This window comes from Moschus berezovskii, chromosome 14, assembly GCF_049115385.1.
Source record: "Moschus berezovskii isolate FMDL1 chromosome 14, NW_MosBer_1.0, whole genome shotgun sequence".
In the NCBI taxonomy this organism is placed as follows: Eukaryota; Metazoa; Chordata; class Mammalia; order Artiodactyla; family Moschidae; genus Moschus; species Moschus berezovskii.
The window spans coordinates 18,415,964-18,488,052 of record NC_142473.1 but is presented as its reverse complement, the minus strand read 5'-3'; the positions used below and the strand labels follow the sequence as shown (position 1 = coordinate 18,488,052).

At 40.0% G+C, this 72,089-nt stretch overlaps 1 long non-coding RNA gene across 1 annotated transcript; it reads right to left on the bottom strand.

The window, feature by feature from the left end:
* Positions 1 to 40,574: 40,574 nt before the first annotated feature.
* On the bottom strand, positions 40,575 to 69,118 carry LOC148775541 (uncharacterized). The gene is made up of 3 exons (XR_016038959.1): positions 68,839 to 69,118; positions 54,957 to 55,049; positions 40,575 to 44,945 (listed from the first exon to the last, which is right to left on the bottom strand). It is a non-coding gene; the product is annotated as an uncharacterized LOC148775541 (long non-coding RNA).
* Positions 69,119 to 72,089: the final 2,971 nt, after the last annotated feature.

Sequence of the window (72,089 nt, the reverse complement as noted above, 5' to 3'; positions counted from 1 at the left end):
GTGGATGACAACACTCTGGAAAATTCTTCAAGAAATGGGAATACCAGACCACCTTATCTGGCTCCTGAGAAAACCTGTATGCAGGTCAAGAAGCAACAGTTAGAACTGGACATGGAACAACAGACTGGTTCCAAATCAGGAAAGGAGTATGTCAAGGCTGTATATTGTCACCATGCTTATTTAATTTATATGAAGAGTACATCATGAGAAACACTGGGCTGGAAGAAGCGCAAGCTGGAATCAAGATTGCCAGGAGAATTATCAATAACCTCAGATATGCAGATGACACCACCCTCATGGCAGAAAGCAAAGAGGAACTAAAGAACCTCTTGATGAAAGTGAAAGAGGAGAGTGAAATAGTTGGCTTAAAACTCAACATTCAGAAAACTAAGATCATGGCATCTGGTCCCATCACTTCATGGGAAATAGATGGAAAAACAGTGGAAACAGTGAGAGACTTTATTTTTGGGGGGCTCCAAAATCACTATGGATGCTGATTGCAGCCATGAAATTAAAAGACACTTACTCCTTGGAAGAAAAGCTCTGACCAATCAAGACAGAATATTAAAAAGCAGGGACATTACTTTGCCAATAAAGGTCCGTCTAGTCAAAGCTATAGTTTTTCCAGTAGTCATGTATAGATGTGAGAGTTGGAGTATAAAGAAAGCTGAGCACCAAAGAATTGATGCTTTTGAACTTTGGTGCTGAAGAAGGCTCTTGGGAGACTCTTGGCCTGCAAGAAGATCCAACCAGTCCATCCTAAAGGAAATCAGTCCTGAATGTTCATTGGAAGGACTGATGCTGAAGCTGAAACTCCAGTACTTTGGCCACATGATACAAAGAACTGATTCACTGGAAAAGACCCTGATGCTTGGAAAGATTGAAGGCAGGAGAAGGGGACAACAGAGGATGAGATGGTTGGATGGTATCACCAACTCAATGGACATGAGTTTGAGTAAGCTCTGGAAGTTGGTGATAGACAGGGAGGCCTGGTGTACTGCAGTCCATGGCATCGCAAAGATTCAGACATGACTGAGAGACTGAACTGAACCGAAAACTGTTGTAAGCACTTCATGTAGAGTATCATATTTGATTTTCACAGCCCTCTGAGTTAAGTGAATTATTAATCTCAGATGAAAGGGGAAGGAAGTAAATCTTAGGAAAAAGTAGTAAGAAACATACTTGACCGATAGATAATAGAACCAGCACTTCAATTCATGTCTTTATTCATTTCTTTCACCACTCTGTCCCAAACCCTGCAATGTGAAAGCCAATTTCACTTGAAGCAAAAGCCAAACATCTTACTGTCATGTTAAGGGCCTGCAAGATATCCTTGTCCACCCACTCCCACTCCCCATTACCTCTTAACCATTCTCCCTCCAGCTCACTCTTCTCCAACTCACATATCTCCTTGTAATTTTCAGGAATGTCATTCAAATTCCTGGGTCCTCATGGCCCTAATTTCTCTAGGGCTCCTCTAAACGCTCTGCAGTTAGAGCTCAGCAGCCCTGATTCCATCCTCTCAGATTTGCACAGGATTCCCTCCTTCACTTCCTGTATGTCTTAGCTCAAATTTTGAAGTCTCCATGAAGCTCACATTCTCATCTCACGCTCTCTTTTCTTGTTTAATTTTTCCCCATAGCAATTAAAGTCATTCTATGTAAAGAAAGATTTAAAATTTATATTATCATTATTTACTGCTCACATACATAGTGCAAAGTGGGTTTTAAGTACAAAAGAAGAGCACTTAACTTGTATGCAAAAATCACCAAAATTACACAAGTCATGGTTCATAGTTTATACGTGTGTATCTCACTCTTATCAGAAGAGTGGAAAAGTTGCACAAAACTAACTCAATTATTTCTATTTCACTTCCTGATACAGGCACCTTCCACTAATGCTCACTACCCTCAGTTTACTGATAAGTGAGGAGGGATGAAAAACGAAAGGAATTATGAGCTGCCTTATCTTTCTCATTTTTTCAATGTCGTCATTTTCAGTGTAAGCGGTTCACTGATACAGGAAGTAACAAGATTAAGAGAGGTTATGATAGGGCTTTTTGGTACTTTGTGTTTCTTAGAATACCACTGCCTTCTTTTTGCACTTCAAAGCAAGTTCTGCTTCAAAAGGAAAGTGTTCTTGTCAGTGCCCCTGCTTACTCAGTCTTAGATATAACGTACTTACCTAATACTTGGTCCAAGTTTTCCTTAACTCTCATGTATTATGCGCCCACTAGAACTTTGTGCTCGTGGGGTGCTGCAAATTTGTATGCAAATGGGACAGCAAGGAGTGACAGGCACACGTAAGGCACGTATCTCCTTTGCTCGTGTACATGGTCCATTATCCCATCAAACTTTCACTTACAAAACTCAAGCTCAAAGATACATTATTCAGAATTTCAAGATGGCAACAGCAGTCTCTACCCTACTCCAGTTACCATCATTCTCTTCCTGGAAAACTGGTCTTCCTGCTTCCACTCTTCCTAACTCCCTACCTTCATTTTAATCTACATGTGGCTACTGAATTGTTTGAAAAAATAATGAATAAGTAGATTGCACCAGTTTGTTACGCAGAATCCTCTGATATCTGCTCTTTAACCAGGCATCACACTGGCCTTCTTCCACAATGAAAAACTTTATAACCATACGAGAACCTTGGAAACTGCTGTTCTAACTACCTTTAGTTTCACGCCTGCCTCTTTCTCACCATTTAGGATCATTCCTAAATTCAAAACTATACTTTCAGTATTAGTGAAATAAATTATGAAACATCCATAAAAGAAAATACTATACAAAAATTTCAATTGAAAATATAATATAGATATTGACATGGAAGAATATTTACAACAAAGTTTAGGAAGCAGTTTGCAAAGCATATAATTGTATCCTACTTTTGTTTTAAAACAAATATTGATCAAAAAGTATGCACATACAAATTCTAAAGGAAAATACAGGAAAGCATTAATAGTAATTTTTTAGAGATGAAGTTTTGGATGACTTTTTCCTTATTATATTTTATGATTATTCCACAGTGAATATGTATATTTTATGTAATTTTTGAAAACATTCATGGATGAAAGTTTAATGCAATGAGAAATAACCCCATGAAGAGTCCTTCTTGAACCACTCTAGCCATGATAATTAATACCTTTCCCATCATTTTTTCCAAAGGAACTAATCATATATGGATTGCAATAATAACAATAGTTGGTAATATTATGAGCATTTGCTTGGTGTCAGGCATCTATAAGTTAGGTACTACCATCATCATCATCAACACCATTTTTATTTACTGTTTTCTTCTTTAAAAGTAACAGAATGTGATATTCAAGGCTTAGATTATTTAGACAATTGGCCCAAAGTTGTACAAGTTATACATAAACTGTAGAATTTGACCAAGCCTGTCTGTCTCAAAAATCCATACGATATCACCTCTATCCACTCCAAAAGAGGGCTCTTCATTTTAATTAGCACACAATTTCTCAATAAATTGATATGAAATGGAGCAGTTATGAAATCTAACCATGAAGTTTAGCCCCCAAATTCTGCTGTAGTCAAAAGAATATAGCCAAACAAGGAAATAATTTCAAAATTATTTAAGACCTTTACTAAAATTTCCTGACTACCATAAATAAGATTTATAGTCTGAAGTTATAATTCTTCATCATTTTTTAGTCATTGCATCCACAATTCTCATGCTTCCAGGCACACACTCCTCCAAGATCAGGCCTTTATTTCTTCCTCGCTCCTCTCTGCATCTTGATTTTCCACGAAAAGCCCAAAAAACTCATCTGGAAATTTGGAGGATTGGAGAGAAGTAACCAAACAAAGTCACAATCTGTTGAGTAAGCAGAAGGAGGTAAAAGACTGGGGATACTCATTCTATGAATTCTTTTCATCACATAAAATTATAATCACTACCATGTGAGAGTTTATGATGTTTTACATTACAGAAAAGCATAATTCTACTCAGAAATGCTGGGCACCATGAAATACCCTCTGGGCACTGTGTTTGGTCTGTAAAAGGGAGGTAAATGAAAGCTAAAAGTACAACTGACTCCATGGAGAATGGGGTTATATCTTGGCATTTTGGTGGCATTTAGGATGAGCACAGAGTGAAATGAGGGCTTCTGAAAGAAAAGTAAACATGCCGACATGGCCATGAGTAGACTTAGGATGGGCATGAGCAGGTGTGAGGTTACCTGCCTCGTAGAATTTTGACAAGAAGAAAAGATGAGTGGTGGGCTCCTTCCTTCTCCAGCCACAAAGCTAAGGGGACTCCTGAGCACTACCTTGGAAGAAAAGACAAACATGTCTTTCACGTTTAGGTTTCTTCTAAATTTGACCTTGTTTTAGAAAACTAAAACTGCCTCTAAGCCCATTGATTTTCACCTAGAAAAATAAGAATTGAATACATATACAGACTCCTATTTGCAGCTAAACAGCCAAATGAACAGTGGATAGAGAAAATATTTCTTAAATATCTATCTATTTATTTATTTATTTAGTTGTTCTGTGTCTTAGTTGCAGCATGTAGGATCTAGTTCCCTGACTAGGGATTGAACCCAGGTCCCGTGTGCTGGGAGCACAGAGTCCCAACCACTGGACAACCAGGGAAGTCCTGAGAAAAAATTTTTTTTTCAAATAGCTGAAAAAGCTACCTGGGAACTAATGAGATTCCTTTAAAAAAAAAAAAAACAGTCCAGGTGGTTTTATTCAATAGTTTTGACATGGTTTTTCCTCTTTTCCCCCTTTTTTCACAGTAATTTCCAAATTGACACCAGGACAATGAATAAACAGCTCTTTGGAATCATTTGAGAACTACAGAAATCAATAGAAATACTCTTGTCTGCCTAGCATGTTTTTTGAATAGTCAGTCCCCTTTCCAATATTTTTTAATCTCACCTGATGCTCACAGCATATCTCTGAGTTTATAATGTCTTCCTTAGCTGATATATTTTTAATTACTTGTCCAACAAATCCAAAACTGTTGTCACAAACTATAACTTCATCACTTCTAAGTATAATGAATTCAGCGTATTACTTTTCTTCTCCTTTTCTTTAATTTCCATTTTCTTAGCCATAATTCTCCATTTATAGTTGAGGTTTCAGTTTGGGGGGTAATTTTTAGAGTACTTAGGGCTTTCTTGGTGGTACAGATGGTAAAAACATCTGCCTGCAATGCGGGAGACCCAGGTTCAGTCTCTGGGTCAGGAAGATCCCCTCGAGGAGGGAATGGCTGGAGAATCCCACGGACAGAGGAGCCTGGCAGGCTACAGTCCATGGGGTCACAAACAGTCGGACATGACTGAGTGACTACACTACTACTACCATTTAGAGTCCTTGTCTTCTTATTGGTTAGGATGGACACTATTACCTTTCTTGGTTGACAGATTACCCACTAGTTTTCTCATAATTTTTCTCATGCCTTTATTGACAAAAATTTACCCCAGACTTTCATTTTTGTCATTAATAGGTGGTTTCTTCTCCTCTTACCTTGCATGAAAGCCTCTGCTTTTAGCTGTAAGCCAGAAATTAAATCTTCTAGAAGAAATAGCAAAGAAGGATCACCTTAGATTGTTGGAGGAAAGGACTATAACAGGCACTTTTAACTACCAATACCACAAGGAAAAGACTCATGAGTGTAGTCTTTGCAGGATGAGTTGACATCAACACTGTGAGCAGCACGTATCAACCCTTACAAGAGACCTGACTCAGGATTTCCAGTACTACTTCAATCCAGGAGACGATCTTATGACAGTAGATAGTAGTTGACCCAAGATCCAACAGAATGTAAATAAGTTACATGTGTACTCAGTCATGTCTGACCTCATGGACTGTAGCCCTCCAGGCTCCTCTGTCCGTGGTATTTTTCAGGTAAGAATACTGGAGTGGGTTGCCATTTCCTACTTCAGGGGATCTTCCCAACCCAGGGATGGAACCAGTGTCACCATGTCTCCTACATTGGCAGGCGGATTGTTTATCACTGCACCACCTGGGATACCATAAGGTGAAAGTGTTAGTCGCTCAGTCCTGTCCGACTCTATGAACCCATGGACTGTAGCCTGCCAGGCTCCTCTGTCCATGGGATTTTCCAGGCAAGAGTACTGAGTGGGCTGCCATTTCCTTCTCCAGGGGACCTTCCTGATCCAGTGATTGAACTCATGTCTCCTGCATCGCAGGCAGACTCTTTACTGTCTGAGACACCTGGGATGCCATAGCATTGAATAAAATGAATGAGCAAAACCTACATACAGTCATTTCTTTTAAAATATTGCTGGTAATGTTTTTAACGTTCTGCTGTTTGATAAATGTAGATTTTCCTTTTTCTTCCCTCTTATTCTGTTTCTAATACTCAGTTTAACAGGCTATACTTGTGAAAACTGAAAGGACACACTCTGAATGCTTTTTATTCCCACTGATGCCTCAGAATTAAATAAAAATATCCTCTGGGAAATCTTAATATAGATTATAAACTAATGAATCATCAAGGGAATACAAAGATGATGATGAGTCTGGTTGTACTGGAATTCAAAAGGCTGCTTTCACGTTTAGTTAAACTTACAAAAGTCACGATTGACCTTTGACAAAAGGAAATAAAACACTATTAAGTTCATACTCTACAATTTTTCGTTATAATTCATATTTAAATGAGCAAGCTATATGTATATGTTAGTTATCTCTAGAGTAATTAGCAAGATTCTACAGAAAATATGTAAGATGTTGTTTGCCCTGTTTACAAAATACTTAGGACAGTGAGCAGATATTGCAACTACCTGAACTGAGACGCTTCACATTTAATGGCCTTATAATTATGCATGCATGGTTTTTAGGAATCAGTATTTAAGCCAGGATATAATTGGACAGATCTATTGTATATCCAAGGCTATGCTGGCAATGTCATGTTAGAAAATAAATTCCATTTCATTATGTATGAAGGGCCCACCATGAAGGAGCAAATCTCTGTCTGTCTCAAAAAAATCTATACTTTTTATGGGGAATCAATATCTACAAAGCCTTCTTGGGAGGTCTATAGCTTGCAGCTGGTAATAAAGATCACTTCCTGTCAGGCCAGGAATCTCACTGAATTGAGGAGCACTGCAGAAAAAGAAATTCATTAGAGATTATGGGTACTACAGTTAAAACCTGATGGAGATTAATTTTTTAGTTTCAGTTTCTTAGCCTTCAGGATAGATAAGCTAAGAGCAGTAAAAAAAAAAAAAAAACTCGTTTGATGAAGGCTATTGAAAATACAACCCTAGATTCCTCCATAACCTCCAGACAGGAATTAATTAGGTGAGCTTTTCTCTAGTTTTGCTGACAATACAATAAAAAGGCTTATAAAACAACACTTCTTGCTGCACTTATGTAAATGAATCAGGCCAAACAGAACAAAATGTACACAATAGGAAAACATAGTTTCTGAAATTACATGTAATAGCTATCACTGAATTGGTACAGTAATATAAATTATTGTACCATTAGTGTATGAGTCGTGTCTGGTGGTTCAGATGATAAAGAATCTGCCTGCAATGGGAGAGACTTGGGTTCCATCCCTGAGTCGGGAAGATCCCCTGGAGAAAGGCATGGCAACCCACTCCAAGGTTCTTGCCTGAAGAATTCCATGGACAGAGGAGCCTGGCGGGCTAAAGTCCATGGGGTCACAAAGAGTCAAATGCGACTGACACTTTCACTTTCACTTTTATGGCTCTAGGTGTTGTGCTGTGCTTAATCTCTCAGTCGTGTCCGACTCTTTGTGACTCCATGGACTGCAGCCCGCCAAGCTCCTCTGTCCATGTGGATTCTCCAGGCAAGAATACTGGAGTGGATTGCCATGCCCTCCTCCAGGGGATCTTTCCAACACAGGGATCAAATCCAGGTCTCCCACATTGCAGGCGGATTCTTTACCATCTGAACCACCAGAGAAGCCCTCATGACTCTGTGTGGTGCTATATATTGTTTATGTCTAGCTTCAACAACCTTGAAAAACTATAGGAGGCAGTTAACTAAGCAACAAGTTCAATTAACAATCTTAGCACAAAAATATATGAACTCAACTTTTATGTGAGTGTGAGGACATGCATTGCCTAGAATGAGACTCAATTTTCTTGTAATGTGTTTAGATGCATCTGACTCTTTGCAACCCCATGGACTATAGCTCACCAGGCTCCTCTGTCCATGGGATTCTCCAGGCAAGAATACTGGAGTTCTGTGCCATCCCCTCTGCCAAAGTTGCATCTCTTACACCTCCTGCATTGGCAGGCAGATTTTTTACCACTGGAACCACCTGGCCGGAGAAGGCAATGGCGACCCACTCCAGTACTCTTGCCTGGAAACTCCCATGGATGGAGGAACCTGGTAGGCTACAGTCCATAGGGTTGCAAAGAGTTGGACACGACTGAAGTGACTTAGCAGCAGCAGCAGCACCACCTGGGAAGCCTTTTGCTTGTGATAGCAGAGGCAACATTCAGGGAAATGCATCCAGAGCTTGTAAATAAGGCAAAAAGATGATTCTGTGATCTTTTAATGTTATACTAGGGCCATTTGAGATTCATCTGAGTCTCTAGAGAAATGTCACTTTGGCTAACAATTGATTAGGGTCCAGATTCCCTTTTATCTAGTTTAGTAATCTCATTTCACAATTCTTATTTACACTGAGTATATAAATCCCAGATTCTCATACCCTTGTTGAACTAGCTTTGTCATTCTGATAGCCCCTCCATTAATCATTTAAATAAAATTTTGACACATGCCAAATATCTTTCTTTTTTTTTTTATTGTGTTAAGAGCACTCAACATGAAATCTGTCCTCTTAAAATTTTAAATGTTTAATTTAATACTGTAGACATAATATTTTACAACAGTCCTCTAGAATTTATCCATCTTGAATAACTGAAACTTTATACCAGTTGAATAACCACTTCACATTTTCCTCTCCCTTCAGCCCCAGGAACTGACTATTCTACTCTTTGTTTCCATGAGCTTGACTTTTTTAGATAGCTCATATAAGTGGAACCATGCAGTCCTCATACTTCTGTAACTGACCTATTTCACTTAACTTTCTCTGGGTTCATCCATGTTGTCACATGTGGCACAATTTCCTTCTTTTTCAAGGATAAACTGTATTCCACTGTATTTATGTACCAGATTATCTATTCATAGAAATTTAGATTGTTTTCACATCTTGGTCATTATGAGTAAAACTGCATTAAACATGGGAGTGCAAATATCTCTTCAAAATCTTGACTTCAGTTCTTTTGGGTAGGTAACAAATAGCGAGATTGTTGGATCATATGGTAATTCTATTTTAATTTCTCGATGAACTTCCATACTGCTTTCCATAATGCGTATACCATTTTACATTCCCAACAAAAACACAATTTATCCACATCCTCCCCAACCCCTCATATTTTTGTATAGAACTTCTACAGCTTCAGGTCTTCTGTTTAGGCCTTTAATTCATATTGAGTTGATTTTTGTGTGTGTCATAAAAGTCCTATTGTATTCTTTTGCATATAGATGTTAGTTTCCTCAGCATCACTTGTTGAAGAAATTGTCTTCATTGTCTGTTCTTAGCTTCCTTGTTGAAGACCAATTAACCAGATATACATGGATTTATTTCTTGGCACTCTATTCTATTCCAATTGTCTATATACCTATCTTTATGTCAGTTCCATATTATTTGAATTACTGTGACTATATAATATTTTTTCAATTTATTTTTCATTGGAGGATAATTGCTTTACATTATTGTGTTCACTTCTGCTATACAAAACATGTATCAGCCATAAGTATACATCTGTCCCATTGGTCTTGAACCTCCTCCCCATTCTCCACCCCATTCCACCCCTCTAGGTCGCTCCAGTGAGCTCCCTGTGTTCTCAGCAAGTTGCCATTAGCTATCTGTTTTACATATGATAATATATATGTTTCCATGCTACTCTCTGCATTGGTCCCACCCTTTCCTTCACCTTATGTGTCCAAAAATCTGTTCTCTATGTCTAATCTCTATTCTTGCAAATAAGTTCATCAGTACCATTTTTTTGATTCCAGATATATATCTATATACATATATGCATTGATATATGATATTTGTTTTTCTGACTTACTTCACTCTGTATAAGATGCTCTAGGTTCATCCACCTCTCACTGACTCAAATGTGTTCCTTTTTATGGCTGCGTAAATATTCCATTTTATATATATATATATATGTACCACAGCTTCTTTATCCCTTTATCTATCAGTGGTTATCTAGGTTGCTTTCTGTGTCCTAACTATTATAAGTAGCGCTGCAATGAACATAGGGGTACTTGTGTCTTTTTCAGTTATGGTTTTCTCAGGGTATATGCCCAGAAGTGGGATTGCTGGGTCATATGGTAGTCTTATTCCTAGTTTTTAAAGAAATCTCCATATTGTCCTCCATAGTGGCTGTATTAATTTACATTCCCACCAACAGTGCAAGAGAGTTTCCTTTCCTCCATACCCTCTCCAGCATTTATTGTTTGTAGATTTTTTGATGATGGCCATTCTGACCAGTGTGAGGTAATATCTCATTGTAGTTTTGATGTATACTTCTTTAATAAGGAGCACTATTGAGCATCTTTTTATATGTTTGTTGGCCATCTGTATGTCTTCTTTGGAGAAATGTCTGTTTAGGTCTTCTGCCCATTTTTGTCTGGGTTATTTTTCTTTTTGGTATTGCGTTGCATGAGTTGCTTATATATTTTGGAGATTAAACCTTTGCCAGTTGTTTCATTTGCAATTACTTTCTCCTATTCTGAGAGCTGTCTTTTCATCTATAGTTCCTTTGGCTATGCAAAAGCTTTTAGGTTTAACTAGATCCCACTTATTTATTTTTGTTTTTATTTCCATTACTCTAGGAAGTGGGTCATAGAGGATCTTGCTGTGATTTATGTCAGAGTGTTCCACCTATGTTTTCCTCTAAGAGTTTTATAGTTTCTGGTCTTAGGTCTTTAACCCATTTTGAGTTTATCTTTGTGTATGGTGTTAGGAAGTGTTCTAAATTCATTCCTTTACACATAGCTGTCCAATTTTCCCAGCACCACTTACTGAAAATACTTTTGTTTTCTCACTTGTGTATTGCCTTTTGTCAAAGATAATGTGCCCATAGGTGCATGGGTTTATCTCTGGGCTTCCTAGCTTGTTCTATTGATCTGTATGTCTGTTTTTGTGCCAGGACCATACTGTCTTGATTACTGTAGCTTTGTATAGTCTGAAGTCAGGATGGTTGAGTCCTCCAGTTCTATTCTTCTTTCTCAATAGTGCTTTAGCTATTTGTGGTCTTTTGTGTTTCCATACAAATTTTGAAAATTTTTGTCATAGTTCTGTGAAAAATGCCATTGGTGTTAATAATTTGATAGGGATTGCATTGAATCTGTAGATTGCTTTGGGTAGCATAGTTATTTTCACAATATTGATTTTTCCACTTCAAGAACATGATATATCGTTTCATCTGTTTCTGTTGTTTTTGGTTTCTTTCATCTGTGTCTTATAGTTTGCTGTATACAGGTCTTGAAAAAAGATGAACAAAATTGACAAAACTTTAGTTTGGCTAAGTAAGAAAAGATGAGAGAAGACTCAAATAAATAAATGACACAGAAATAAAAAGGATCATAAGAGATTGCTATGAACCATTATACAACAAAACATTGGATCATCAGAAGAAATAGGTAAAATTGCAGCAACCTATAATTTACCAAGAGTGAATCATGAAAAAATAGAAAATCTGAGCAGACCTATAAGCAGTAAGGAGATTGAATAGACAAAAGGTCTTTTGTCTCCTTAGGTAAATTTATTCCTAGGTATTTTATTCTTTTTGTTGCAATGGTGAGTGGAATTGTTTCCTTAATTTCTCTTTCTGATTTTTCATTGCTAGTATCTCGGAAGGCAAGTGTTTCGTGCATTAATTTTGTATCCTGCATCTTTACTAAATTCATTGATAAGCTCTAGTAATTTTCTGGTGTCATCTTTAGGGTTTTCTATGTACCATGTCATGTCATCTGCAAACAGTGTGAGTTTCACTTCTTCTTTTCCAATCTGGATTCCTTTTATTTCTTATTCTTCTCTGATTGCTGTGACTAGGACTTCCAAAAATATATTGAATAACAGTGGCAAGAGTGACATGCAAGGCTGATTTCTGGCCTGTGAACCAGGATCCCACAAGCTGGTTGCCCCTGGGGCTCCTCCCAACAGTCTGGCCATTGGAGATCCCCCACCAGTGTTTAGTATCTTATGTGTGGGGAGACAGTGACTCCATGACTTCCCTCATTGCTATTGTGCCTCTCTATAATATATTTTGAAGTCAGGAAGTGTGTGATGTCTCTAGCTCTATTTTTTCTCATAACTGTTTTTGGGTATTCAGAGTCCTTTGTGATTCCTAGTGAATTTAGGGATTTTTTTTTTCCTATTTCTGTAAAACAGGCCATTGGGACTGTGATGGAGATTACATTGAATCTGTAGGTTTCTTTGTGTAACTTTGTCTTTTTAACAATTTTAAATCTTAAGAAGATAAACACAGGATGTCTTTCCTTTTATTTCTGCATTCTTTAATTTCATCCATCAGTGTTTTATAGTTTTAAGTGTACAAGTCTTTTATATCCTTGGTTAAGTTTTCTCCAAAGTATTTTTATGTTATTATAAATGAAATTGTTTTATTAATTTTCTTTTAAGTAGTTTGTTTTTAGTATATAGAAACACAACTGATTTTTTATGTTGACTTTGTATCCTACAATTTTACTGAATTCATTTATTAGTTCTAACAGCATTTAGGGTTTTCTATATATAAGATTCTGTCATCTCCAATCAGAGATTACTTCTTCCTTTCTGATTTGAATGCCTTTTATTTCTTTTACTTCCCTAATTGGTCTGGCTAGGGCTTCCATACTATGTTGAATAGAAATGGCAAGAGTAGGGCATCCTTGCCGTGTTCTTAATATTAGAGGGAAAGCTCTCCATTTTTCACCATTGAATAAGATGTTAGCTGTGGGCTTCTTATACTTAGCCTTGATTATGTGGAAGTAAATTCTTCTATTCCTAGTTTGCTGCAAGTTTTTATTATGAAAGAATGTTGAATCTGTCAAATGCCTCCATTGGTAGGCACCATAGGAATTTTTTTTATCCTTTGTTCTTTTAATGTGGTATATCACATTAATTCGGAGAAGGCAATGGCAAGCCACTCCAGTACTCTTGCCTGGAGAATCCCAGGGACGGTGGAGCCTGGTGGGCTTCCATCTATGGGGTCACACAGAGTCGGACACGACTGAAGTGACTTAGCAGCAACAGCAGCATCACATTAATTTCCATATGTTGAACCATCCTTAAATCTCAGGGATAAATCCCACTTAGTCATGGTGTATAATTCTTTTAATGTGATGTTGGGTTCAGTTTGGTAGTGTTTTGCTGAGGATTTTTTACATCAATATTCATCAGGAATATTGGCCTGTAGTTTTCTTTTCTTGCAGTGTCTAAGTCAGGTTTTGGCATCAGGGTGTTGCTAGCCTTATATAAGGAGTTTCGAGGTGTTACTGCCTTTTTTCATTTTTGGAAGAGTTTTAGAAGTGTTGGTATTAATTCTTCTTGAAATTTTTGGTAGACTTTACCAGTAAGGCCTTCTAGGCCTAGGCCTTTCTTTATTGGGAGTGTGTGTGTGTGTGTGTGTGTTTGTGCGCGTGTGCGTGCACATGCGCGCACGTGCTCAGTCGTGTCCAACTCTTTGGGACTCCATGGACTGTAACCTGCCAGGCTTCTCTGCCCATGGAGTTTTCCAGGCAAGAATACTAGAGTGAGTTGCCATTTTCTACTCCAGGGGCATCTTCTCGACCCAGGAATAGAACCTATGTCTCTTGCATCTCCTGCATTGGCAGGCAGATTCTTTATCACTGCACCACCTGGGAAGCCCATTGGGGGTGTTGAGATTTCTAATTCAATCTCCTCACTAGTTATAAGTCTGATCAGATTTTCTATTTCTTCACGATTCAATTTTAGTAAATTATAGGTTGCTACAATTTTACCTGTTTCTTCAGATGATCCAACATTTTGCTCTTATGATCCTTTTTATTTCTCTTATGATTTATTTCCTTTTATGTCTCATGATCGTTTTTATTTCTGTCATTTATTTATTTGAGTCTTCTCTCATCTTTTTTTATTTAGTCAAGCTAAAGTATTCTCAATTTTGTTAAACTTTTTAAAAAATATTTTTTACTAATATTTTTCTATCATTTGTCTATTCTGTATTTTATTTATTTCTGCTTCAATATTTTATTAGTTTCTCCCTTCTACTTCTTTGGGCTTAGTTCATTCTTCTTTGTCTCATTCTCTTAAGGTATAAACTCCATGGTTCTTCCTTATCCACAGTTCCACATCCATAGATTCAACCAGGTATGAATCACGTTCTACTGTAGCATTTACTATTGAAAAAAGTCCACATGTAAGTGGGCCCACACAGTTCAAACACTTGTTGTTCAAGTGCCAACTATATTCTATTGTTGGTGGAATGTTCTGCATATGTCTGTAAAGTTCATTTCAACTATGGTGTTCTTCAAGTCCACTATTACCTTATTGATTTTCCTGATGAACAGAACATCAGGATGTTCTATTCATTATTGAAAAAATGATGTATTTAAGTCTCCTACTATATTATGTTACTATTTCTTTCTTCACTTCTTTAAAGTTTGCTTTATATATTCAGGTGCTCTTTTTTTTTATATCCATGCTTTTATTTTTTTTTAATCTTTCTGGATTTAATATTAATTTTTTTTTCAAAGACAATTTTAGGAATCTTTACTTAAAAACAACCTTATCTTAAAATGGAGTAACTTTGGTTTTATGAGCAGCAAACAAAGTACAGAAGCAAAAATGCATTACAGGAGCATTAAGTTCTACATTAGGTCACAGCGTCTAATCTGAAATCACACCCATAATGTCATTTTTTAGGATATCTGGGAAATAGTTATTTCCCAGGATGTCTGAACCATAGCTACTCTATTTTGACTTTTAATTGTAAAAAAAAAAAATTTTTTTTTTTTAATAGCCAAAGCAGATTTCACCATTAATGACGTCAGTGTTTTTCTAGGTATGAGAAGATGCAAGAATTGGAACTCATAAAACCTTTTTCTGGAAAAATCTAACTATCTGAAGGCCTGTTCTGCAATGTTGGGTGCATATGTACCTATTACTGTTATACATTCCTGGTGAATTGATCCTTTTATCACTATATAAATCTTTATATAATTCCATCTTTGTCTCTTGTGACAGTTTTTGTCTTAAAGTCTATTTTGTCTGATGTAACCATAGCCTCTTCTCTTTGCTTACCGTTTACATGGGATATCTTTTTTCCTCCTTTTATCTTCAGCCTATGTGTGATACTTAAAACCAAAATGAGTCTCTTATAGAATGCACATAGTTGAATACTGTGATTTTTTAATGCATTCAGCCACTCCATGCCTTTTGATCAGGGAGTTTAATCCATTTACACTTAAAGTAATTACTGATAGAGAAGGACTTACTGTTGCAATTTTGTTAATTTTTATTTTCTTATAGTTCTTTTGTTTTTTTATCCTCTTCTGCTGTCTTTCTTTGTATTTTGCCTAATTTTTTGTTGTGATACACATTTTTTTATTAGTTCTAGACTATGAGAGATGTCTATATTTTCTAATTGCAGATACAAACACAAAGACTCAAGGAAAATGAAGAAACAGGGAACCATGCCTTGAACAGAAGAATAAGATGCTCCAGAAACTGACCTTACTAATAAGGAAATAAATGAATTACCTAACATAGAATTCAAAATACTCAATAAATTCAAGATAAAGAGGAAGATATTCATGAACTCAGGAGAAGAAAGCATGAAAAGAGTGAGAATTTTAACTAAGAGACAGAAAATACCAAAAAAAAAAAAAGAACCAAACAGAAATCTTAGCACTGAAGAAGCCTGAAGAATAACTGAACTGAAAATGTCAATAGAGGAGTTCAGTGGCAGGTTAGATCAAGCAGAAGAAACAATCAATGTGTTTAAACACAAAAGTTTTGAAATTATCCAGAGAAACAGAAACGGTAAAAAATTGGAATGGCGTAAAGAAAGCTTACGGGACTTAGGCAACATTATCAGTTAGACCAATATATGCATATCCTAAAACAAAGACATCTACACTGAGAATATTGTAATCAAGTTATCAAAAGTCAAAGACAGAATTTGGAAAGCAGCAGAGAAAAGCAATTTGTTATGTTGATGGGGAGATAAACTACAGAAGATTTCTCAGCAATAACCTTGTAGGCCAGAAGATACTATATAATATTCTCAAAGTACTGAAAGAAAAAACCTATCATCGAGAATACTACACCTAGCAAAATTCTCCTTCAAAAATGAAGGAGTGATAAAGACTTTCACAGACAAAATCTGAGGGAGTTAGTAGCCCCTAGAAATGCCTTATAAGAAATGATAAAGGTAGTTCTTCAAATTGAACCAAAATAGATGGTGAACAGAAATAGATGGTGAACAGAAATTTGAAGCAGATGAAATTTAAAAACTTACTGTTAAAGGAAGTGTGTTTTTTTCTGCATCTATTGAGATGATCATTTCTTTCAATTTGTTAATATGATGTATCACAGTGATTAATTTTCATATGTTGAAGAATTCTTGCACCCCTGGAATAAACCCAACTTGATCATGGTGTGTTGTTGCATTCTGTTTTCCAGAATCTTGTTGAGGATTTCTGCATCTGTGTTCATTGGTGGTGTTGGCCTGTAGTTTTCTTTTTTGTGTTGTCTTTGTCTGGTTTTGGTATCAGGGTGATGGTAGGGGCCTCACAGAATGAGTTTGGAAGTGTTCCTTCCTCTGCAGTTTTTTGGAAGAGTTTCAGAAAAGTAGGCATTAGCTTGTCATTCAGTGTTTGATAGAATTCCCCTGTGAAGTCATCTGGACCTGGGCTTTTGTTTTTTTCAGTGTTTGTGTTTAGCTTGTTCTTAATTTCTATTTCTTCCTGGTTCAGTCTTGGGAGGTTGAACTTTCCTAAGAATCTGTCCATTTCCTCTAGATTGTCCATTTTACTAGCATATCAGTTCAGTTCAGTTCAGTTCAGTCGCTCAGTCGTGTCCGACTCCACGTGACCCCATGAATCACAGCACGCCAGGCCTCCCTGTCCATCACCAACTCCCGGAGTTCACTCAAACTCATGTCCACAGAGGCGGTGATGCCATCCAGCCATCTCATTCTCGGTCATCCCCTTCTCCTCCCACCCCCAACCTTTCCCAGCATCAGAGTCTTTTCCAGTGAGTCAACTCGTCGCATGAGGTGGCCAAAGTATTGCAGTTTCAGCTTTAGCATCAGTCTTTCCAATGAACACCCAGGATTGATCTCCTTTAGAATGGACTGGTTGGATCTCCTTGCATCCAAGGGACCCTCAAGAGTCTTATCCAACACCACAGTTCAAAAGCATCAATTCTTCAGCGATCAGCTTTCTTCACAGTCCAACTCTCACATCCATACATGATCACGGGAAAAACCATAGCCTTGACTAGACAGACCTTTGTTGGCAAAGTAATGTCTCTGCTTTTTAATATACTATCAATATTGGTCATAACTTTCCTTCCAAGGAGTAAGCATCTTTTAATTTCATGGCTGCAATCAGCATCTGCAGTGATTTTGGAGCCCAAAAAAATAAAGTCTGACACTGTTTCCACTGTTTTTCCATCTATTTCCCATGAAGTGATGGGACCAGATGCCATGATCTTTGTTTTCTGAATGTTGAGCTTCAAGCCAACCTTTTCACTCTCCTCTTTCACTTTCATCAAGAGGCTTTTGAGTTCCTCTTCACTTTCTGCCATAAGGGTAGTGTCATCTGCATATCTGAGGTTATTGAGATTTCTCCCGGCAAGCTTGATTCCAGCTTGTGCTTCTTCCAGCCCAGCGTTCCTCATGATGTACTCTGCATATAAGTTAAATAAGCAAGGTGACAATATACAGCCTTGACGTACTCCTTTTCCTATTTGGAACCAGGCTGTTGTTCCATGTACAGTTCTGACTGTTGCTTCCTGACCTGCATACAGGTTTCTCAAGAGGCAGGTCAGGTGGTCTGGGATTCCCATCTCTTTCAGAATGTTCCACAGTTTATTGTGATCCACACAGTCATATAGTTGCTCATAATACTCTCTTATGATCTTTCTGTGTTGTCTGTTGTAAACAATCCTTTTTTTTCTAATTTTCTTGATTTGAATTTTCTCCCTTTTTTCTTGATGACTCTGGCTAGTGGTTTGCCAATTGTGTTTATCGTCTCAAAGAACCAGCTTTTAGTTTTATTAATCTTTGCTGTTATTTCCTTCTTTTTCATTTATTTCTGCTCTGATTTCATGATTTCTTTCCTTCTGCTGACTTTGGATATTTTTTAGCTGCTTTCTTTTTATAGCTGCTTTAGATATAGAGTTAGGTTGCCTATTTGATGCTTTCCTTGTTTCTTGAGGTAGGGTTGTATTGTTATGAACCTCCCTCTTAATACTGCTTCTTCTGAATCCCATGGGTTTTGGGTTTTCGTGTTTTCATTCTCATTTGTTTCTAGGGATCTTTGGATTTCCTTTTTTATATCTTCAGCAACATCTTTCTTATTTAGTAATGTATTGTTTAATCTCCATGAGTTTGTTTTTTGCAGTTTTTTCCTGCAGCTGATATCTGGTCTCATAAGATTGTGGTCAGAGAAGACGCTTGATACAATTTCAATTTTCTTCAATTTACTGAGATTTGATTTGTGACCCAAGATGTGGTCTAGCCTGGAGAATGTTCCATGTGCACTTGAGAAGAAAGTGTATTCTTCTGCATTTGGATGTAAAATTTTGACGATATCAACTAGGATGGAAAATTTTGAAGATATCAATTAAGTCCATTTGATTTAATGTTTCATTTGATGTTTGTGTTTCCTTATTGTTTCTCTATTTTGATGATCTGCCCATTCGTGTAAGTGGGGTGTTAAAGTCCCCTGTTATTATTTTGTTACTGTCAATATCCCTTCTTATGCCTGTTAGTGTTTGCCTTATGTATTGAGGTGCTCCTATGTTGGGTGCATAAATATTTACAATGGCTATGTCTTCTTCTTTGATTGATTCCTTGATCATTATGTAGTGTCCTTCTTTGTCTCATAATATTCTTTATTTTAAAGTCTATTTTGTCTGAAATAGGGATTGTCACTCTGGCTTTCTTTTGGTTTCCATTTGCATGAGATATCTTTTTCCATCCTTTTACTTTCAGTTTGTATGTGTCTCTAGGTCTGAAGTGTGTCTCTTGTAGGCAGCATGTATATGGGTCTCGTTTTTGTATTCATTCAGTCAGTCTGCATCTTTTGGTTGATGCATTTAATCCATTTACACTTAAGGTAATTATTGATACATATGTTCCTATCGGCATTTTCTTGATTGTTTTGAATTCACTTTTGTAGGTCTTTCCTTTCTCTTGTGTTTACTGGCTATGTAATTCCCTTTAGTATTTGTTGTAAGGCTGGTTTGGTGGTGCTAAATTCTCTTAACATTTGTTTGTCTGTACAGCTTTTGATTTCTCCATAAATTTTGAATGAGATCTTTGCTGGGTATATTATGATCATCTCAATAGATGCAGTAAAAGCCTTTGACAAAATTCACCACCCATTTATGATTAAAAAATTAAAAAACTTCAAAAAATGGGCATAGAAGGAACCTACCTCAACATAGAAAAGGCCATATAAGATAAGCCCATGGCAAACATTATTCTCAATGGTGAAAAACTAAATACATTCCCTCTAAGAATAGGAACAAGACAAGGGTGTCCACTTTCACCACTATTATTCAACATAGTTTTGGAAATCCTAGCTATGGCAATTAGAGAAGAAAAAGAAATAAAAGGAATCCATATTGGAAAAGAAGAAGTAAAACTCTCAGTTTGCAGATGACATGATACTATACATAGAAAACTCAAAGGAAATTATCAGAAAATTGTTAGAGCTAATCAGTGAATTCAGCAAATTCATGGGATACAAGGTCAATACACAGAAAGCACTTGCATGAAAAATCAGAAAGAGAAATTAAGGAATCAATCCCATTCACTATTGCAACAAAAAGAATAAAATATCTAGGAATAAACCTACCTAAAGAAACAAAAGAACTGTGTACACAAAATTACAAGACACTGATGAAAGAAATCAAAGATGACATAAACAGACAGAGAGATATTCCACGCTCCTAGGTAGGAAGAATCAATATTGTGAAAATGACTATACTACCAAATACAATTTACAGATTCAATGTGATCCCTATCAAATTACCAATGGCGTTTTTCACAGAACTAGAACAAAAAAATTTCACAATTCATATGGAAACACAAAAGACCCCAAATAGTCAAAGCAGTCTTGAGAAAGAATGGAGCTGGAGAAATCAACCTTCTTGACTTCAGACTATACTAAAAAGCTACAGTCTTCAAGACAGTATAGTATTGGCACAAAACCAGAAATATAGATCAATGGAACAAGATAGAGAGCCCAGAGAAAAACCCACACACCTACGGGTACCTTATTTCTGACAAAGGAGGCAAGAATATACAATGGGGCAAAGATAACCTCTTCAATAAGTAGTACTGGGAAAACTGGACAACTATATGCAAAAGAATGAAATTAGAATAATTCCTAATGCCATATAAAGATAAACTCAAAATGGATTAAAGACCTAAATGTAAGACCAGAAACTATAAAACTCTTAGAGGAAAATATTTGCAGATAACTTGATGACATAAATCAAAGCAAGATCTTCTATGACCCACCTTCTAAAGCAATGGAAATAAAAACAAAAATAAACAAGTGGGACCTGATTAAACTTAAAAGATTTTGCACAAAAAAGGAAACTACAAACAAGGTGAAAAGACAACCCTCAAAATGGGAGAAAATAATAGCAAAGGAAACAGCTGACAAAGAATTAATTTCCAAAATATATAAGCATCTCATACAACTCAATACCAGAAAAACAAACAATCCAATCAAAAAGTGACCTAAACAGACATTTCTCCAAAGAAGACATATAGATGGCCAGCAAACACATGAAAAGATGCTCAACATCATTCATTATTCAGTTCAGTTCAGTTCAGTCACTCAGTCGTGTCCGACTCTTTACGACCCCATGCATCACAGCACACCAGGCCTCCCTGTCCATCACCAACTCCCGGAGCTCACTCAAACTCATGTCCACAGAGTCGGTGATGCCATCCAGCCATCTCATTCTCTGTCATCCCCTTCTCCTCCTGCCCCCAATTCCTCCCAGCATCAGAGTCTTTTCCAGTGAGTCAACTCGTCGCATGAGGTGGCCAAAGTATTGGAGTTTCAACTTTAGCATCAGTCCTTCCAATGAACACCCAGGGCTGATCTCCTTTAGAATGGACTGGTTGGATCTCCTTGCAATTCAAGGGACTCTCAAGATTAGAGAAATGCAAATCAAAACTACAATGAGATATCACCTCACACCAGTCAGAATGCTATCATCAAAGAGTCTACAAATAATAAACAATGGAGAGGGTGTGGAGAAAAAGGAACCCTCTTGCATTGCTGGTGGGAATGCAAATTGATACAGCCACTGTGAAAGACGGTATCAGTTCAGTTCAGTCGCTCAGTCGTGTCCGACTCTCCGCGACCCCATGAATCACAGCACGCCAGGCCTCCCTGTCCATCACCAACTCCCGGAGTACACTCAAACTCATGTCCACAGAGTCGGTGATGCCATCCAGCCATCTCATTCTCTGTCGTCCCCTTCTCCTCCCGCCCCCAACCTTTCCCAGCATCAGAGTCTTTTCCAGTGAGTCAACTCGTCGCATGAGGTGGCCAAAGTATTGCAGTTTCAGCTTTAGCATCAGTCCCTCCAATGAACACCCAGGATTGATCTCCTCTAGAATGGACTGGTTGGATCTCCTTGCAGTATAAGGAACTCTCAAGAGTCTTCTCCAACACCACAGTTCAAAAGCATCGATTCTTCGGCGGTCAGCCTTCTTCACAGTCCAACTCTCACATCCATACATGACCACGGGAAAAACCATTGCCTTGACTAGACGGACCTTGGTTGGCAAAGTAATGTCTCTGCTTTTTAATATACTATCAAGGTTGGTCATAACTTTCCTTCCAAGGAGCAAGCGTCTTTTAATTTCATGGCTGCAATCAGCATCTGCAGTGATTTTGGAGCCCAAAAAAATAAAGTCTGACACTGTTTCCACTGTTTTTCCATCTATTTCCCATGAAGTGATGGGACCAGATGCCATGATCTTAGTTTTCTGAATGTTGAGCTTCAAGCCAACCTTTTCACTCTCCTCTTTCACTTTCATCAAGAGGCTTTTGAGTTCCTCTTCACTTTCTGCCATAAGGGTAGTGTCATCTGCATATCTGAGGTTATTGATATTTCTCCCAGCAATCTTGATTCCAACTTGTGCTTCTTCCAGCCCAGCATTCCTCATGATGTACTCTGCATATAAGTTAAATAAGCAAGGTGACAATATACAACCTTGACGTACACCTTTTCCTATTTGGAACCAGTCTGTTGTTCCATGTCCAGTTCTAACAGTTGCATGGAGATTCCTTAAAACACTAGGAATATAATGACCATATGACCCAGCAATCCCACTACTAAGGAATAAACCCTGAGGAATCCAAGATTGAAAAAGACACATGTATCCCATCGTTCACTGCAGCACTGTTTACAGTGACTAGAACATGGAAGCAACCTAGATGTCCATCAACAGATAAATGGATAAAGAAGTAGTGGTACATGTACACAATGGAATACTACTCAGCCATAAAAAGGAACACATTTAAGTCAGTTCTAATGAGGTGGACAAACCTAGAGCCTATTATACAGAGTGAAGTAAGTCAGAAATAGAAATATAAATATCATATACTGATGCATATATATTGAATCTAGAAAGAATTGTCTGATGAATTTATTTTCAGGGCAGCAATGGAGAAACAGACATAGAAAACAGACCTAAGGACACGGTGGGAGGGGAGGAGGGAGAGAGTGAGATGTATGGAGAGAGTGTTATGGAAATTTATAATATCTATGTAAAATAGACAGCCAATGGGGATTTTCTTTGTGACTCTGGGAACTCAAACAGGATCTCTGTGACAATGTAAATGGGTGGGATGGGGAGGGAGATGGGAGGGAGGGAGGGAACATGGGTGTACGTATGACTGATTCTTGTTGATGTAATGACAGAAAACCACAAAATTCTGTAAAGTGAATATCCTTCAATTAAAAAAATAAAGTGGAAAAGAAAATGGAATTGTGTTAGTTACTCGGTCATATCTGACTCTTTGCGACCCCATGGACTGTAGCCCTCCAGGCTCCTCTGTCCATGGGTTTTCCCAGGCAAGAACACTAGAGTGAATTGCCATTCCCTTCTCCAGGGGATCTTCCTGACCCAGGGATGGAACCCAGGTCTCCTTCATTGCAGGCAGATTCTTAACCATCTGAGCCACCAGGGAAGGCTTTTGTTGTTGATCAGTGGCTCAGTCATATCCAAGTCTTTGCAACCGCATGGACTGCAGCACGCCAGGCTTCCCTGTCCTTCACCATCTCCTGGAGCTTGCTCAAATTCATTGAGTCAGTAATGCCATCCAACCATCTCATTCTCTGTTGTCCCCTTCTCCTCCTGCCTTCTCCTACCTTTAAGGGAAGTCTTAAAGGTAAGTATATATATGTATATTTATATACAAAACAGAATACTATAATACTATAATGGCACAATGTAAATCACTTTTGATTCTAATATAAAAGTTAAAAGACAAATTTATTTAAAATAATTATAAGTATATGAATGGATACACAATATGAAAAATATCAATCATGATGTTAATAACATAAAGGAAGTGGGGGAAGTAAAGGTATAAAGTTGTTTATGCAATTGAAGTTATTATCAGCTTAAAACAGACTGCTATACCTATAAGATGTTTTATGTAAAGCCCCATGGTAAACACGAAGAAAATATCTCTTTTTAAGAGAAGCTTATATTTACTAATTTAAAATTATGGCTTGTCATCTTTGAATTCACATACCATTTACTGTCCTATATGTACTTAAATACTTATAACAGAATTTAGAACATAATACATTTTATTATTAGTTCTTGTATTTATTTCTTATTGATAGTCCATCTGCTCATATACACCAGAAACTTCTTAAGAGCAGGACAATGTCATATGTCTCTATACACCTTAGCTTCACATGAACTGTCTTAAGTCTTGTAGCCATTTGCTTTAGTTAGACCCTGTAGGTTAGGATGGGCAAAGTTTGGCTCAAAGCAAAGCTTAGAATAATGAAACTAATTATAGAAATATATGTGTCTTGGTGCTGATGTCTCATTACCAAGACTTTTCATATATTTTTTCAATAGTTTAAAATATCTTTTACTATCACTTTCACCAGAATTACTCCTACTTGTCCAATAGGCCAGACCTGATAAAATTTTAAATTGCCAATTTCTTTGGAAAGTCTTAAACTGCCCACGGTATCTAATATATTCTCTATCATGGTACTTAGAATATATTATTCAATATAATAACCTGTTCATTTGTTGGCACCATGAAATCAGAACTGTATTAATGTTGAATCCCCAATACTCTGCATTCTACAACAGGCACCAAACTAATGTTTGTTTAATAAATGGTATCTCTTACCTTCCTTCTGCAAGCATAAACTACTTTTCTCTTGCCACAACTGACCTAACCTTTTCATTTTTTCTCTGCACTTTTTACTGAGCTCATATTAATTGTATCTGCTGCTTTATAATATCTACTTTGCCAGTATTCTTTTTCTCATAAATTTCACGGCCTCCACTGGTCCTAGTTCTTCCTCATGACTATTCTCTACCTATATCTCTCAGTTTTGGATACTGATTCTTATCATTTTCCAGTGTAAATTTCAGAAAGAATCTCATTTATTCACCTCCTCTTTTCATACCAGGCTGTATTATGGATTTTTTACATGCCAACATCTAGGTTGTGATGAGGCAGGGTTACATAGCAATAAATATGGTTATCTAAACCCCTTCTTAATCAAGAGGAATATTTTCTTAGAAAGAATTATGGGTGTGTCAGCTATTATAGTTGAAATATGTTATATAAATGATTATTTTAAAACTATAATTTTTGCTAGCTGGTTTCCAAAAACACATAACCTGAGATATACAAAAATCAGATATTTTATCCTTACAATGTACCCTCTAGGGTGGCAGAATGAGTACTGCCTTCTCTTTAGCAACTGAGGAAACATCTAGAGAAGTTGATTGACTATATGAAGACCACACAGTCATAAAACTGTTTACCATGACAGGGGGGTCTTAAACCTGGGACTCGTCAATAGGCCCTCTTCCATATTCTCAGTCAAGTCTTCTTTCACTTAATACCCAGAATGCCTATTTAAGTAAGCCTCATAACAGTTACATCACCATACCTTTTATGGAGAGCATGAAGAAGAAATTGGAAAGATAGAGATTCCTGATTGAAAGGCTTAACAGTGTGACTTGAAATTTCTGTGGTTAGCCTCAAGTAATACAATTCAACCCTTCCCATTCCCTCTCCTCTCAATAATAAATGACCAAGTCTATTAAGATTGAAGAGAAATTTCTTTGCATCTATTTTTTCTCTTTTTTTGACCATGAAAAGTCTCAGTGGGGAGTTGCCATGGAAATCGTGATGTCAGGAGCAACACAATGTACTGCACGGAAACCCCAGAGAATCAAAGATAAGGTTTGATAAAAGCATTTTCTGGGCAAGTTTATTGCACTTTACAAGAAAATGCAAACTTGAGAGAAAAACATGTCTCAACACTGCACGCTGCTGGGAGTCAGTTGATGTGGTCACTGAAAACGTCACTAAGGAAAGTGCCTTTACAGTTTAAACACACTAAGAGGTCAGTTTGAGGGGATGAACAAGGACTGTGACCAAGCAGGCTGCGCTTTGGACTCACTGTTCCCAAGCTGAGAGTGGCTCAATTTTTGGTAGCATAGCAAGATTAGATTTTTTTCATTATGTAAATTCACTGTGGCATGAATGGAAATAATCTCTTAGACTAAATAAATTAGAATGGGTGTTGCTTAGCAGAGCTTTTTACACACTCAAGACCACATGAGCAATGGTCTTCTTCAAGTCAAGTGTTGGACACTGTTCCATGGGCTTTCCAACTGCAATTCCTTTCCAGAAACTATTTTCTGGCTCATCATCAGAGGCTTTTTGTTATTATTGGGGATTTTCTTTGTTTTGTTTTTGCTTTTAGAAACCACAACTTTCCATAGGAGGTAAAAAAACAACCCTAAAGGAAAAATAATAATGCAGAAACAAGAGGGAACTTAGACCAGACCAGTGGGGGTGATAGAATTGAAAAGCCATAGGTTTGATTGTTGAAATAGGTGTTCAATGATAGATGAATATAATGAGCAGGTATGTATGTATCAAAGAATCCGCATGTTCTTGGTAAATTCTGAGATTTTCTCAGCTATACGGAGTGGTGGCAAATTTCAGTTTAAGAGTTTCAATTTTTGTGTTCCTGAAATTCTACAAGGCAGGGATTTTAAAGCATATGGGATTATAACAAAGCAGACACTTTACCATCTGAGCTACCAGGAAAGCCCTAATAAAGAACTACCTTGGTGAAAACATGTTCATTTCTTACCAGTCTTCCTCAGGTGAAAGTCACATAATATAAAATGTATCATTTTTAGAAGAACATGTAGAGGCATTAGATCCAACCAGTCCATTCTAAAGGAGATCAATCCTGGATGTTCATTGGAAGGACTGATGCTAAAGCTGAAACTGCAATACTTTGGCCACCTCATGCAACAAGTTGACTCACTGGAAAAGACTCTGATGCTGGGAAAGGTTGGGGGCGGGAGGAGAAGGGGACGACAGAGAATGAGATGGCTCGATGGCATCACCGACTCGATGAACATGAGTTTGAGTGAACTCCGGGAGTTGGTGATGGACAGGGAGGCCTGGCGTGCTGTGATTCATGGGGTAGCGGAGGGTCGGACATGACTGAGCGACTGAACTGAGCTGAACTGAACTACACTCCCAATGCTGTGAAAAACAACTCTGCTTCTTTCCAAATATTTTTATCACTCCAGAATAAAGCCTTCAGTTCAGTTCAGTTCAGTTCAGTCGCTCAGTCATGTCCGACTCTCCGCGACCCCATGAATCACAGCACGCCAGGCCTCCCTGTCCATCACCAACTCCTGGAGTACACTCAAACTCATGTCCACAGAGTCGGTGATGCCATCCAGCCATCTCATTCTCCGTCGTCCCCTTCTCCTCCCGCCCCCAACCTTTCCCAGCATCAGAGTCTTTTCCAGTGAGTCAACTCATCGCATGAGGTGGCCAAAGTATTGGAGTTTCAGCTTTAGCATCAGTCCTTCGAATGAACACCCAGGATTGATTCCTTTAGAATGGACTGGTTGGATCTCCTTGCAGTCCAAGGGACTCTCAAGAGTCTTCTCCAGCACCACAGTTCAAAAGCATCAATTCTTCGGCGATCAGCTTTCTTCACAGTCCAACTCTCACATCCATACATGACCACGGGAAAAACCAGAGCCTTGACTGGACGGACCTTGGTTGGCAAAGTACTGTCTCTGCTTTTTAATATACTATCAAGGTTGGTCATAACTTTCCTTCCAAGGAGTAAGCGTCTTTTAATTTCATGGCTGCAATCAGCATCTGCAGTGATTTTGGAGCCCAAAAAAATAAAGTCTGACACTGTTTCCACTGTTTTTCCATCTATTTCCCATGAAGTGATGGGACCAGATGCCATGATCTTCGTTTTCTGAATGTTGAGCTTCAGGCCAACCTTTTCACTCTCCTCTTTCACTTTCATCAAGAGGCTTTTGAGTTCCTCTTCACTTTCTGCCATAAAGGTAGTGTCATCTGCATATCTGAGGTTATTGATATTTCTCCTGGCAATCTTGATTCCAGCTTGTGCTTCTTCCAGCCCAGCGTTCCTCATGATGTACTCTGCATATAAGTTAAATAAGCAAGGTGACAATATACAGCCTTGACGTATATTAGATGGTTATTCCTCAATCTCCCCTCCCCGAGGTCTTCGGTAACCATCAATCTGCTGTTTGCAGTAAAGAATCTGCCTGTAGTGCAGGAGACCTCGGATCTATCCCTGGGGAGGGAGAATCCCCTGGAGAAGGGAATGGCTCCTTCAATATTCTAGCCTGGAGAATCCCATGGACAGAGGAGCCTGGCAGGGCACAGACAGTCAGACATGAGTAAGCAATTAACACTTTCATTTTTCCTTTTCACCCATTAAGCTGTTACTCCCCAATTTTCCCTCCCTCCTACTCCCGACAACCGTCAATCTGCTGTTTCTTTGTATTTACATTTTCTGAATATTTTACAGAAGTGAAAGCATACCGTAGGTAACCGTTTTTGTCTAGATTATTTTATTTAACATAAAGTTTTCCAGATTCACCTTCACTGTAGCAGGTATCAATACTTCATTCCTTTTGTGGCCAAATAATGTCCGTTGTATATATAAGCCACAATTTGCTTATATCCATTCATCCATTGACGAACATTTGGGTTTTTCCACATTCTGGCTATTGTGAATAATGCTGCTATGAACATTCATGTACAGGAATTTGAGTAGGTGGTTTCATTTGGTTTATATTGGTTATATACCTAGAAGTGGAAGTGCTAGGTCATATGATAGATAGGATGAGATAGTTGGATAGCATCACCAATTCAGTGGACATGAATTTGAGCAAACTCTGAGAGATAGTGAGGGACAGGGAGGCCTGGCATGCTGCAGTCCATGGGCCTCAAAAAGACACAACTGAGCGACTGAACAACAATGATAGTTCTATGACTCGCTTTTCAAGAAATTGCCAAACTATTTTTCACAGTGATTGAATCATTTTACAGTTTCATCAGCCATATATGAGGATTCCACATCCTCACCAACATTTGCTATTTTCCATTTTTCAAATAGCCATCTAAGTGGGTGTGGAGTGGTGAGATATTTTGTTTTGATTTGCATATGCTGATCGCCAAAGAATTGATGTTTTTGAACTGTGGTGCTGGAGAAGACTCTTGAGACTCCCAGTCCATTCTAAAGGAGATCAGTCCTGGGTGTTCATTGGAAGGAATGATGCTAAAGCTGAAACTCCAATACTTTGGCCACCTCATGCGATGAGTTGACTCACTGGAAAAGACTCTGATGCTGGGAGGGATTGGGGGTGGGAGGAGAAGGGAACGACAGAGAATGAGATGGCTGGATGGCATCACCGACTCGATGGAGATGAGTTTGAGTGAACTCCGGGAGTTGGTGATGGACAGGGAGGCCTTGCGTGCTGTGATTCATGGGGTTGCAAAGAGTTGGACACGACTGAGCGACTGAACTGAACTGAACTGAATGAATAATGATGCTGAGCATATTTTCAGGTATTTGCTAGTCATTTGTATATCTTTCTTGGAGAAATATTTATTCATATATTTTGCTCATATTTAAATTAGTTTTTTTTTCTTTTTCTCATTGAGTTTATGAGTTCTTTATATATCCTGCATCCTAGGTCATTATCAGATATATGATTTGAAAATGTTTTTGCTCATTTTGTAGGTTGCTGTTTCATTTTCTTGATAATGCCCTTTAATGTGCAAATATTTTATTTTGATAATGTCAAATTTATCTTTTTGTGTGTGGATCCTTTTAGTGTCGTATCTAAGTCCATTGTCAAATCCAAGGTCACGAAGACATGTTCATAAATTTTCACTTAAGAGTTTTATAATCTTTTGTTTCTTTATTATCTTCTGTCTAGATGTTTTACCCATTGTCAAAAATGAGGTATTGAAGTTTCCAGCTATTACTGTAGAACTCTCCATTTCCCTTTTCAATTGGGTTGATATGGCTCCACATTTGGGGGTCTCTGTTGTTCAGTGCAGGTATGTGTATAATTATACCATCCTGATCAACTGATCTTTTTATCAGTATATAATAACTTTTTTCATCTCTTATAGCAATTTTTGGAGTGTGTTTTGTCTAATTAGTGTAGCTACCCAAGCTCTGTTTCGGTTGCTATTTGCATGGGGTGACTTTTTTCATCCTTTCAGTTTCAATCTATTTTTATTTTTGGATCTAAAATGAATCTCTTATAGGCAGCATATAGTTGGATCATTTTAAAAATCCATTCACCAGTCTGCCTTTCATTTGGTGAGCTAACATTTTATAATTGAATGCAAAATCTTATTCCAAACACCCTACACTTCTATCATTCATCTTTTCAATTTATCATCAACAAACACTTATTAAGGTCTTATTAAGTTCCAGGCAGGGCTTCCCAGGTAGCCCTAGTGGTAAAGAACCCACCTGCCAATGCAGGAGTCAAGAGATGCGTGTTAGATCACTGGGTCAGGAAGATCCCCTGGAGAAGGAAATGGCAACCCACTCCAGTATTCTTGCCTGGAGAATCCCATGGACAAAGGAGTCTGATGGACTACCATATATATGGTCCTAAAGAGTCAGATGGGACTAAAGTGACTTAGCATGCAAGTTCTAGGCATCATTTTAGATGCTGTGGATAATATAGCTAAACAAAACTTAGACCTTAATCTGGAAGAGTTCACAATCTGAAAAGTGAGAAATATAAGTATATAATTATATGCAATGAAATATGCATTATAATGGAGACGTACATAAAACATTCTAGAGGAAACAACCAAGTGGGAGGGGATCTAAGAAAATCCTGGGGTGATGGATCACATAGGACAATATGAAACTCAACTTTAGCTGAAATTCCAATAGAAAAGGAAAATTTCCAACAATGTCTGCTTGTCCTGTTGATGGGCAGAGGACCTAGACCAAACCAATCAGAACACTTTGCCATAATTTTTTTTAATTATTGTTGGGAGAGAGAAGTCCCTTTTTCCTTCCAGGGAGAAGCTTTGCGGATCATATCTCTGCTAAAAAAAAAAAGACTGAATGTGAGCCTGAAGTTAAGCAATTAAGTACCTAAAAGAATACAGCCAAGAAGCAGAAATGAAGATAAGAAAGAAAAAGCAAGAAAATTCTGAAAGCATTTGAATTCTAGTTCAAGGCATCTCGTAAGCTTGGCGTGTCCCTCACAAAATTTGGTTACGTGTGCTGTTATATTTTCATTTTCTGCTGGAGACCATTCAAGTTGGGTTATTGTCACTTGCAAATAAAAATATTTATTAACACAGAGGTTCTTGAATTATAAATGTGAAAAGGAAGAGGTGAAAGGACTAGAAACTCTTGCAGCAACAAATAACCAGATCAGATTCTGAAGTTAACATTTTCATATCTGTAACAAACACAAACACAAAAAAGGCAGCTCTTCTGTGGCTAAAACTATGTGGACCAAAGATGGGATGCTGCTGCTGCTGCTGCTGTCGCGTCAGTTGTGTCTGACTCTGTGCGACCCCAGAGACGGCAGCCCACCAGGCTCCCCCGTCCCTGGGATTCTCCAGGCAAGAACACTGCAGTGGGTTGCCATTTCCTTCTCCAATGCATGAAAGTGAAAAGTGAAAGTGAAGTCGCTCAGTCGTGTCCGACTCTTAGCAACCCCATGGACTGCAGCCTACCAGGCTCCCCCATCCATGGGATTTTCCAGGCAAGAGTACTGGAGTGGCGTGCCATTGCCTTCTCCATAGACTTCTTTAATTCAGTGCTAATGTTTGCAATTCTTTTGCATTTATCTAATCATCATGATCAAGAAGGAATTTTTCCAAAGCAATGTTACAATGACAAGTTTGCATCTTACTGATGTTCAATTCCTACTTTATCTGTATTTTTAAAATCTCTATTAAACATCCAGAGTAAAAGATTTCCTTGTCATCTCCAAAAAATGGATGCTCTCCTCTTCCCAAATCCCTTTAGCTTTATTCTTTAATAATTAGATCACTGGTCTCAAACCACACAAGGAATCAGGTATGATCCGCAAAATAATTCCTGTGGAAAGAAAAAATTACCCTCTCCTCCTTTGTATTTCTGTCCAACCCATTCATTCTGTGCCGAAAACCTCTCACCTGGATATCTTTCCTATTGGATGAGGTCACCCAAACTCAGCTTCAGTTTCTACACCATTGAACATGGGTGCTAGTTTTAACAGGACAGTCCTCTCACCGAAGTATTGTGGTAGTCCATTACCTCCAGTAAGGTAATAGCAGCAAAGAATCCAGTTACTTGCCCTAAACTATATAACCATTATCAGCAAACTAGGATTAGAGTCCAGGCCTCCTAATTCCTCTACCTGTGTTTTATTCCACTGCACATCTCTGCCCCTACCTTGTGTCTGAAAAAAGTAGAAGGGCAGGAAAACTCTTCACTGGGGAGGGTTGGTAAAAACTGAAGAGAACTTTAAACTGGGAATATCTTTCATGTCATTATTCTTCAAGAGTTACTGACAAGGGGCAAGAGGTGACAGTGAGGATTAAACAGAATTTTTATAGTTTCGTGAGTTTCCCACTGGAATGCTTTGATGAACACCAGCTGTTTCATCATCTGGGCATATTAAAATGTTTACTGCATGCATACAGCATACAAGGGGATGTTGCATTCTGCTGCCTCACTGCTTTCCCTAGAGTTAAATTCATGTATTCTAATTATATACAGGGCTTCCCAAGTGGCAAAGAATCTGCCTGCAATGCAGGAGACACAATGGGTCTGATCCTTGAGTCAGGAAGATCCCCTGGAGTAGGAAGTGGCAACCCACTCCAGTATTCTTGCCTGTGAAATCCCATGGACAGAGGAGCCTGGCAGACTACAGTCCACGGGGTTAAAAAGAGTTGGACACAACTTAGGGACTAAACAACAACAATTACAGATATGGTGCATGTGGGTGGTAATCTCTGTCGGCAGAAACCTATAACTGAAACTACAGTCCAGGCCATAGGGAAGCATTCAGAAACATGATTTCCCTCCTTCTCTCTTCTACACTGCTAAAGGCAAGACCACTACCTTGCTAAGGGGGTGAGGCCTGTGTGGTTGCTGCCAGAGAGATGCATGTCTTCTCAGCATCCCCTACGACTAAGGTGTAGGAAGAGCACAGGCTTAGAAGTCTGATAAGTGTTGAAATCCCAGCTGTACCAGTGACTAGACATTTGATCTGAGACAAACCATCTAATTCCCTGAGGTTCACTTTTCCCACTTGTAAAAGGGGAATAACAACACATACCATATTAAACTTTTTGAAAATAAGATATTGGAAGCAAAATATTTACCATGTACTATGCCTAGACTGGAGAAGGCAATGACACCCCACTCCAGTACTCTTGCCTGGAAAATCCCATGGATGGAGGAGTCTGGTAGGCTGCAGTCCATGAGGTCACTAGGAGTCGGACACGACTGAGCAACTTCACTTTCACTTTCTTGCATCGGAGAAGGAAATGGCAACCCACTCCAGTATTCTTGCCTGGAGAATCCCAGGGATGGGGGAGCCTGGTGGGCTACCGTCTATGGGGTTGCACAGAGTCGGACACGACTGAAGTGACTTAGCAGCAGCAGCAGGGTGTATATGCTAATCCCAAGCTCCTAATTTATCCCTCCAGGTTCTTTCCCCTTTGGTAACCATAAGCTTGTTTTCTATGTCTGTGAGCCTTGTTACTGCTTTATAAATGAGTTTGTTTGTATTATTATGTTCTTTTTGGGGGGGTCCACATATAAATGTGGAACTGTGGTGTTGGAGAAGACTCTTAAGAGCCCTTTGGGCTGCAAAGAGATCCAACCAGTCAATCCTGAAGGAAATTAGTCCTGAATATTCATTGGAAGGACTGATGCTGAAGCTGAAGCTCCAATACTTTGGCCACCTGATGTGAAGAACTGACTCAGTGGAAAAGACCCTGATGCTAGGAAAGATTGAAGGTAAGAGGAGAAGGAGAAGACAGAGAATGAGACGGTTGAGTGGCATCACCAACTTGATGGATATGAGTTTGGGTAAGTTCCGGGAGCTGATGGTGGACATGGAAGCCTGCTGCACTCCATGGGGTCAAAAAGAGTCAGACATGACAGAGTGACTGAACTGAATATATAAATGATATCATATGATATTTTCCTTTTTCTGTCTGACTTACTTCACTTAGTTTGATTCAGTTCAGCTCAGTCACTCAGTCGTGCCCAACTCTTTGTGACCCCATGAACTGAAGCATGCCAGGCCTCCCTGTCCATCACCAGCTCCCGGAGTTCACCGAAACTCATCTCCATTGAGTCGGTGATGCCAACCAAACATCTCATCCTCTATCATCCCCTTTTCCTCCTGCCCTCAATCTTTCCCAGAATCAGGGCCTTTTCCAGTGATTCAGCTCTTCATATCAGGTGGCCAAAGTATAGGAGTTTCAGCTTCAACATCAGTACTTCCAATGAACACTCCTAAAGGACATCTCCTTTAGGATGGACTGGTTGGATCTCCTTGCAATCCAAGGGACTCTCATGAGTCTTCTCCAACACCACAGTTCAAAAGCATCAATTCTTCTGTGTTCAGCTTTCTTTACAGTCTAACTCTCACATCCATACATGACTACTGGAAAAACCATAGCCTTGACTAGACGGACCTTTGTTGACAAAGTAATGTCTCTGCTTTTTAATATGCTGTCTAGGTTGGTCATAACTTTCCTTCCAAGGAGTAAGTATCTTTTAATTTCATGGCTGCAATCACCATCTGCAGTGATTTTGCAGCCCTCAAAAATAGTATGATTACTTATCAGTAATACGTTAAATGCAAAGATAGGCACATATCAGTAATATTTGCATGCAAAGATGGGCACAATAAAGAACAGAAATGGTATGGACCTAACAGAAGCAGAAGATACTAAGAAAAGGTGGCAAGACTACACAGAAGAACTATACAAAAAGATCTTCATGACCCAGATAACCATGATGGTGTGATCACTCACCTAGAGCCAGACATCCTGGAATGCAAAGTCAAGTGGGCTTTAGGAGACATCACTATGAAAGAAGCTAGAGGAGGTGATAGTATTCCAGTTGAGCTATTTCAAATCCTAAAAGATGATGTTGTGAAAGTGCTGCACTCGATATGCCAGCAAATTTGGAAAACTCAGCAGTGGCCACAGGAATGGAAAAGGTCAGTTTTTATTCCAATCCCAAGAAAGACAATGCCAAAGAATGTTCAAACTACTGCACAATTGCACTCATCTTATGCGCTAGCAAAGTGATGCTCAAAATCCTCTGAGACAGGCTTCAACAGTATGTGAACCAGGAACTTCCAGATGTTCAAGCTGGATTTATAAAAGGCAGAGGAACCAGAGATCAAATTACCAATATCTTGGATCATTGAAAAACAAGAGAGTTCCAGAAAAACATCTACTTCTGCTTTACTGAGTATGCCAAAGCCTTTTTTTTCTTTAATTTTTATTGGAGGCTAATTATTTTACAATATTATATTGGTTGGTTTTGCCATACATTGACATGAATCCGCCACGGGTGTACATGAGTTCCCCCTCCCGAACCCCCCTCCCACCTCCCTCCTCCCCTTATCCTCCCTCTGGGTCATCCCTGCATACCAGCCCCGAGCATCCTGTAACATGCATCGACCCTGAACTGGCGATTCATTTCACATATGACAACATACATGTTTCAATGCCATTCTCCCAAACCATCCCACCCTCACCCTCTCCCACAGAGTCCCAAAGACTGTTTTATATGTCTGTGTCTCTTTTGCTGTCTCGTATACAGGGTTATCATTTGTGGAGGACAACAAACTGTGGAAAATTCTGAAAGAGATGGGAATACTGGGACACTTTATCTGCCTCCTGAGAAACCTGTATGCAAGTCAAGAAGCAACAGTTAGAACTGGACATGGAAAAACAGACTGGTTCCAAATCAGGAAAGGAGAACATTAAGGCTGTATATTGTCACCCTGCTTAATTAACTGAAATGCAGAGTACATCATGCAAAATGCTAGGCTGGATGAAGCACAAGCTGGAATCAAGATTGCTGAGAGAAATTTCAACAACCTTAGATATGCAGATGTCACCACCCTCATGGCAGAAAGTGAAGAGGAACTAAAAAGCCTCTTAATGAAAGTGAAAGAGGAGTGTGAAAAAGCTGGCTAAAAATTCAACATTCAAAAAACTAAGATCATGTCATCTGGTCCCATCACTTCATGGTAAAGAGATGGGAAACAATGAAAACAGTGACAGACTTTACTTTCTTGGGCTCCAAAATCACTGCAGATGGTGACTGCAGCCATGAAATTAAAAGACTCTTGCTCCTTGAAAGAAAAACTATGACCAACCTAGACAGCATATTAAAAAGCAGAGACATTACTTGGCCAACAAAGGTCCGTCTAGTCAAAACTATGTTTTTTCCAGTAGTCATGTATGGATCTGAGCATCAACAAATTGATGCTTTTGAACTGTGGTGTTAGAGAAGACTCTTGAGAGTCCCTTGGACTGCAAGGAGATAAAACCAGTCAATCCTAAAGGAAATCAGTCCTGAATATTTGTTGGAAGGACTGATGCTGAAGAGGAAACTCCAATACTTTGGCCACATGATACGAAGAACTGGCTCATTGGCAAAGCCCCTGATGCTGGGAAAGATTGAAGGTGGGAAGAGAAGGGGATGGCAGAGGATGAGACGGTTGGATGGCATCACCATGGACATGAGTTTGAGCAAGCTCCAGGAATTGGTGATGGACAGGGAAGCCTGGCATGCTGCAATCAATGGGGTCAAAAAGAGTTAGACATGACAGTGACTGAACTGAACTGAATATTTTAAATGCAATAGTATCTCAGCTTCTTATGTATGCTAACACTAGAAGCAGAGGGCATAGATGTTAGTTCTATAAAATTCAAGACACTGCAAAGAAAAGCTACTTTATAAATGCATATGTCAAATTCTAATTTATGTACCCAGATCCTGTGAGTTCTATTATCTTGATTAAGCCCCCAAAAGCTGGTCAATTCTGAGGCACTAAGAAAATCGCGATCAATCCTGGATGTTCATTGGAAGGACTGATACTGAAGCTGAAACTGCAATACTTTGGCCACCTCATGCGACGAGTTGACTCACTGGAAAAGACTCTGATGCTGGAAAAGGTTGGGGGTGGGAGGAGAAGGGGACGACCGAGAATGAGATGGCTGGATGGCATCACCAACTCTGTGGACATGAGTTTGAGTGAACTCCGGGAGTTGGTGATGGACAGGGAGGCCTGGCGTGCTGTGATTCATGGGGTCGCAGAGAGTCGGGCACAACTGAACTGAACTGAACTGAATAACATATATTCTGCTTTCCCCACCCAGCAGTAAGTCTTCTCTGGGCACCCAAGCTTCCTTCTTTCTCCCTGAGTGTCACCCTTCTCTAACCAAATCAAGATCATTTCAATTTTAATTTCAAACTCTACTATCATAAGTAAGCAAAATAATAATTATTTCCCAGGGCTACCTCTCTGGGGCACAGAGGGGTGAGAAAATCAACAGTATAGTGATTATATTCATTTTTAAATTCAAAACTGCCCATTGAACATCCAAACAGAGCTTCCTACTCAAAATAAACCACCTCCAATATCCCACCATCTGCCACCTTCTTCTATATCCCACCCCCCCCCCCTCAGCTTCTGATGCTAGGTCACCAAGGTGACATCCCAGACTGCTCTGATGATGTTTAGATTTTGCATGGAAAATCCACATGCCACCTTCACTATGAAACGCTTCCTCCCTGTATATTTGAGAGTACAGAGCAAGCATTATTTGCATTCTTTTCACTTCATATTTAAGCTCCCAGTGACACAGTTATTATGTCATTCACTCTTTATTTTGAATCCTTCCTCCAAAGACTGTCAGACTCACCCAAAAAAATACCTCTAGGAGCCTATTTCCTCATCCTCTGGAAATTTCTCTGCTTTAGTTAGGATGAAGTTGAGCTGCTGTTTCAAAGAGACAAACAATGGCTAGAGAAGATAAAAGTTGATTTCTGTCATGGAATAGTCCAGAGAAAACAGAATTGCCAAGCTGAATACTTGGGTTCATATCTGGGACAGGAGATTGCTTCAGTTCTCACCATCTCCTCACCACTGGGAAGGAGGAAAGGGATTGGGAGGTGTGAGTGGAGTGCTGGCTGCTGTTTCCTTGCCTCCTTCCTCACAAAGCTTGCACCTCCTGACTCTGTATCCAGTCTGGCAGTTTCCTTCCCAAGCTAATGTAACACCATAATAGTTCAAAGCCAGCTACTGTTCTCTGAAGGGGAAGATGCTACTTTGCCCTTGCCCCTTGATGTATTGGGCTTCCCTGGGAGCTCAGATCATAAAGAATCTGCTTGCAACGCAGGAGACCCAGATTGGAACCCTGGGTCAGAAAGATCCGCTGGAGGAGGACGTGTCTACTGACTCCAGTATTTGTGTATGGACAATTCCACGGACAGAAGAGCCTGGCGGGCTCCAGTCCATGGAGTTGCAAAGAGTTGGACATGACTGGGCACACACACACGTCTGATGTATTGTCACTGCCCTCTGCCTCATCAAGTTCTCATTCCTCAAGGGATGACTGGAACTCTCACCTACTTGAAGGTGCTCATACTCATCTGAATTAGGCAAATCTCCATATCATCCATTTAAAAACAAAGAGAGTTAGAGGAGAGTAGAATAAAAGATGCTCAGTTACAAATTCACTTTATTATTCATGGACCCTGTGCTGGGTGCTGGGGATTGAGACGGATTAGGTAGACCTGACTCCCGGACTGGATATCTTCCACATCTAATCTGATCTCCATCTTTCTCCACATTCCTCTCTGCCAGATGACATCAGTGGACAGCCCTGACCCTGGCTTCTCAGCAGATTTGGAGCGGGAAAGGAGAGTGAAGCAGGGTATATCTCTGACCCTGGCTCCCTCTCTGCGGAGTCAGTTTGGGTTGGCTGTCTCCCTCAGTCAAAGGACATCACTCCACTCCAGGTGTTTGCCCGCAGCTTTCTCTCCTTCCAGCTCCAGTGGCTGCTCCCTTCTCTCTTACCCCTTCAGGCTGAGGATGTCCATGACCCTGCCCTTAGCTCTGAGGTACTGAACTATCCCTTGTGGCTTTTCTACATCCTGCCCTGACCAATGCTACTAGCCTCAATTGCAAGCCCTGCTCAAAATGTCCATTGATAGCTTGCCATCTTTTCCCCTTGGGACTCTGACTGATGGAGTACCTTTTCTCGGGGATTAGTGATTAGTGGGAGGGGACAGACTACAAGCATATAATTACAAGTTGTGATGAGATCTCATCAGTGGATGGCATCAAGGAGAATAACAGGTTGGAATCTATTAATAAGTTAGATAGGATGGAGGTGACATTTTAGCCAAGTCCTGGAGAATGAAAAGAAGTCAGAAGTGGGTTCTAGGCAAAGGAGGAAGTGTGTACAGAGAATCTAAAGTGGGAGCAGGTTAGGTGTGTTCAATAAATTTTAAAAAGGAAAGAAGGGAGGGAGGAAGGAAGGAAAGCCAGTATTGTTAAGTGATACAAGATAAGAAGTCAGCTGTCTTAGATTCAAAGATATTTGTTCGTGGCAAATTTTTTAAAGTATTTTTTCACTCCAGATATCACTAAAAATCATACCTGGACTTCTATCACTCCTTCCTTAACTCCTCAACTCTGAACATTTCAATTTAGCTACTTTTAGTGACATTTTAAATTGCCACATGAAATATGATTCTGGTAAAATAATTAGACATTTAAAGGAAAATCTCATTTTAGCCTGAACCCAAAATACGGTTCACCCAAACACTTCCCTAAACCCCTGCCTCTCACTGCTCTTCTAACTGAAGACATTGTTCTTCATTCAAATATTAATTAACTAAAGACCTCTAATGGCTCACCTTCCACTGATATCTGCCTGACTGGGATGAATGGCGGATAAGTCCCCAGCCTGAGAATGTCATTTAAGAGCCCAAGGAATTCAGTCTTTTATAAAGGCAATGTAAAATTCGCTGCCTTGGATATTGACTTAGAAGACCTAACTTCTTCTCTCAGAACTTTCTACACACAGGCCCTTGGCTTAGGGCCCAGGCCCCTCACCCTCTGTCTTTCTGCTGAAGGAGGAAAACTAGAGAACAGTAGGGTCTAATCCGGCTCTGACGATCTTTAAGACTGGGTTGTAATCAGTCTTCCTGGGAAAGACTTGACCTCTTTGAAATAAAAGATCTGGTAGACTACTCTGAACCAAGCTTTCATAATGAGAAGCCTCTCTCTGCTCAATTCATTGTCCACCTATGTCTTCCCCTCTTCTAGTTTCATGCTTGGAAAGAGCGTAACTCCAGCCCTTAGGAGGTACATCAATTAGTCTAGTGTGAAAGAGTTGTATCATGCCTGCGTGTGTGTATCCTCATGGTGGACATTGCATCCCTGGTACATACTTATCTTATAACTGGAAGTTTGTACCTTTTGACTGTCTTCCTCCCGTTCCCTCTCCCCACAACCCCTCACCTCTCGTAAGTACAAATCTGGTTTCTTTTTTTTTTTTCACTTTACATTATTGTATTGGTTTTGCCATACATTGACATGAATCTGCCCTGGGTGTACATATGTTCCCCATCTTGAACCCCCCTCCCACCTCCCTCCCCATCCCATCCCTCTGGTTCATCCAGTACACCAGCCCCAAGCATCTTATGTCATGCATCGAACTTGGACTGGCGATTCATTTCACATATGATAATATACATGTTTCAATGCTGATTTCTTTATCTATGAGTTGGTTGTTTGTTTTTGAAGTATAAGTAACCTACAACCCTACATTAGCTCCTCTTACACAACCTCATAACTTGATACACTTTTCAAAATGATCACTAAGATAAGTCTAGTTATGAAATATCACCATACAAAGGTATTACACAATTATTGACTATATTTCCCAACACATACAGTTCATACCAGTGATTCACTGATTTTGCAACTAGAAGTTTGTCCCTCTCAGTCTCCTTTATCTATTTCTTACCTACTCTCACCCCTCTCCCCTCTGGCAACCACCTGTTTGTTCTCTGTATTTACACCCCTTATTTCTGTTTTGCTATGTCAGTCTATTTGCTTTGTTCTTTAGATTCCACATTGAAGTGTAGTCATACAGCATTTGTTTTTCTCTGACATTTCACTTAGCATAATACCACATAGGTCCATCCACATGCATACGTATATATACCATATGTGCAATGGAATATTGTATTATATATACTGTATACTCTGTGGTTGTTGTTGTTTAGTTGATAACTTGCATCTGACTCTTGGTGACCCCATGGACTGCAGTACGCCAGGTCCCTCTGTCCTCCACTACTTCCAGAGTTTTCTCATAGTCATGTCCATTGAATCAGTGATGCGATCTAATCATCTCATCTTCTGTCACCCACTTCTTTTCCTGCCCTCAATCTTTCCTAGAGGCAGAGCCTTTTCTAATGAGTTGGCCCTTCACATCAGGTAGCCAAAGTCTTAAGTTTCAGCTTCAGCAACAGTCCTTCCAATGAATATTAAGGCTGATTTCCTTTAGGACTGACTGGTTTGATCTCCTTGCAGTCCAAGGGACTCTCAGGAATCTTCTCCAGCACAATTTGAAAGCATTAGTTCTTCAGCACTTAGCCTTCTTTTGTGGTCCTACTCTCACATCTGTACATGAAAGCGAAAGTGTTAGTCACTCAGTTGTGACTGATTGTTTGCGACCCCATGGACTATAGCCTGGAAGGCTACTCTGTCCATGGATTTCTCCAGGCAAGAATAGTGGAGTGGGTTGCCATTCCCTTCTCCAGGGGATCTTCCTGAACCAGGAATCAAACCTGGGTCTCCTGCACTGCAGGCAGATTCTTTGCCATCTGAGCCACCAGGGAAGCACATCCATACATGACTATTGGAAAAACCATAGCTTTGACTATAAAGACCTTTGTGGGAAAAGTGATGTCTCTGCTTTTTAATATGCTGTCTAGGTTTGTCATAGCTTTTCTTCCGAGGAGCAAGCATATTTTAAATTCGTGGCTGAAGTCTATGTCCACAGCAATTTGGGAGCTCAAGAAAATATAATCTGTCAATGCTTCCACGTTTTCCCCTTCTATTGCCATGAAGTGAAGGGACTGGATGCCATGATCTTAGCTTTTTAACATTGAGTTTCAAGTCAACTTATTCATGTTCCTCTTTCACCTAATTGAGAGTCTCTTTAGTTCCTCTTTGCTTTCTGCCATTAGAATGGTATAATCTGCATGTCTGAGGTTGTTGATATTTCTCCCAGCAATCTTGATTCCAGCTTGTGATTCATCCATCCTGGCATTTCTCATGATGTACTCTGCAAAGAAGTTAAATAAGCAGGATGACCGTATAGAGCCTTGATGTACTCATTTCCCAATTTGGAACCAGTCCATTGTTCCATATCCAGTTCTAACTGTTGCCTCTTGACCAACATACAGGTTTCTCAGGAGACAGGTATTCCCATCTCTTTAAGAATTTTCCACAGTTTGCTATGATACACATGGTCAAAGGTTTTAGCGTAGTCAAGGAAGCAGATGTTTTTCTGAAATTCCTTTGCTTTCTCCATGACGCAAGGAAGGTTGGCAATTTGATCTCTGGTTCCTCTACCTCTTAGAAACCCAGTTTGTACATCTGGAAGTCCTTGATTCACTGCTGAAGCCTAACTTGAAGGATTTTGATCATAACCTTGCAGGGATGTGAAATGAACAAAATCATATGGCATTATATATATTATTTGTACTATATTATATTATATTTATGACATCTTCTTTATCCATGCATTTATTGATAGGCACTTGTGTTGTTTCCATTAGTTTTTGCAACAAAATGCTGCAATGAACACAAGTATGCATGTTCAGTTCAATTCAGTTCAGTCGCTCAGCTGTACCCGACTCTTTGCGACCCCATGGATGACAGCACACCAAGCTTCCCTGTCCATCACCAACTCCCAGAGTCCCCTCAAACTCATGTCCATCAAGTCAGTGAGGCCATCTAACCACCTCATCCTCTGTAATCCCCTTCTCCTCTGCCTTCAATCTTTCCCCGCATCAGGATCTTTTCCAGTGAGTCAGATCTTCACGTCAGGTGGCCAAAATATTGGAGCTTCAGCTTCAGCATCAGTCCTTCCAATGATTATTCAGGACTGATTTCCTTTAGGATTGACTGGTTTGATCTCCTTGTAGTCCAAGGGACTGTCAAGAGTCTTCTCCAACACCACAGTTCAAACGTATCAATTCTCCAGTGCTCAGCTTTCTTTATGGTTCAACTCTCACATCCCTACATGACTACCGGAAAAACCATAGTTTTGACTAGACAGACATTTGTCAGCAAAGTAATGTCTCAGCTTTTAATATGCTGTCTAGGTTGGTCATAGCTTTTCTTTCAAGGAGCAAGGGTCTTTTAATTTCATGGCAGCAGTCACCATCTGCAGTCATTTTGGAACCCAAAAAAATAAAGTCTGTCACTGTTTCCATTGTTTCCCCATCTATTTGCCATGAAGTGATGGGACCGGATGCCATGATCTTTGTTTTTTGAATGTTGAGTTTTAAACCAGCTTTTTCACTGTCCTCTTTCACCTTCATCAAAAGGCTCTTTAGTTCCTCTTAACTTTCTGCCATAAGAGTGATGTTACCTGCATATCTGAGGTTATTGATATTTCTCCCAGCAATCTTGATTCTAGTTTGTACTTCAACCAGCCCGTCATTTTGCATGATGTACTCTGCATTTAAGTTAAATAAGCAGGGTGACAATATACATCCTTGATGTACTCCTTTCCCAATTTGGAGCCAGTCTGTTGTTCCATGTCTGACTGTTGCTTCTTGACCTGCATACAGATTTCTCAGGAGGCAGGTAAGGTAGTCTGGTATTTCTATCTCTTTAAGAATTTTCCACAGTTTGTTGTGATCCACACAGTCAAAGGTTTTAGCATGTATCTTTTCTAATTAGTGTTCTTATTTTCTGCCAATAAATACCCAGGAGTAGAATTGCTGGATCCTATGGTAGTTCTATTTTTAGCTTTTTGTGGAAGCTCCATACTCTTTTTCAAAATGCTGCACTAGTTTTGGAGAAGGCAATGGCACCCCACTCCAGTACTCTTGCCTGGAACATCCCATGGACAGAGGAGCCTGGTAAGCTGCAGTCCATGGGGTCACGAAGAGTCGGACACGACTGAGCAACTTCACTTTCATTTTTCACTTTCATGCATGGGAGAAGGAAATGGCAACCCACTCCAGTGTCTTGCCTGGAGAATCCCAGGGACGGGGGAGCCTGGTGGGCTGCCATCTATGGGGTCGCACAGAGTTGGACACGACTGAAGCGACTTAGCAGCAGCAGCAGCACTAGTTTACCTTCCTACCAGCAGTGCCAGAGGATTTCTTTTTTCTCCACATCTTGCTAGTACTTGTTATTTGTTGTCTTTTTGGTAATAGACATTCTGACAGGCACAAGGTGATATCTCATTATGGTTTTGAGTTGCATTTCCTTGATTAGTAACATTGAACATCTTTTCATGTGCTTGATGGCCATCTCTATGTCTTTTTTAGAAAAGTATCTATTCAGGTCCTCTGCCCATTTTTTAGTCGGGTTGTTTGGTTTTTGCTGTTGAGTTGTATGAGTTCTTTGTATATTTTTTATTTTAACACTGTATCAAATACATTGTTTTCAAATATTTTGTCCCAATCAGCAGATGACTTTTCCATTTTGTAGACAATTTACTATGCCATGGTAAAACTTTTCGGTCTGACGTAGTCCTATTTGTTTATTTTTGCTTTTGTTTCTTTTGCCTGAGGAAACCTTTTCAAGACTGATGTCAAATGCTGCCTGTGGTTTCTTCAACAGTTTTGTGATTCCAGGTCTTACAGTTAAGTCTTTAATCCATTTTTAATTTATTTCTGTGTATGACTCGAAAGAGGTGTCCAATTTGATTCTTAAGAGTATCAGTTTCTGACTGGTAAGTGTTTTTCCAGTAAGTGTTTTTCTGATCATTGGGGAGAATTCTGCACTGTGCCTGAAGAGAGAAAAGTGAGAATAATCAACACTGATTTTTTTAGTAAATTAGAGCTAAAGTTCACATTAGTAAAATGAGATAAATACACATTATAAGTAGATGCGTATCTTCCTCACTTAGGTTCTTTGAAGAACAAATTACAGAAGCATAATCCTCGTTGGGAATTATCTAGATAAACAATTATAAAGAATGAAAGAAAGAAAAGAGAGAAGATTAAGAAATCATGGAGGAAGGGAAGAAGGGATTACCCAAAGAGTAAGACTAGAACCTACCAATAGACCTTATATGGAAATGAAGAGGGGGTTTCCAATGGTCAAATAAATTTGAGAAATAGTAAGTTAACAAAGGTCAACAAATTTCTCTACTCCAGGACTTCCTAGGAACTTTAAGATGCCAAAGTGCACAGAAAGTAAAATACAACATTTTGCATTTTCTCAAATTTTTTCATTTTCTTTTCTTATGTTCCCCAACTTTGACAATGGAATCTCCCTCCACTCCATCATTATCTCTTGTTGAAGGACAGGGAAGACTGACATGCTCCAGTCCATGGGGTCACAAAAAGTTGGACATGACTGAGTGATTGAACAACAAAAATCTTATGAGCTAAATCGCTTTCATCATGTCCAGCTCTTTGCAACCCCTTGGACTGTAACCTGCCAGGCTCTTCTGTCCGTGCGATTTTCCTAGCAAGAATACTGGAATGAGTTGTCATGCCCTCTGCTAGGTGATCTTCCCAACCCAGTGATAGAACCTGGATCTCACATCTAGCACATATTTGCAGGAGGGTTCTTTACCACCTGAGCAAAACAGCCAGAGAAGTCCCGGCTTACTGAGAAAAGTCCAAGGGATACCTATATCCATCTCTTACCTAAAACTTCCAGTGGTCCCTATTGCTTACAAATTAAAGCCCAAGTACCTTATCATGGCCTGGAAAACCCTGCTACCACCCACTCAGCCACTTAGCCACTGCTTCTCCCTATAACTAGTGTTCTAGCAACCCCAACCCATTTGTGATTCTCCCTAAACTCATTGTGAAGTACACGGAGAAAAAGGAGAGAGGGTCTAACAGAAGGAAACAGAAGAAAAGAGAATGTCAGATTGAGGAAGTGCTCAGGAGAGCCAAGAAATACCTTTTTTTTTTTTTCTTAATGCTTTGATAGTTAGGGCACACCAGTGGCCTCAAAGAGAACAGTTCAAAGAATTATGGTGACAAAAGCTCAAAGAATTCTGATAACATAAAGGAATGAGCCAGAAATGGAGAGCAGAGACAGCTTAATCATTAGATGAAAAGAAGCAATACTTTGGCTTTCAAGAGAAAGCCAAAATAAACAATGAAAGTTTTTAGGAAGTTAAATATTTAGGATAGTGTTTGATAGGAAAAAAAAAAACCAATAGAGACACTGACAATATAGGCAAGGGATATCATGAACTCCTTATTGCGAAGTTCAGACTTAAATTGAAGAAAGTAGGGAAAACCACTAGACCATTCAGATATGACCTCAATCAAATCCCTTATGATTATGCAGTGGAAGTGAGAAATAGATTTAAGGGACTAGATCTGATTGATAGAGTGCCTGATGAACTCTGGACGGAGGTTCGTGACATTGTACAGGAGACAGGGACCAAGACCATCCCCATGGAAAAGAAATGCAAAAGAGCGAAATGGCTGTCTGAGGAGGCCTTACAAATAGCTGTAAAAAGAAGAGAGGCGAAAAGCAAAGGAGAAAAGGAAAGATATAAGCATCTGAATGCAGAGTTCCAAAGAATAGCAAGGAGAGATAAGAAAGCCTTCCTCAGTGATCAATGCAAAGAAATAGAGGAAAACAACAGAATAGGAAAAACAAGAGACCTCTTCAAGAAAATTAGAGATTCCAAGGGAACTTTTCATGCAAAGATGGGCTCGATAAAGGACAGAAATGGTATGGACCTAACAGAAGCAGAAGATATTAAGAAGAGGTGGCAGGAATACACAGAAGAACTGTACAAAAAAGATCTTCACGACCAAGATAGTCACGATAATGTGATCACTGACCTAGAGCCAGACATCTTGGAATGTGAAGTCAAGTGGGCCTTAGAAAGCATCACTACGAACAAAGCTAGTGGAGGTGATGGAATTCCAGTTGAGCTATTTCAAGTCTTGAAAGATGATGCTGTGAAAGTGCTGCACTCAATATGCCAGCAGATTTGGAAAACTCAGCAGTGGCCACAGGACTGGAAGAGGTCAGTCTTCATTCCAATCCCAAAGAAAGGCAATGCCAAAGAATGCTCAAACTACCGCACAATTGCACTAATCTCACACGCTAGTAAAGTCATGCTCAAAATTCTCCAAGCCAGGCTTCAGCAGTATGTAAACCGTGAACTCCCAGATGTTCAAGCAGGTTTTAGAAAAGGCAGAGGAACCAGAGATCAAATTGCCAACATCCGCTGGATCATGGAGAAAGCAAGAGAGTTTCAGAAAAACATCTATTTCTGCTTCATTGACTATGCCAAAGCCTTTGACTGTGTGGATCACAATAAACTGTGGAACATTCTGAAAGAGATGGGAATCCCAAACCACCTGACCTGCCTCTTGAGAAACCTGTATGCAGGTCAGGAAGCAACAGTTAGAACCGGTCATGAAACAACAGACTGGTTCCAAATAGGAAAAGGTGTACGTCAAGGTTGTATATTGTCACCTTGCTTATTTAACTTATATGCAGAGTACATCATGAGGAACGCTGGGCTGGAAGAAGCACAAGCTGGAATCAAGATTGCTGGGAGAAATATCAATAACCTCAGATATGCAGATGACACTACCCTTATGGCAGAAAGTGAAGAGGAACTCAAAAGCCTCTTGATGAAAGTGAAAGAGGAGAGTGAAAAGGTTGGCTTGAAGCTCAACATTCAGAAAACAAAGATCATGGCATCTGGTCCCATCACTTCATGGGAAATAGATGGAAAAACAGTGGAAACAGTGTCAGACTTTGTTTTTTTGGGCTCCAAGATCACTGCAGATGCTGATTGCAGCCATGAAATTAAAAGACGCTTGCTCCTTGGAAGGAAGGTTATGACCAACCTTGATAGTATATTGAAAAGCAGAGACATTGCTTTGCCGACCAAGGTCCGTCTAGTCAAGGCAATGGTTTTTCCCGTGGTTATGTATGGATGTGAGAGTTGGACTGTGAAGAAAGCTGATCGCCGAAGAATCGATGCTTTTGAACTGTGGTGTTGGAGAAGACTCTTGAGAGTCCCTTATACTGCAAGGAGATCCAACCAGTCCATTCTAAAGGAGATCAATCCTGGATGTTCATTGGAGGGACTGATGCTAAAGCTGAAACTCCAATACTTTGGCCACCTCATGAGACGAGCTGACTCACTGGAAAAGACTCTGTTGCTGGGAAAGGTTGGGGGAGGGAGGAGAAGGGGACGACGGAGAATGAGATGGCTGGATGGCATCACCGACTCTGTGGACATGAGTTTGAGTGTACTCCGGGAGTTGGTGATGGACAGGGAGGCCTGGCGTGCTGTGATTCATGGGGTCGCGGAGAGTCGGACACGACTGAGCGACTGAACTGAACTGAATGCCATCTATAAGACCAAGCTCATCTACATGAGAAATCCCTCTTTGAGCAACCCTCCACAGACGCTCAAACTAGGTGAGAGGGCACTGCATGTCACACAGGATGCTGTGCACACCCCTATCACAGCAACGATCTTTCTGGGTTGAAAGTCTTTGTTTATGGATCTTCTCATCATATACACTGTAAGGCTCTTAAATGAGCTTACTATTGCTGCTATTATAACAAAATTAGTGGCTTAAACAAAACTTTATTATCTTACAGTTCTGGTCATCAGAAGCCCAAAATAGGTCTTAAGGGCTAAAATCAAGTTGTTGGCAAAACAGTTCCTCTGGAGGATCTAGGGGAGAATCCATCTCATTGCTTTTCAGCTTCTAGAGGCTGCCCGCACTCCTTGACTTCGACTTTGACTCTTGGTCTTCACCTTACCAGGATCTCTGCTTCCATTATCACATTTCCTCCCCTAGGACTCTGATTTTACTGCTGCATCTTTCCATTATTAAAAAAAAAATTGAAAGTGTTAGTCACTCAGTGGTGTCCAACTCTTTGCAGCCCCATGGACCGCCCATGGAATTCTCCAGGCAAGAATACTGAAGTGGGTAGCCATTCCTTCTCCTTGGGATCTTCCTGACCCAGGGATCGAACTCAAGGGTCTCCTGCACTACAGGCAGATCATTTACCATCTGAGCCACCATTATAAGGGAAGACCCATTATAAAGACCCTTGCAATTACATTAGACCTGCCAGATAATTTGGGTAACCTTTCTATTTTAAGATCTTTAACTTAACCACTTTCCAAAATCTGTTTTCCCAAGGAAGGGAACATATTCACAGACTGAGAAGATCAGGATGTGGAATTTGGGGTAGGCTTTTATTCTCTCTATCTCACCCTTCAACAGCAAGCCTATCTCTCAGTCATCGCTGTATCCCAAATTCCCAGATCATAGTTTGTGTTCAGTAAACATTCATCATCCTCTCTGTCTGCACTTTGTACAGTGCTTTTATGTATTCTCTTTTCATTCACTTTGCACAACTACACACTTTGAGGGGAAAAATGTTGATTTTTAGAGGAGAGTGCTGCACTAAATTAGAAATAAAAGGTCAAGGTTCTTAGTTCCATATTCCCCATTTCCAAGTGGGCAAATCAAAACTCAGACAGTTAAGTGACTATCATACCCAAGTGGTAAAGCTAGGAATCAAAACCTACTCTTTTCATGTTAGTACACTAAATCATCAACCTAGACACAGGATGTTTTACTATACGAAGTTTCTGATCAGCATCATACAGCTGATAAAAGGATTGGAAGGAGTAGGTATTTGTAAGTGTTTCTCCTGAGATTATGTATGTGGATTTACTTAATTGGGAACCCTAAGGAGGTGACGCTTTGCTCTTACCGAGTAATTTTCCTTTTACCTCATTTGATTTCCAACTGTTTATTTCCTAAGGAAAGAATAATCCATGAACTCGTGGACCTTACAGGGCCAAACACAGGCCACACTTCCCAGTATTGTACTGCTTCTGTCCCTCCTGACATTGGCACAAGCCTCCATCCAGATGAGATGGTTTCATGTTCTCAATGGAAATTTCCTCCGGTGCTCAGGCTGCCTGTGCTTGGCTGTGTTGGTTCACAGATGGGAATTCTGGCTGAGGTCACTATTACACTTTCCTGCTCTTTCAAGCTTTGAAAGCACACTCGCCTCTCACTCCAGAAAAAATTCCCACCTCTGTTCCTTCTTTCTTCCTCACTACAAATCCACTTTGAAGTCCAAGTCTTCCAGGGAATTCACCCAGTGCCTTTCTAAACCAACAAGTATATGAAACTTAAGCCAAGTAACTGAGTCCACTTATCTTTCTATCAATAGACATTATTTTAGTCCTCAAATCATTTCCAAACTTTAGTTTATCTTACTTTTAATCATACATCCTTGCATGAAATGTTCCCTTGGTATCTCTAATTTTCTTGAAGAGATCTCTAGTCTTTCCCGTTCTATGTTTTCCTCTATTTCTCTGCATTGTTCACTTAGGAAGGCTTTCTTATCTCTCCTTGCTATTCTTTGGAACTCTTCATTCAGATGGGTGTATCTTTCCTTTTCTCCTTTGCCTTTGTGTCTCTTCTTTTCTCAGCTATTTGTAAGGCAACCTTTTTGCATTTCTTTTTCTTGGGGGTGCTTTTGATCACCGCCTCCTGTACAATGTTACAAACCTCCATCCATAGTTCTTCAGGCACTCTATCAGCTCTAATCCCATGAATCTATTTGTCACATCCACTGTATAATCATAAGGGATTTGATTTAGGTAATACCTGAATGGCCTAGTGGTTTTCCCCACATTCTTCAATTTGAGTCTGAATTTTGCAATAAGAATGTGAGAGCTGGACAGTAAAAAAGGCTGAGAGCCAAAGAATTGATGCCTTTGAACTGTGGTGCTGGAGAAGACTCTTGAGAGTTCCTTGGACAGCATGATCCAACCAGTCAATCCTATAGGAAATTAACCCCGAATATTCATTGGAAGGACTGATGCTGAAGATGAAGCTACAATACTTTGGCCACTTGATGGAAGAGCCGACTCACTGGGAAAGACCCTGATTCTGGGAAGGCAGGAGGAGAAGAGGACAACAGAGATGAGATGGTTGGATGGCATCCCTGACTCCATGGACATGAGTTTGAGTAAACTCCGGGAGACGGTGAAGGACAAGGAAGCCTGGCATGCTGCAGTCCATGGGGTCACAAAGAGTCAACACAACTGAGCAACTGAACAACAAAATCATACATCCTATTGTTAACTATTCTACAATGCCTAAAACTTCAAATATTTACTGTCAAATATGTTATCATTGTCATTATAGTTTTTATTTCATATCCTCTCTACAAATTTGTCCTTTTTTCTCTGTATTTTTTCTGTTAGTATTCTACTTTCTGTTAACTTTCTCTCCAAAGTTGGAAAATCTTAATTACTTTCTTCATCCCTGCAGTGAATGTCAGTTGTTTTGTCTGATAGTTATTCCTTTTCCAGGTAACTGCTTCTTTAGGAGTAACTGCTTCTATCGCCCTCAACAATTAATGTGATACTGGGAGGGGGTGGCCAATTACAGCCCCCACCACCCTGATGCACTACACACACACACATACACACTCACACACCACTTGTCACAGGCCTGGGCAAGGGACCAGGAGCAGGGCAGGTAGAACCAGTTACAGCAATGTGGCAGGCCCAGGACTGTGACTGAGCCATGCAAAATCTCTTACTGTGGTTTAGACGCATTGAGGCAGGGGAAGAACGGGCCACCTGATCCTCTATGGTCACTGAGCTGGGAAGATTTTCTTCAAGCCAGGAACCTGGAGCAATGAATATATCAAGTGTGCCCCCTTAGCCATGTTGTATGGGGAAAAAAATCTCTCTGCAACAGGAGAGAAGAGCACCACCAGGCAAAGAGGAGCACAGATGCAGAGAAGCAGAGAGAGCCCTGCTACCAGCTGACCTGAAGGCCAGTTCCACCCCATTCTCTCTAATCGCATGGACCAATGAATTCCCTGCTTCTTTAAGTTAATTTTAGTAGGGTTTTTGTTATTTACAATCAAAAAGTACCCAATTAATAGAATCCTTTTCTCCCCCTCCTTATTGTTTTCTCATATCATATCCATACTGTGTGTGTGCCCAGTTGCTCAGTCATGTCCAACTCTTTGCGACCCCAGGGACTGTAGCCCTCAAGGCTCCTCTGTCCACAGGATTTCCCAGGCAAGAATACTGGAGCGGATTGCCATTTCCTTCTCCAGGGGATCTTCCTGAGCCAGGGATCAACCCATGTCTCCTGCATCTCCTGCATTGGTAGGCAGATTCTTTACCACGGAGCCACCCGGGGAGCCCCATCTCCATATTATATCATCCAAACTTCATTTCTTCTCTACAGCTAATTTTGAAACCCACATCATCTTTTAAGCAACTCACAATCCCTTCAAATCTATAATGGGTAGAATAGAACTGTATCTTTCTAGAGCATCAAGAACCAGAAGACATACCAAGGCTGAAATGGGCTTCCTGGAAAATACAGTCTCTGTTTTAGGTCTGTACGTTCTAGTATGCAGTGCATGGGGAATCCTGAGGAGCATTTCAATAATCCATGAACAGGACACGCTGGCTGTCATACCTGAAGTCTTCGGGAGCCATTAGACTTGTGGAACAGGTGCAAAAATGCCTGAGAAACTTGAACACAACAAAGTGGACAGCTCTCAGCAATAGAGAAGCAGTTTCTGAGAAAACCCAGCATCCAATGAGGGATGCTGACTTTCTGTGCTTCCACTCTTTGTGACCCCATAGACTGTAGCCCGCCAGACTCCTCTGTCTCTGGAATTTTCCAGGCAAGAATCCTGGAGTGATTTGCCACTTCTTCCTCCAGGGGATCGATCTTCCCAACCCAGGGATGGAACCTGAGTTTCTTTTGTCTCCTGCATTGGCAAGCAGGTTCTTTACCACTAGCGCCACCTGGCTGTGAGATGGAAGGAAAAAATTCTAACTAGATGGCAAAATCTATATATCTCATTATGTAAGATACATGGGTAAAAGGATAGGAAATAAGAGGCTAGAAAGATGGAAAGTGGGAACGAAGGAAGAGAATGACAAATGTAAGTCAACATGGAGGTGGTGGAGTTGCATTTCAGGGGTTGGACCAGCAGTGGTGAACAGCAGCTACCCCAGCACCTTGGGAGAGGACACAGCAGAGTTTTACCCACATGGAGTGGGCAGAGAGGAGACACCACCAGCCACCAGCTCTGTGCGCCATCCTGCACTGTGCCCCGTTCTCACTGAAGCACCCAGGGGCTCCATCTAAGCCATGACATCTGATGTATAGTTTAGCAGGAAGTGGAGGTGTTCCCTGTTCACTGTATCTTGGCAAAACTAGCCTTAACAGTCATTTTGCTGGCACTGGATTGTAAACAGAAGTGTGGCATCTCAGTGAAGCCATTCCTTGATTTAAATTTCCTTATTTTTAAATGAAAGACAAAAGTCTGCAGATGTAAAATGCAGTTGATAATCTTAAAAAGAGAAAATAAATAGACTCCATGTTCCCAGTTGCTTTAACCAGCGCTGGACCTCATGGTTTGCCAGGAGAGCAGGGAAATGGGGAGGAACGTGGGCAAAGGCACTGCTGTGGGAAAGAAATAACTCCTGAAGTTCTGTTGAGAAAGTGACTCAAGAAGGGATTTCCCCTCCGGATTGGCAATGAGCAGGAGGCTCCAGGAGTATCAGCATCTGGTGAAAAAGCTTAAGCTCGCCCTTTTTGCCTTTCCTTTGCTTTCCCAAGCCAAGAGTCACTTTTGTTACCCATCACAGCTCAGCCCCACCAGTGCTTTTGGGGATTAAGGGACGGGCTTGTGAGGCTGTCTGTGTGTTCAGTCGCTCAGTTGTGTCCAACTCTTGAGACCCCAGGGGCTGTAGCCCACCAGGTTCCTCTGTCCATGGGATTCTCCAGGCAAGAATGCTGGAGTGGGTAGCCATTTCCTTCTCCAATCAGTACAATGAAAGCAGTAGCTGCTTTGAGAGGTTGGTTATGCGCTAGCAAGGGATGCCCAGAGCACAGAGGGGTCATCTGGAACAGAGTGAGCAGCTACGGGGACAAGTCACAAACAGGATAGATTTATGGGGCATGTGAACATTCCTTGGGGATTCTTGGTAACACACGGGGAGGGGTTACAACAAAACACTGCATTTTCAATGGGTAACTGACAAAGATCTATCAAATAGCACATGGAACCCTGTTCAGTGCTATGTGCCAGCCTGGATGGGAGTGGGGCTTGGGGGAGAATGGGTACATGCATATGTATGGCTGAGTCCCTTCACCGTTCACCTGAGACTGCCACAATATTGCCAACTGGCTATACCCCAACACAAAATAAAAGATTTAAAGTCACAAAAAAAATTAAAATAAAATGCTGCATCTTCTGTGCACATGGAAAGAACTCTTACATTATTCACCCCCTCTTTCTGCCCCTTCCCCTCCCTCTCTGCCTCTTCTTCCTCTCTAATTATTATTCTTATTCAGAGTAAGCGGCTCCTAAAGGCTGTAGAACATGAGGACCCAAAGTTCACATTGAAAAGCAAAGGAACTGAAAAAGAATGGGTACATGTATATGTATAACTGAACCACTTTACCATATGCTCAAAATGAACATAACATTGTAAATCAACTATACTCCTATATAAAATTAAAAATTAAATTGAAAAATCTAAACTTATAGATTGTCACAGAGCCCCTGTTTGAGTTCCGTGAGTCATACAGCAAATTCCCACTGGCTGTCTATTTTATATAATATATTGTAAGTTTCCATGTTACTCTCCCCATTCATCTCACCCAGCTGATTCTTGTTGATGTTGGACAGAAAACAACAAAATTCAGTAATAAAAAATAAATAAAGTGGCAAAAAAGTAAGGGAAAATACTTAAGCTCAGAAATAGTACCTCTGATATTTTTCTAGTCAAAATGAGGTGCACCACACCACTGGCAGTCACCTGTGAGTTTAGAAATGCAGGATCCCAGATCCCACACCAAACCTAAAAAAAGAGAAAGAAAAGTAAGGGGAAGCATACCAGTTAATCTGAACAAAATTATTTATCTACTCTCTGTGATACTGACGAACAGTTTCATATAAGCCTACAGAGATAGAATAAGATACCCTTTCCATAAACTGAAGAATTTACACTACTTTCTCTAGTTCTCATCCATGTAACATCATAATTATCATACTTCTGGCTCAATGACAAATCATAATGTTATATGAATAATTGAAGGTGACCGCATCATGTGCATTTTTATAAGGGATAATTTTGATATTTCAGACCAAACTGCTATCAGAAAGCTAAATATATTTGGAAAAAGAGAATCATTAAATTACACCTCATAAGAAAAACTGCAAGTGGAAGGAAAGTATTTTGAAGGTGTTTTAGCTACCAATGATGCAGAAATCAGAGAAAAAAAATTAATTGTACACACCTGAGAAAAACATTTCCTCATAGAAAACATTTCCCCTTTAATGCATGTGAAAATTTTCTATCATATGAATATCATCGTTGTATTAAAATAAGAGATGCATGACTGTGAGATCTGTAAAAGTAGCTGGTCACACTCAAAGTGCATGATATCATTCCTAAGGTCACACCCAAAGTGTATGATGTCATTAATAACTAATGAAGAATCCACTGATTTTAGCTAGGCAGGGGTTTCCTAATGAAGATTCTATTTCCTAGTCACTTTTGCAGCAATATGCAACCATATGACCAAGTTCCTGCCAAATGGATGGAAATGGAAATGGCGTGTGCAACTGTAGAAAGTATCCTTAAAGGGATAAAACGTGATTCTTCTTTCTTTTCTCCTTCCTGATGGCTGATGTGGGCAAATAACTAGAACTTTGGTAGCCATCATGGATAACACTCAGTGCTCCTAAGAGACAGCAGAGAAGAAAACTGGAGGGTGCCACATTCCTGGCAAATTCATGTCAACCCTGGATGCTGACCTCTAGAGTAAAAACATCTAGAGTGGTTACAAGAGGTAATGAAACATTCTGGGCCACAAGACACTGAACAGAGTTCCAAAAGATTCAAGAGGAAAACTAAATTACTTTCTTTTGTAACCTGGGCTTTGTAGTATGTAGATTCCTAAGAAAGTGTTTATTGAGTCACAAGTTTAATAACTGCTAGTAAACTCGTGAAGCTGAGAGAGTTCAGTCACTCAGTTTTGTCCAACTCTTTGGGACCCCACTGACTGTAGCACGCCAGGCTTCCCAGTCCATCACCAGCTCCCAGAGCTTACTCAAACTCATGTTCATTGAGCTGGTGATGCCATCCAATCATCTCATTCTCTGTCATCCCCTTCTCCTCCCACCTGCAATCTTTCCCAGCATCAGGGTCTTTTCCAATGAGTCAGTTTTTCGCATGACATGGCCAAAGTATTGGAGTTTCAGCTTCAGCATCAGTTCTTCCAATGAATATTCAGGACTGATTTCCTTTAGGATGGACTGGTGGGATCTCCTTGCCGTTCAAGGGACTCTCAAGAGTCTTCTCCAACACCACAGTTCAAAAGCACCAGTTCTTCGGTGTTCAGCTTTCTTTATAATTCAACTCTCACATCCATACATGACTACTGGAAAAACCATAGCTTTGACTAGATGGACCTTAGTCAGCAAAGCAATGTCTGCTTTTTAATATGCTGTCTAGGTTGGTCATAGATTTTCTTCCAAGGAGCAAGCGTCATTTAGTTTCATGTTTGTAGTTACCATCTGCAGCCATTTTGGAGCCCAAGAAAATTAAGTCTGTCAATATTTCCATTGTTTTCCCATATATTTGCCATGAAGTGACGGAACTGGATGCTGTGATCTTCATTTTTTGAAATGTTGAGTTTTAAGCCAGCTTTTGCACTCTCCTCTTTCACCTTCATCAACAGGCTCTTTAGTTCCTGTTTGCTTTCTGCCATAATGATGGTGTATCTGAGGTTGTGGATACTTCTCCCTGCAATCTTGATTCCAGCTTGTGCTGCATTCAACCCGGCATTTCACATGAAGTACTCTGCACAGAAGTTAAATGAGCATGGTGACAATATACAGCCTTGATGTATTCCTTTCCCGATTTGGAACCAGTCTGTTGTTCCATGTCCAGTTCTAACTGTTGCTTCTTGACCTACATACAGATTTCTCAGGAGGCAGACAATGCGACTTGGTATTCCCATCTCTTGAAGAATTCTCCACAGTTTGTTGTGATCCACAGTCAAAGGCTTTGGCATAGTCAATAAAGCAGAAGGAGATGTTTTTCTCTGGAACTCTCTTGTTTTTTTGATGATCCAATGGATGTTGGCAATTATCTCTGGTTCCTCTATCTTTTCTAAATCCAGCTTGAATATCTGGAAATTCCTCATTCATGTACTGTTGAAGCCTAGCTTGGAGAATTTTGAGCATTACTTTGCTAACATGTGAGATGAGTGCAATTGTGAGGTAGTTTGAACATTCCTTAGCATTGCCTTTCTTTTGGATTGGAATGAAAACTGACCTTTTCCATTCCTGTGGCCACAGATGAGTTTACCAAATTTGCTGGCATATTAAGTGCAACACTTTCACAGCACCATCTTCTAGGATTTGAAATAGCTCAACTGGAATTTCATCACCTCCGCCAGCTTTGCTTGTAGTGATGCTTCCTAATGTCTACTTGACTTCACTTTCCAGGATGTCTGGCTCTAGGTAAGTGATCACACCATCATGATTATCTGGGTCATGAAGATCGTTTTTGTACAGTTCTTCTGTGTATCATTGCCACCTCTTCTTAATATTTTCTGCTTCTGTTAGGTCCATACCATTTCTGTCCTTTATCGAGCCCATCTTTGCATGAAATGTTCCCTTGGTATCTCTAATTTTCTTGAAGAGATCTCTAGTCTTTCCCTTTCTATTGTTTTCCTCTATTTCTTTGCATTGATTGCTGAGGAAGGCTTTCTTATCTCTCCTTGCTATTCTTTGGAACTCTGCATTCAGATGGGTGTATCTTTCCTTCTCTCCTTTGCCTTTAGCGTCTCTTTTTTTCTCAGCTATTTGTAAGGCCTCCTCAGACAGCCATTTTGCTTTTTTGCATTTTTTTTTCTTGGCAACGGTCTTGATCACTGTCTCTTGTACTATGTCATGGACCTCTGTTCATAGTTCATCAGGCACTCTGTCTATCAGATCTAATCCCTTGAGTCTATTTCTCACTTCCACTGTATAATCATAAGAGATTTGATTTAGATCACACCTGAATGATCTAGTGGTTTTCCCTACTTTTTTCTATTTAAGTCTGAATTTGCCAATAAGGAGTTCATGATCTGAGCCATAGTCAGCTCCCGGTCTTGTTTTTGCTGACTGTTCAGAGCTTCTCCATCTTTGGCTGCAAAGAATATAAGCAATCTGATTTCGGTATTGACTATCTGGTGATGTCCATGTGTAGAGTCTTCTCTTGTGTTTTTGGAAGAAGGTATTTGCTATGACCAGTGCATTCTCATGGCAAAACTCTGCTAGCCTTTGCCCTGATTCATTTTGCACTCCAAGGCCAAATTTGCCTGTTACTCCAGGTATCTCTTGACTTCCTACTTTTGCATTCCAGTCCCCTATGATGAAAAGGACATCTTCTGGGGGTGTTAGTTCTAGAAGGTCTTGGAGGTCTTCATAGAACCGTTCAAGTTCAGCATTACTGGTTGGGGCATAGACTTGGATTACTGTGAAACTGAATGGTTTCCCTGGAAACAGACAAAGATCATTCTGTCATTTTTAAGATTGCACTCAAGTGCTACATTTCAGATGCTTTTCTTGACTATGAGTCAACTCCATTTCTTCTAAGGGATTCTTACCCATAGTAGTAGATATGATGGTCATCTGAATTAAGTTTGCCCATTCCAGTCCATTTTAGTTCACTGATTCCTAAAATGTCGATGTTCACTCTTGCCATCTCCTGTGTGACCATTTCTAACTTACCTTGATTCATGGACCTAACATTCCAGGTTCCTATGCAATATTGCTCTTTACAGCATCAGACTTTACTTCCATCACCAATCATATCCACAACTGGGCATTGTTTTTGCTTTCACTCCGTCCCTTCATTCTTTCTGAAGTTATTTCTCCAATCTTCTCCAGTAGCATATTGGGCACCTACCGACTTGGGGAGTTCATCTTTAAGTGCCTATCTTTTTGCCTTTCCATACAAACAAAGCTAGCAGAGGTGATGGAATTCCAGTTGAGTTATTTCAATTCCTGAAAGATGATGCTGTGAAAGTGCTGCACTCAATATGCCAGCAAATTTGGAAAACTCGGCAGTGGCCACAGGACTGGAAAAGGTCAGTCTTCATTCCAATCCCAAAGAAAGGCAATGCCAAAGAATGCTCAAACTACCGCACAATTGCACTCATCTCACACGCTAGTAAAGTCATGCTCAAAATTCTCCAATCCAGGCTTCAGCAATATGTGAACCGTGAACTTCCAGATGTACAAACAGGTTTTAGAAAAGGCAGAGGCACCAGAGATCAAATTGCCAACATCTGCTGGATCATGGAGAAAGCAAGAGAGTTCCAGAAAAACTTCTATTTCTGCTTCATTGACTATGCCAAAGTCTTTGACTGTGTGGATCACAGTAAACTGTGGAACATTCTGAAAGAGATGGGAATACCAGACCACCTGACCTGCCTCTTGAGAAACCTGTATGCAGGTCAGGAAGCAACAGTCAGAACTGGACATGGAACAACAGACTGGCTCCAAATAGGAAAAGGTGTACGTCAAGGTTGTATATTGTCACCCTGCTTATTTAACTTATATGCAGAGTACATCATGAGGAACGCTGGGCTGGAAGAAGCACAAGCTGGAATCAAGATTTCCAGGAGAAACATCAATAACCTCAGATATGCAGATGACACCACCATTATGGCAGAAAGTGAAGAGGAACTCAAAAACCTCTTGATGAAAGTGAAAGAGGAGAGTGAAAAGGTTGGCTTGAAGCTCAGCATTCAGAAAACAAAGATCATGGCATCTGGTCCCATCACTTCATGGGAAATAGATGGGGAAACAGTGGAAACAGTGTCAGACTTTATTTTTTTAAGCTCCCAAATCGCTGCGGATGCTGATTCCAGCCATGAAATTAAAAGACGCTTACTTCTTGGAAGGAAAGTTATGACCAACCTAGATAGTATATTAAAAAGCAGAGACATTACTTTGCCAACAAAGGTCCCTCTAGTCAAGGCTATGGCTTTTCCAGTGGTCATGTATGGATGTGAGAGTTGGACTGTGAAGAAAGCTGATTGCCGAAGAATTGATGCTTTTGAACTGTGGTGTTGGAGAAGACTCTTGAGAGTCCCTTGGACTGCAAGGAGATCCAAACAGTTCATTCTAAAGGAGATTAATCTGGGTGTTCATTGGAGGGACTGATGGTAAAGCTGAAACTCCAATACTTTGGCCACCTCATGCGACGAGTTGACTCACTGGAAAAGACTCTGATGCTAGGAAAAATTGCGGGCGGGAGGAGAAGGGGATGACAGAGAGTGAGATGGCTGTATGGCATCACCGACTCGATGGACATGAGTTTGGGTGAACTCTGGGAGTTGGTGATGGACAGGGAGGCCTGGCGTGCTGTGATTCATGGGGTCACAAAGAGTCGGACACGACTGAGTGACTGAACTGAACTGAACTGATACTGTTCATGGGGTTCTCAAGGCAAGAATACCATTTGCCATTCCCTTCTCCAGTGGACCACATTTTGTTAGAATTCTCCACCATGACCCATCCATCATGGAGCTGAGATGCTAAAAAAATAAAGACTCAGGTCAGTCATTTCTTTCTCTCTAGCCCACCAAAGGGGTGGGACAGAGTCTGCAAGACCCTGCACAGTTATATCTTATAAGCCAGATTGTGTAGATTTCTCTTACTTTGGATCCTTCCAACTTTCTTTGCTGATTTCCCTGCTATCAGAGTTTTGCTTTGTTTTGTTCCTTTTCATTCTGAGACTTTGTCAGGCTTAAAGGAAGTGGAGGCAAGTATCTTTATCCATGCTTGGGACAAAACTGAGAAAAGGACCTTCTGACACTTCTACACCTGGAGATGATAATCAAAATTAGTGAGAAATCCTCAGTGAATGTTTCCCATAGATACCAAACCAGTGACATCTTTCTAGAACAAATTTTTGTAGTCCTCTCTTTGCTACCCTAAAATACAGTTCAGAGATAATATAACTGATCTGCATATTAAATAAAAAAATCAATATAATCCTCAAGCTATAGTATAAAAGAAAAATAAAATAAGAATAATGTTTTTCCCAGGTAAGTATTCAAGTATGATCACATTGGAAGACAAAAGTGTCCCCACATTTTCAAAATGTTCCCCAGGCAACTGTTACCATGAAAGGTGGTAAAACTTTGGGGTGGGATTGATGTCTCTTCTTTCCCTACAGGGACAATCATGAAGGTCTTGGTAGTTTTATTTTATTAATAAACATAGCCCTTTCCTAAAGCAGTATTACTACCAATGTATTTTATAGCAAGCAAACTTCCTGTTAATGAGTGTTATGTTATTAAATAAAAAAGTATAGTCCAGTAGTTTAATAAACAATAGTTTAAATAGATTTAAATGCTTTCTTTCTTCCCCTAGTACACTTTCTTCCTCTACAGTCTTGAAGATAATCACTGTGTGCTGTGACTCTCATTCCCAAATGTATTTCACCATAGATCCTTTTTCAGAGGGACATCTCTTGGGTTCAGAGTCTTATAGAAGGAACTTAGAAAACACTGCCTTACAGCCCAAGAAGGGAGGGCTTCTGGAAGATCTGAGGTCCACTTGTGGAAGAGTAGCCTTTACTGAACTAATTCATTTTGCAGAAAAGTGGCCATGTTAGTCTTCCCTGGAACTTACAAATTTGCCCTATTTCATTTGTTTCAAGAGATGGGGTCAAACAAGTCAAAGTAATCTGAAATCAGTAACATCTTCAGAAAAGGAGAATTTTAATGCTGCAGGAGGTATTGACATATATTTGTGTTCATATTTCACACCACATACATTTCTAGTTATTTTAACATCACAACTATTCTGCTCATAGTATTAACAATGAGGCATTAGAAAGAATACAGGTTGTTGGATATTTTTAAAGAATATGTTTTCCTAATAGTCTTCAAACTACTTACTATTTCTGAAGTTCCTATCTTGTATAAGGACATATTTATAACCACTGCTTCATTTCATCCACATACCATAGCCATGAGAGATTGTTAGTTTCATCTTCCAGATAAAGAATCTGCAGCTCAGGGTTAAGTGCCAACGTCACAGAATTTTTTAGTTGCAGAACTTGGACAGAGACCAAGTCTATCCTGCTTTTCTAAAGCCCATGTTTTTTTCCATTGCCTCCCTTAATTAGGGGAAATTTTTAGAATGTTTCCCTTTTTTAAAGATCAGTTACAGCAATTACAAGTTAACCATCAGCTATCAGGAAAACAGCCACCCATGAGGACCCAAGATCACTCATTGCTTGAGGGTGCCAAAGCCCATGCTTTAGTGCATACATTTTAACTGATGAACCTATACTGAACTGCTGAAAAGTTACAAAGTCTAAATGATTGTCATGTTTTTCTTCCTCCCTCTGTGTCACCTGGTTTAAACTTCAAGGTGTGTTCTTTGAAAACCGCTGTTTCCAGTGACTCATTTTGAAATCACTGATTTCATCTTCCTGGTTCTCTGCAAAGCCAGGAAGGGAGATCAACACCACATTGTTTTCACCTTCAAACACATTTACCCTGTAACCGGAAGAATCCAGAACTGTTATTGTTAATTCGTTGAATAATATGTTCTTGTTTCATCTTTCACAAGAGCAGAAATCCATTGTGAAAACAGGGTGCCCTGCTTGCCATCTGTTTAATCTACCAGCATTTTCAAAGGATTTTTGTAAAGGATTGCAAAGGAATCACCTATTCAATCAACGCACATTTATTGAACACCTATTTTGTACCAGAAATTGTTCTACATTCTGGGAAGGCGGTGGTTAGACAGACTAGAGCTTTTCTCCTTGGTGGTTGTACACTCATGATAAATATATAGATAAAAATGATCTTTCCAGATACAGAAAATATCTATGAAGAGGGTGGTGTGCCACAGAGTGACTGAGTGAAAGGTTTCTGTAGATTTAGATAGACTTTCTAAGGAGGCAACATTTGAGCTGAGAGCAGAATACCCAGAAGGAGACAGTGATGACATGATTTTGAGGAAGAGTGTTTCCAGGTGGTGAAAGAAGAGCCTTCAGAGAAGCGCAAAACTTGAGAGTTTGAGGAATAGAAAGGAGGCAGAAGCAGCTGCAGAGTGGTTAGAAAAGAGAAAATAGTAGATGAGATCAGCATGTTAACAGGCTCCAGGGCCCATGATAGAAAACTTAGATTTCACTCCAAGTGCAGTGAAAAGACATTGAGAGATTTTGAGGCTGCTGTTTGGAGAATTGATTTAAGGCTGGCAGAAATGGGGCAGAAAGACCTGTTAGGTCAACTGCAATAGACCTAAAAGGTCTTTCACTATAGATGAGAAGTACTGATGCTTGAACTGGATGGTTCAGGGAAGATGCGAAGAAGTAAAAGTTTCTTAGGATCAAACTGCCAGAATTTGCTGATAGGTTGCATGAAGGAAATGGGAAAAACCTCCAGAATTTTGCCTAAACAAATGGATTGATACTGAAGACATTTTCTGAACTGGAAGAAAGTAAGAGAGGCATAGAATTGGGACAGAAGTAGGAAATCCAGGGTAGTGTTGGACATGTTAACTTTGAGATTCCTTCTAGTCATCTAAGGGCTTCCCAGGCGGTGTTAGTGGTAAAGTATCTTCCTACCAACGCAGGACACACAAGAGATGCAGGTTCGATCCCTGGGCTAGGAAGATCCCCTGGAGTAGGAAATGGCAAACTGTTCCAGTATTCTTGCATGGAAAATTCCATTGACAGAGGAATCTGGCAGGCTCCAGTCCATTTGTCAAGTAGTAGCTGAATATATAAGAGGTCAGAGGAGGGGGCCATAGCTGGAGATATAAAGTGTCTCATAAGGCCCCTGAGAGCTGAACCCTTTGCAATATAGTCATTTCCAAGTCTCCATGTACAATTGATTTGCTCTGAAAAAATGATTCTCCATGGAAATATCTAGTTTCCCACTCACTGAGGCCTTTCTTGTCTCTGTTCCTTTGTCAACAATGTCTTCTTGCTGACAAACAGAATAACACCCACCTAAACCAAACTAAATGAAACTGCAATTCTTCTTTGGTAAGGCCATAATTTCCATTCCAAGACAATCTAGAAGATTTTTGTAGGATTCTTAGGAAGGATGACTTTTGACCACCAGTCTGATCCTTGGACACTGTCTTCTCATCTCTTGTGGTGTCTAGATTTCAACCAATTGCCAACTAATCAATTTTTGGCTATTTAATGGCTTACTCATCTCCAGATATATTTGCTTTTTTAACTGGGAGATTGAAAGAATGAAAGATCTTGATGAACAAACAATAACTCTCAAGTGGTAGGAATTCAAGCAGGATTTCTCCAGTCTTAATACATGGATTGTTTCCTTTCCTAAGGCCTGTTCCATCAATTTATTTTCTCATATTTTCCATCTTAAATTTTTCTTTCTCCATGAAATTCTGACACATGTTATGACATGGATGAACGTTGAGACTATTATGCTAAGCAAAGTAAGCCAGTCACAAAAAGACAGCTACTTACATGAAATATCTAGAATAGCCAAATTCATAGAAACAGAAAGTAGAATGGTGGTTTCCAGGGGCTGAGAAGAGAGGGAAATGAGTTTCTGTTTAATTGGTACAGTTTCAGTTTTGCAAGATGAAAAAGTTCTGGAGATTAGTTTCACCCTGTGAATATACTCAACATTACTGAATTGTACACTTAAAAATGTTTACAATGGTGAATTTTATACTGTGTGTATTTTACAATTAAGAATTTTAAGAAATTTAAGCTAGTGGTAAGAAAATAAAAAGATATATAAAGTATGAAAATGATTCAATTTGCTGTCACTTTGAAGCTGGAGGAGACCACCTAATGAGGAATTCAGGTAGCCTCTACTGGAAGGACTCAGCCAGAAAATAGAAACCTAAGTCCTATAACCATAAGGAACTGAATTCTGCCAAGAACTTGAAAGTGGATTCTTCCCCAAATCTTCTTTATAAGAGCCAGCCTTGTTGACACTTTGTGTTTTTTTGGAGACCCCAAACAGAGGACCCATTGAGTCATGCCAGACTTCTCATATACAAATCTGGGAGAAAGTTAATGACTGGTTTAAATGCCAAAAAAAATTACTTTTTTAACCTCAAGCTCCCACTTCCATAAGATCCCACTCTGTCTCCTTTCCTTTACAGCCATACAATTAGACATTCAATGTCTACTTGACTTTTCCACTGACTCTACTTTCCCGCAAAATGCCAGTGACTTCCCTTAGTTCCAAGTTTCAGTGGACATTTCAAAAGTTTTCTCTCTTGACTTTTGTGAGTTTTGATGCTCCTACTTTTTCTTTTATGAAACCATTTCCTCCTGTGGATTCTATGACCCCATCCTTCTATGACTTCCCTTCTATTGCTTCTTTCCAATCTCCCTTGTAGAATCTACTGTCTCTAATTAAATCTTGAATTTATCGCCTCCTGGGGTTCTATTTTTACCCTAGTTTCTCTACTCTATGTACTCTCCTTGAGAATATCACCTCTTTCTTATGCATGTAATGTTGACTCCAAACATATTTCTCTGGCTTGTGCACGTATGCTAAGTTATTTGAGTCATGCCAGACTTTTTGAGACCCTATGGACTGTAGCCCACCAGGCTCCTCCGTCCATGGGATTCTCCAGGCAAGAATACTGGAGTGGGTTGCCAGGCCCTCCTCCAGGGAATCTTCCCAATCTGGGGATCAGATCCACATCTCTCAGTCTTCTGCATTGCAGGCAGGTTCCTACCACTAGTGCCACTTGGGAAGCCCATTTCCCCGGCTTGTACCTCTTAGTTAAACTTGAGATCTCTATTTCCAACTGCTTATGGGACAGTTACTCTTTAAAACCCAAAAAGTCTTCAAATTCATTATGTCCAATCATTCCTTCATTACCAAACCAGTGCCTTTTTCTTACAGTTGCCATCTAGATAAATATTACCCGAAGTAGAATAGAATAGATGTTGTCTATACTTTCTTTTCTCCCATGCCAACAGGGCCACAGTCCAAACATTCATCCAGTCCTAGTAGATTCTACCTCCTAAATATCTCTTGAATCTGCTCCCACCACACACCTTTATCTATACCTACTGTCATTCCTTAGTTCTTTCTTTAACCTCCTCATACTTAATTATAGCAATAGCTTCCTAATTGCTTTCCTATCCCAGTTGATCATCCTTTTAACAGTTCATCCCCATACAAGTCATTCTCCACCCCAGAATGACTTCTTAAAAGGCAAAGCTGATATTGTTTCCCTTGATTACATGCCTTTAACAACTCTTCATTTTTTCTCGATAAAGTCCAAATTCTTTTTCTTAGTGTGCAACACCCCACAAGATCTTGCAACTGCTTAACTCAGCTCCCCAACTCATCCTCTCTTCTACGTACCTTCCATTTGGGTCATACTAAATTATTACAAGTTTAGTAATATGTCAAGATGCTTCTCATCTCTAGTCCTTTTGGACATGTTGTTCCTTATGTCCACAATTCTGCAACTCATTCTTCAAATCTTAGCTCACTTCCAGCCTTCTTGAAAACCTGTTCTAATGCCACACTTGCATTGAGGTGTCTCCCTTTTATCCATCTCTATCATTGCTGCCGCCGCCGCCAAGTCACCTCAGTCGTGTCCGACTCTGTGCGACCCCATAGACAGAGCCGACCAGGCTCCGCTGTCCCTGAGATTCTCCAGGCAAGAACACTGGAGTGGGCTGCCATTTCCTTCTCCAATGTGTGAAAGTGAAAGTGAAGTCACTCAGTCGTGTCCGACCAGTAGCGACCCCATGGACTGCAACCCACCAGGCTCCTCCGTCCACACAATTCTCCAGGCAAGAGTACTGGAGTGGCTTGCCATTGCCTTCTCCGATCTCTATCACACTCTGTGATAAATCAGTAGTACTGTGCTTCCCACAGGTCTATTGAGAGTGGTCATTGGCCTCCTCTGGCTCCACCATGAGAAGGCACACTCCTCGAGGATGGAGGATGGGTCTTACTAGCCTTCTACTCCACCACAGCTTCTAGCACCAACGAGTACAAGTATATTTTAATATACAGATGTATACAGGAATGAATTGTCCTTTTCTCATTACTTATAAGAGCTGACCATATTCAGAAAATGATACCAACACAAAAATATTATTTTTGCTAGCCTGGTAATAGTAATAATAGCTAACATTTACTACATTCAGGGTACTATGCCACTTTACCTTTGTGATTTTATTTCTTAGAACATCTTTAAGAGTTGTAAATATTACAGTTATCCCATATTTAGGTGAGGGAATGGAGGCATAGGGAGTCAAGAGATTTGTTCAAAATATATGAAATCAGGATTCAAAACCAGGCTTTTCTGACCCGACTACACTAAACTGCCACCATATAATGAACTGTATAGATGGCCTAGATTTTGAAAGACTCATTACCATTGTCAGACAATGTTCAGTTCAGTCACTCAGTCGTGTCCAACTCTTTGCGACCCTATGAATCACAGCACGCCAGGCCTCCCTGTCCATCACCAACTCACAAAGTCCACCCAAACCCATATCTATTGTGTCGGTGATGCCATCCAACCATATCGTCCTCCGTCGTCCCCTTCTCCTCCTGCCTTCAATCTTTCCCAGCTTCAGGGTCTTTGCAAATGAGTCAGCTCTTTGCATCAGGTGGCCAAAGTACTGGAGTTTCAGCCTCAGCATCAGTCCTGCCAATGAGTATTCAGGACTGATCTCCTTTAGGATGGACTGGTTGGATCTCCTTGCAGTCCAAGGGACTCTCAAGAGTCTTCTTCAACACCACACTTCAAAAGCATCAATTCTTCGGCGATCAGCTTTCTTCACAGTCCCCCTCTCACATCCATACATGACCACTGGAAAAACCGTAGCCTTGACTAGACGGACCTTTGTTGGCAAAGTAACGTCTCTGCTTTTTAATATGCTATCTAGGTTGGTCATAACTTTCCTTCCAAGGAGTAAGCATCTTTTAATTTCATGGCTGCAATCAGCATCCGCAGTGATTTTGGAGCCCAAAAAAATAAAGTCTGACACTGTTTCCCCATCTATTTCCCACGAAGTGATGGGACCAGATGCCATGATCTTAGTTTTCTGAATGTTGAGCTTCAAGCCAACCTTTTCACTCTCCTCTTTCACTTTCATCAAGAGGCTCTTTAGTTCTTTTTCACTTTCTGCCATAAGGGTGGTGTCATCTGCATATCTGAGGTTATTGATATTTCTCCCGGCAATCTTGATTCCAGCTTGTGCTTCCCCAGCTCAGCATTTCTCATGATGTACTCTTCATATAAGTTAAATAAGCAGGGTGACAATATATAGCCTTGATGTACTCCTTTTCCTATTTGGAACCATTCTGTTGTTCCATGTCTAGTTCTAACTGTTGCTTCCTGACCTGCATACAGGTTTCTCAAGAGGCAGGCCAGGTGGTCTGGGATTCCCATCTCTTTCAGAATTTTCCACAGTTTATTGGCATAGTCAATAAAGCAGAAATAGATACCAAATCCAAATTCTAGTTCAGAAAATTCAGTCATGCTAACTGTATACAGTGAATATATGAAAACAAAGCCATAATAAAAAATGAAGTAAATTTTTTTTCTTTCTTTTTTTCCCCAACCAAAATTGATGCACATACCTGGTCATGTAAGCAAATAGTTATCCTCACAGCTCTTCTAACACATGTGTGTGTTCAAATAGCTCATCAGGAAGCAAATTGCAGATTGTCTAGATGTATTTTGAAAAGTAGTTCTTTCTTTTAACCACATTTGGGTTTATAAAAGCTTGCAGCAGAAGGTAACAAAGCTCCTGCTACACAGAAGGGGTATGATGAATTTGTCAGATGTTCTACCGAGCTCCATCTGTCCTCAGTGTATGTGCAGGTAAAACAGGAGTGGTGGGAGGGATGCTGAAGCCTGATGAGCATTTCAGTCTCTGAGATAATGCAAACTTCATAGCTTCACTTTGGTTTACTTATTAGACTTGTAAGACTTCATTTGGAAAACAAACACTTTACATTAAATAAAGTTTGAAAAACGTTTAGATTATGAAAGTAAATTTTCTATGACTCTGTGTTAGTGGATTTCCCCAGGAAATTTTCCTTTGGGAGAATTTCCTTTTGTATGATGTTTGCACATCTTCTACTTGAAACAAATCTTCCTCCTTTGGTCAACAGATTCTCCTCTACCTTTGTTGAAGAGTGAAAGCCTGAAATATAAGATATTCTCAGTTTCTCCATCATGCCCAACTCTTTGTGACCTCGTGGACTGTAACCCACCATACTCCACTTCCATGGGATTCTCCAGGCAAGAATACTGGAGTGGGTTGCCACACCCTTCTCCAGGGGATCTTCCCAACTCAGAGATCAAACCCAGGTCTCCCACATTACGGCAGATTCTTTACCATCTGAGCCACCTATGATATTCTCTTAAAGGAAGCCTAAAACAACACAGCATATATCTAGTTTTTTTTTTTCCTTATGAAGACCCATTGACAAGATTGGAAAATTCTCATCTGACCAACCAATCAATCTGGGATCTAGTTAGTTAAGAACCCAGAAACTTCCAGAATGATGCTTATTCATCTTCTCTGCCATACACGTGCTAGTCCATGCTTGAGAGTTGAAATTGTAATAATCTATTTTCCTTTGAGATTCTCCCCTGTCATTTCCAGTGAACCAGGAAGGGTTAGGAAGTAGTCCTAAACCTCACTTTTGTTTTGTTTATAGTAGGATATGAAATTGAATAGGACACATCCCCATGGTGGATTTTCAGTACTGAAGGGAAGACAGACCAGGGAACCTGTGATTACAGTACAGGCGTTTGTGCAGCCGTAGATAACATTTCTACAATATACTAATGGTTTCCTTTTTCATTCCTCCTTGTGTGAGACTCTCCTCTACAAAACCAGATGCATCGTTCCTTCTGGGAGGATTTTTGTCGTTGTTATAGCTGAATGCAGAGTCACTGTTCAGCTTTTGATTTGTAAGAGAGGATCTTGAAGCCCATGGCAAGATTGTAGTGATATAAGCCAGAACTTGCTAAAAAAATAAAGGTATATCTAAAGTTCAGTAACTTGGCCTTTATATACCAGGAGCAAAAAATAATAATACTAATGGGAAGTGTTAAACATATAATTTTATTATAAGCTCTAAATAGAGATAAATTTAAACTTATAACTAAAGGGAAGTTACCATCCACCTAAGGAGTAGGAAGGGGAAAGAAAGAACTCTCGACTTGAGGAACAGAGATCAGATAGGGAGATCTGAAGTCGGTCAGAGCCCACAGAAAATACTCCTAATTGTCATATATAAGAGTTTTCAAAGAAGACTTTCTGTGTATGAGAGATGCTGGTGTTTTTCATGCTTAATTTCTCTTTTTTAGTTAGAGATTGTGCTATGAGAACACATGTTTTGAGAGAAAGTATTTCTTGAGTGGTCTTAATGAGAAAGTAAATTTTAGCAATCTGTGGTTCAGCTAAAAGTGCTTGATTAACATTTTTAACAACTAAAAAAAAAAAAAATTTAAGGAGGTCAGGGCACAGAGAGCATGGTTGTGGGTCCCTGAATCTATCTCCAGAATAGGGAGACGGGAGGGGTTTTTGGTAAGAGAGTTTGCCACAAAAACCCCAGACAGATTGAGGGAGAAATTTACAGCATCCCTGCTAGCGCTGTGTTCTCTCAGGCTGTCCAAGCTGACCTTGAAGCAGCAAAGAGTGGAGGAGGTGTCTGCAGAGACGGGACTGGTGTGGTGCACTTGACTCTGCCTTGGTACTTACCAGATGTGGAAGGAACCCCGAAGCTCCTGGATGACTCCTGGGATGTGAACCATGCATGCTGGCTGTGAACTAGCTAGAGGCAAGGGCAGGCCAAGCAGGATATGAGATGGAGTCCCTGGGAATCTGAAGCACCACGTGGTCGCTGATTGGCAGGAGGTAATAGCTGAGCTCTTTAGGAGGGATCACCGTGCATCACTCACCTTGGGATAACAGACTCTGAGTTCCAACAGTCAGATAGATGCTCAGTAGCAGCTTTAATGTGCACAGAGGCTGCCTCCCAAACACTAGGTGAGATGATCAGAAGGAAGCAGGAAGGACAACGCAGAAATCATTCACCTCTTCCTGGACAGACTGGTCCATGCAAACATTCTCCCACTCGCACACCAACTCCCTTGAGAAGGAGGTTAGAACATTTGCATTGTCTGATTATCCAAAAGGGACAGAATTACTTCACAAGGAACAAGATTAAAGATTTCCAACATTCCAGAAATGAGAAGTTCAGGGCAAGATAAAGTCAGTTATCACAGAATTGAAAAGTGTTTGCTTTGGCCCACAGTCTGAGTTGTGGGTCATCACTCTTGACCCCTCTGCACTATGATTGATTATGCATCATGGCCTGGGAATCTAGGAGGTCAGGTTTTCTTCAGACTGTGGAATTAGAAAATGCTTCCCAGAAGAATAACATCTAAAGGAGAATTTTGAAGGGCAAGCAAGAATGACCCAGCTATGAGGAAACAGAAGTGTATTTCAGGAAATGCAAAAAAACACATGAGTCAGGGTACTTTGGTCAAACTAAGTACAGCTTGCTCAAGGAAATCAAAGTCGTGTGAACTCAGGGACAAGGGGAAGTCATCTGGAACAGGTAGACTGCAAGGCTGCTCTGCCAGTGGTTGTGAAGATTGTACCTGCAAGGGAATTGGAGAGGTTGGGGGTTGAAACACTGCATGTCCTTTACTCTCCAAGGGCTCTGTGTACCCCACAGGAAGAGGCATGCTCCCTGAGATGCGACCACCCTTTAAAAGGTGTTCACACGAACGCTTGCTTCTCTTTGTAAGCTTACATCACCAGGCTTTCTATGCCTGCAGCGGGTGCCTCCTCAATTTTGCACAAAAG